The 71,757-nt window shown below is 40.8% G+C and overlaps 2 protein-coding genes and 1 long non-coding RNA gene across 8 annotated transcripts in view; 1 reads left to right on the forward strand and 2 right to left on the reverse strand.

Moving 5' to 3' along the window:
- Positions 1 to 5,360: 5,360 nt before the first annotated feature.
- On the forward strand, positions 5,361 to 42,929 carry WIPF3 (WAS/WASL interacting protein family member 3). Of its 4 annotated transcripts, none has more exons than XM_080579684.1 (9): positions 5,361 to 5,812; positions 12,293 to 12,444; positions 20,089 to 20,254; positions 33,565 to 33,697; positions 34,881 to 35,009; positions 36,452 to 37,174; positions 38,685 to 38,828; positions 39,457 to 39,558; positions 40,476 to 42,929. In XM_080579684.1, the coding sequence occupies exons 3-9, from the start codon at positions 20,174 to 20,176 to the stop codon at positions 40,514 to 40,516; spliced, it is 1,353 nt and encodes a 450-aa protein (XP_080435810.1). In that variant the 5' UTR covers positions 5,361 to 5,812; positions 12,293 to 12,444; positions 20,089 to 20,173; the 3' UTR covers positions 40,517 to 42,929. The 4 variants fall into 4 exon arrangements, with proteins under 4 accessions (XP_080435810.1, XP_080435808.1, XP_080435811.1 ...); XM_080579685.1 differs by lacking the exon at positions 5,361 to 5,812 and adding an exon at positions 6,002 to 7,193; XM_080579682.1 differs by lacking the exon at positions 12,293 to 12,444.
- Positions 42,930 to 45,045: 2,116 nt separating this feature from the next.
- The window catches only part of SCRN1 (secernin 1), a 33,939-nt gene continuing 7,227 nt past the window's right edge, over positions 45,046 to 71,757 (reverse strand). For all 3 annotated transcript variants that reach the window (XM_080579687.1, XM_080579686.1, XM_080579688.1), the window contains exons 2-9: positions 69,956 to 70,115; positions 58,964 to 59,145; positions 55,455 to 55,657; positions 52,270 to 52,464; positions 50,516 to 50,681; positions 47,262 to 47,442; positions 45,619 to 45,778; positions 45,046 to 45,364 (exon numbers count right to left, since the gene is read on the reverse strand). In XM_080579687.1, coding sequence (XP_080435813.1) covers positions 45,620 to 45,778; positions 47,262 to 47,442; positions 50,516 to 50,681; positions 52,270 to 52,464; positions 55,455 to 55,657; positions 58,964 to 59,145; positions 69,956 to 70,114 — 1,245 coding nt within the window. In that variant the 5' untranslated portion in view covers position 70,115 and the 3' untranslated portion in view covers positions 45,046 to 45,364; position 45,619. The remainder of the gene's footprint in view (positions 45,365 to 45,618; positions 45,779 to 47,261; positions 47,443 to 50,515; positions 50,682 to 52,269; positions 52,465 to 55,454; positions 55,658 to 58,963; positions 59,146 to 69,955; positions 70,116 to 71,757) is intronic.
- On the reverse strand, positions 63,879 to 69,946 carry LOC308189570. The gene is made up of 2 exons (XR_013946448.1): positions 67,641 to 69,946; positions 63,879 to 66,834 (listed from the first exon to the last, which is right to left on the reverse strand). It is a non-coding gene; the product is annotated as an uncharacterized lncRNA (long non-coding RNA).

Genomic DNA, 71,757 nt, shown 5'->3' on the forward strand with positions numbered 1-71,757 from the left:
TAGTTTAGAATCTAAATCAATAAATTTTTTTATAAGGAAGAAATTCTTTACTCAGAGGGTGGTGAGGCACTGGAACTGGTTGCCCAGAGAAGCTGTGGATGCCCCTTCCCCAAAGAGTTCAAGGCTGGGCTGGATGGGACTTTGGGCAACCTGGTCTGGTGGGAGGTGTCCCTGTCCATGGCAGGGGTTGGAACTGGATGATCCTTAAGGTCCCTTCCAACCCAAACCATTCTATGATTCAATGATATGTTTCAAAGTGAAAAATGCCTTTAAAGGCCTATAGAAATGTTGATAGCATCACTTGTAACTATATGTGGGTCCATGTGTTCCAATAGGACTTATAAGAATATTTTCTCATGCAGCAGACTGTAAAATATCTCAGATTTTCTTGTGAAGTATTGAAAAACTGAGTAGGTATTTACTAACAGTATGCTTAAATCTTGGTTTCAAATGAGGCTGTATCTTTCTTCAGACAAAAAGAGCCAATTATTTCAAAGAAAAACTGAAGTATTTACAATAAGATACCCACATGGAGAAGATGAAAATTTGCTTACACAAATAAGTCATGAGATCAGCTCCCTAGCTATCGCCTACTCTTCATCAATGTAGACCAATGCCTCTATAACAGCATGACTTTAAGTATAGTTGAACAGTATTCTGGTTTTACTGGTGGTGAACTGTTCAGAGAAGAAAGGAAGTCCAGAGACAGAGTATAAGCAAAATACAATAATTTGCTGAGAATAGTCAGCTATGTCCGAGTTACCATCAGGAGCAGTAGGGAGAACTGGGGCACGTGTAGCCAGGATGAACAGATACATACTCATACTACATTTAAACTATGCTAATATCTAAGCTCCATGTACAACATTAATAGCCATGTGTGCCATCATGTAGGAGACTTTTCTTTGCAATTTGACATTCTGCTCTATGTAAACTCTGAGCTAAATCTTGTACTTGACATTAGTGCTTTAAGAAAAAAAGAAAAAAGAAAAAAATATGTTCAAAATACGTTCAAAGCCCAGGATATAGAAAAACGCTCATGCTGCTTCTTTGCCACGATGTGATGGCTGAAGCAAAAGGAATTTCAGGGAAAAAAATAAAATAAAATAAATTGCTTGCTTGCAAAGATCGCAAAGTACCTTTCTATTTCAAGAAATAGGCAAGGAAACCATCGTCTTCAAACCCAGTATTTGTGCCTGCTAATTGTTATCTTCGAGTACGCTCCCCCTGGTGGGGATGAAAAGGTTATGCTCTGAAAGGTGAGATTTGCAAATGGTATTCTGATTCTCTCCGTATTTCACTTCTCACCCTAATTGCAGCCTAGCACCAGGCATGCTTTCAGCTCATTATTCTCTACAGAGGCCCGCTAATGGCATTTCATCCACTGCTTAATTCTACAGCTTTAACATGGAAAAATTTCTTTAAAATTCAATACTGATCGAGGGAAAACAGTAGGTCGGCCTCTCTGCTTTTTGTTTAACTGCTCCATAACTGGATAAACATTAACCAGCTGGATAGTGCAATTATAATTTTTGTAAGGTACTGTAAATGCTTGCAGCAGCATAGTGTCTGGCAGCCTCACAAATATTAATGAATGCGTTCTTGTTCCACTCATGCTATTAAGAACGATTAAGTACTTTCGCAGAGGTCATGCAGAAAATGAATGGCAGAACCAAGCACTGAAGAAAATGCAGAGCTTTATTGCTAAGAGATACTTTTTAAGACACCCCACAGCACAAACAGAAATAAGGAAAAGAAATACAATTAATGGAAGGAACTGACAGTAAGTACTAATTATTTACTATGAGCCTGAATATACTTAGACAACATTACCAATGAACTCAGCAAACAGCTTGTTCAACAAGATCAGGAGTAAGGGTTTAGGATTTAGATTAAAAACACAGAAAAAAAGTAAACACTAATATTCCCCTCTAGGGAAATCATCTCTGCTAATTGTTTGCCTACAGACTTTCTCAGTATTGCAGTCTAAACTGCCTTTGTAAACATGGTTCCATTGTTCTGTAGCAAATAACCCAGTCACATTTAGGAATTCCTTATTAAAAATGTATTAGAGCAAAAATATGGTTTTGAGCTATTATTAACTGTCTATGGAATGGAAAGTACAGAGTTTGTACAGATAACAAGAAAAGGATCAACACTTGGAGACAAATACAGGTGAATATCTCTGTTAATGCAAGGCAGTGTCTCTTCTAATCATGGAACCAGAGCTAACAAAGTCTTCAAACACAATGGTTTAATCTGTTACTGAAAAACAACTTTCAAGTGTTGGAAGCTATTTTGAAGTATAATCAAATGGCAGGCTAAAAAGAAGAAACACTTTTGTTTCTGCAATTAAAGCTTACAGTTTTCATGCATTTCAATGCAAAAGTATTTTTTCGATAATGCAAAAATGCCTTGACCTATCGGTATTTTTGTTATGTCTTAAAGCATATTTTAATGTGTCAAATGTATTGCATTTTTCCTAGATTTAGGGTAAGATATTACCATTGGTACATATCATTGATGTGATCAAGAAGTACAACACTAATCCACATAAGCAAAGCTGAGGGAATACTAAACATTGTACAGTAACTTCCAGATACATTTGCATTTTAACTACTTTAGTTAAATATTTAAATTAATTAAAGCAGAACAAATTTATGTAGTAGCTCCTTAAAGCAATTAAAATGACACAACAAAAGATGAGACCAGTAGAAACCGCATTTGCTCTGACTACATACCATATGTCCTTCATATACATTTCCCTGTTGACTTTTAGATGATATACAAGCTTATGGACAAGAAAATGTGGAAATACAACATTTTAAAGTGAGGTTTAACTGAGGGTTTCACAGAAGGCATCAAGACTCATTTTACAGTTTCTGATAGCCAACCAGCAACAAAAACAGCCCCAAAACCTTGCCCATGTGGTAAAACATTGAGCTAGAGCTGAAACATCAGACCTTCTCAAGAGCCTATCTTCTCAGGATCAAGTATTGCTGGAGAAATAAGTTTGTTTTAGGCCACCGAGGCTGGTTACAGCTAGCAGCAGATCCAAGGCAGCACAAAACTCACCTTAGGCAAGCTACCTGCCTGCTCGTTTTGGGTCCTCGGAAGGTTTTTTGGCCTGTGTAGACCTAAATTGCAGCCACAGAGCAACCAGATGGTCTATATGGTGGTCAAGTTTGAAGCAAGATTGAGGATATCTGTATGAACAGCACTCTCGCCTTCACAGATACTATAAAGCTTTTAATAGCTAGGATCTTATCAACAAATTAAAGATCCAGTAATCTGGAAAATTATCCAAATAACAAATCCAACAGAACTCTCTATTTTTGCAGATGAAAAATATGTGAAAATATTTTCTTGAGTGCTTTCTTTCACAAGTACTTATGTTGAGACATACCAGCAAAGCACCCCAAATCTTTGTAATCAAAATCAGAAACAGCATGCCGAATAGAAGATTCGGTTCTTCTTCCTCTGCTTGGAACTCTCTGTATGTCATCCTAAACTGTTCAACTTATTTCAGGTATTGCTCTTTTTCTTGCATGGAATTATCAAGGAGTTTGGAAGATATATTCTTAGTGTAGAAAGTTGTTCTTAAAAAAAAAAAACCACATATTTGCTGAAAATAATTATAATTTAGTATTGAACAATTTAAAAACAGGAGGAGTCATCTATTGAGTAATATGCATTTTTCCATTTGTTTTAACTGGATTTCACTGCATTAGCCTTCGCAAAACGTCTTGGATAGAAGACTTTGGCCTTTTCTACTACCACTGTTCACTCCAGAAGTGCCTGTGATCATATACAGCACCAGGAAGTTATTCCTTTTCCCTTTTCACCTCAAACTGAAACAGAAAGAGAAGACTTTTATAATTCCTTGGCATGCAACCCTGCAGGTCTCTTCTAATAAAGTCTAATATGCCACAGGTTTCTGAAACTAGCTGCCACTAACCAAGTGGCAAGTATTGTGTACTTCACTGTATTAAATGCATGTGAACTGTCCTGGGAGTAAAGTTGACTGTTTCAGACTAGACCTGTGCATAATCTCAGTACCAGCTGAGTGCAGCTGCACAGATTGGAATGGTCAGTGTTGCATGGTACAAACTCTGTTGTTTCTACTTGGACCTAGGTGGGAAGTGAAAGGATTTGGGAACTGGACAGCAAAGTTGTAGGAACAGGAAAAAGAAACCATTTTTTTTCATGTTCTCTTGCAGCTTGTTCCTCTGAAGTCCCCTTGTGATCTAAGCCAAGAGGTGAACAAAGTCCTTTAAAGCATTAGTAATCTAAAATCAAATATCAACTGAGATTAAATTGCATGAATAATGATGGTGTCAAAAGCTCAGAAAACTGATCTCCTAGCTAGAGAACAACATAATGCTCCTGAAGACTGGCATAAGGCTATTTCCAAATTTGGCATTATATGTATTTTTTTAAAAGGGAAATGGTTACATTATTTTTCTAGTGCACGACCGTGGCACTCTTGATTTTGCTTTGTGCTTTGAAATTCAAACTAGTGGCCAGCAGAAATGGGTTTAGAGCTCCCTGACTACTGTGGAGGCAACTGGGGCAGATACTTGGGACTGAAAGTTATTTAGCCGGACAAGCCATCAGAAGGATATTTTCTAAATAATACATCAAGCTCACACCTGTGGTCAGAAAGGAGAGCATGGGAAGAGAGGTCTAGAGCATGGGTTTTCATGGCCCTAACCTAATGATCAGACATGCCACAGGCCATCAGTGACTTTCCACCAGTCTCAGAGGCTGATAATGCCATCACCTGTATCCAACTGATGTTGATTTCCCTGGATCTTTTTATAATCAAGCAATACAATGAAAAACCTGATATGAACTTTCTACAACTAAGCAGGGTCTCCAGAGAAAACCAGAGGAAATGAGCCTGCTTCTCTGTCACCCAAAAGCACCAACAGAAGGCTACTGGTGAAACAAGAGGCTGCACTACAATTTTTCAGTTCTTCAGTGGCATCATCCTTCCTGAAGCATTTGTTGCATGCCAAAACGTGGGTGCCTGATTCCTCCAGCAGGCTGGGAGGTCACTTGGCAGTAACTCCCCCTCGTTGGCAGAAACAAGGAAGACCTCTCTGGGATGAGACCATAACATTTCAATCTGGAAACCGCCTGAAAGAAAAAATCCAGAACAAACCAAAATTTTTCACGTATTTTTATTTTGAGCACACAATCTGGGACGCGAGGGTGAGAAACGAGGGCACGTAGCCGGCTCCGAGCACAGGCCCTTGCCACAAGGGCAGACGAGGTTCAGCAGGTGGATGGCTTTTGGTGGCGGGATAGGGTACTGGCATCTTTCCCTGTGCTGTTGGGCAACGTTTTGGCTTCCCCATGGGCTGTTTAAAATAGAAGCCGAGGTGTTGTTCGTGCAACAGGGCACCACGCCGCAGCAGGATGCTTCAAGGATGGGGACGGGATGGCGTCCATGGCCACACACCCATGGCCAAGGCCCACGCTGCCGCCCCGGGGCTGAAGTGAGGCAGCAGCAGCTGGCGCTGCGGAGCCGTTGGCTCCTTTTGACTACTTTTTAAAAACACTCTTAATTTTTACTCCCCCGAGGATCAGGACGGGCTATTTTTCATCCCCTCAAGATTTAAGATTCCCCACAGAAACACACAAACACACCTCCTTCCCCCGCCTCCCGGCCAGCCCCCACCTCCCCCGAGGGGAGGCGGGCGGCCGCCCTACCTGGCGCCCTCTGCCCGGGGAGGAGCGCACCGCGCCGCCCCGGCCCCGACACCACCGACACCGGCACCGGCACCGGCACCGGGCCGCCGAGCAGGTGGGCCCGGAGAGGGGCGAGGGGTGCCCGGTGTCCCCGTCCCGCCTCGCCCGGTGTCAGCGCGGCGGGGAGGCGCCGGCGGAGGGGGCCGGCCCCGGGGCGAGGCAGCCGCCGGGAGGGCCGGGGGGCTGCGGCGGGCGGAGGTCTTGGGGTCTTTGGGGTCTTGGGGTTTTGGGGTCTGTGAAACTTGGAGCTCTCCTGCGGGGCCGGGGAGGGCAGGGGGCGGCCGGGGTGCCCCCGCCTGCGGGGTGCGGTTATAGCTGTGGAGGGAGGAGGGCTGCACTAGCGGCAGGGCTGGTGTGGTGCTGCTCTGTTAGTTTTTCTTCTTTTTTCCCTCAAAGGGGCTGTTTTTGCACAGCGACGGATGGGAAGAACTTTTTTTTTTCTTGTTATCGTCTTTAAAGTAGTTGTGCTGGAATAGGAGTGCTGAGGGAAGGGGGGGTTGGATAACCGTAAGCGCTGCGGTGCATAAATGCTTGTGTAGCTATCGCGGGGGGAGTGCTGGAGAAGCGTCCCCAATAAGCTTTTATTTATTATTCATTAATAATAAATCAACACGCTTCAAACCATGACCAAAATCTCGTCGCTCGTGCACCGGTCAGTTTGCGGAAACGCGAGGCGATGGGGTGATGGTAGTGCCAGGTGAGAGCAGCTCTAACCTGCCGGGACGAGGTGGAGGAAGGAGGGACACAGCCAGGCCAAGGTGCCGCTTTGGGAGGGCAGTGTTGTGAAGTGAGGGATCTCAAAGTCTGATTTAGAAGAAGAGGCAACGAGGTTTACAGTTAGAGATTCATGGTTTCAACACAGAACTGTCTCAGGACAGCCTGGATTTAGGGTCTAAAATTTCGGAGTGCTTCTGCTGCTTCAGACAGTGCGATATTGCTGAAATTGTGGTAACAGTGATGTTTGTGATCACGCATGTTGCACGATTAGAAATGGTGAACTGCCCCTGACACAGTCCGTGTTTTCAGTTTCGCCATCTATATATCCAGCACAAATTCAGGTTTATTTTACGATGTGTGAGCGTTCGTGTAAACATCATTACAGCCTTCAGTTCGCGTCCTTTGTACTGAAAAACAAGCCACAGGGGAGACGACCAAGGAAATGAATACAAGTTAATTCTGTGACGGCAGTCTGATCTGGGACACTTGTTAGGTATGTGTGCATGCAGACGGTTCCGTTCACTGCGTGGCCCCGTGACCCCAAGCAGTGTCCCGGCTGGAATGTGCGGGCGGCGCGGTCGCTGCTGCCGCCCACAGCTGGCGAGGGACTTTGCCCGGTGTGAGGTGGAAAGATTCAGTCTGCTGTGCCGTCAGTTACCGGCTTCCACGTACAAACTAAAGTACAAGAAGCTCAGTGTGGGACCCCTACAGAGGACTGTGTAAGTGTGTTTTGTTTCAGTGACAGTACTTTGGATGTTTTGCTTTAGGTGATGATGCCAGAATGTGAGTTTAGACTCATAAGCGGAAAAAAATTCTGTGGGAGTTGATTCCTCCTGTAGGAGATCCTGGAAGGGGATGGGGCTTAGCAACTGACACACAGCCCCTCTTGATGTTGCGGTGTCGTTGTTACTAAACATTTTTGTCTACAACATCTTATTAAGAATCAGGCTCCAGTATGCTAAGTGGTATGTAAAACTGCACAAATGTACAGTGCCTGTGCCAGCTTGCAATGTAAGTGCAAAACATGATTTTTTTAAAAAATCAAGGGTATGCATTCTATGGAGACAGGGTGTAGAAACAGTTTGATCAGCATTACATACAGGCTTTGGTCGTGTGGGGGCAGGTGCAGAGCTGGATTCATTAAGTGCAATGTGCAGATCATTCGTAGTTTGGTTCTATTCCTGAAGAAGATTCAGATGCGTTTGAGATTCTGATTCTGCACTGGAAAGAGCAACATATGCTGTATTTATCAAATTATATGGTATAATACAAAGCGACTGCCTCCTTTTTTCTTTTTCTCTCTCCATCTCCAGTGGCTCCTCCAAAAGGAAATACAAATAAAGTGTAAAGATCCTGTAGTGTCTCAGTTTCAGTTGCCGCAATACATCAGGAAGGGCCATCAGGAAGGAATCCCTGTATGATGACTATTAAACTTGAATTTTCAGGAAGTATTTAAAAATTTTTAAACAGTAAATCAAAACATAGTGGTATTTCATCTCAGTAATTATACCATAAGAGTCAGCAGTGCTTGTTGAATATCTCATCTTAGCAGCATTTAGTATATATGCTAATAGATGCTTTTTGTACTTCAAAAAGATCATTTATTGTTTGATGAGGTCAGTATTTTGGGAAATTAATTGTCATCTGAAAAGAAGACCTTGAACTGAAAACAGTCCCTTAGTCATAACAAATAGAAGAGTATTTGCACATTTTAAGAGATAAATGTTGAAAGCTGCAAAGCTGAATAACATACAATTTAATATTTTAAATTAACTATAAAATAAATGATAGTGATACTAAAATATCAGTCAGATATTTAGTATTTTAAACACATTCCAGCTCCAAAGTGAACTAGAGCAGTGAAAGGATTGGTATCAAACTTCGTGTGTTTTGTTAGTCGTTACCTTTCTACAGGAAAACCATGATTTTTCTGTGGAAGTTTTTCTACCCTGTGCTCAGTGCCTGGGACGAGTTCTGTTTAGTTATCAAAAGTAGGTGAGACTGGCCTAGGTCAGTTCAGCTCTCTTCCCTTGGACTTGCAGCTGAGTGGTCCTGGATGTATGTGAGCATCAGACACATTATTATGTGGGTATTTTACACCGTTCAGTTTTAGGTCTAATAAATCAGACCACAGATGAAAAGTCGAAGCAGATGATTGTTCTGGGAAAATGATAATGGGCTCTGTTGTGCCACAATACAGATTACTAGTTTCTACAGAGTATATGTAAAATTAATATCTAAATATATCTAAGTAAAATATAATATCCGATAAAAATCTTCAGTCTAAAAGTCTTCAGTACACACCTAACGCTGAGCTACTAGTGACTGCTATGCAGCTTTGAGGTAAAGCTTCTGAAACACTTTTACAGTTAGAGATTTTCCTCAATTTTTCTGTCCTCTTACATGAAATAGTTATTCTATTTGAAAGACTGAAGCTTTCTGAAAATGGGCTGATAGTAGCAAACCCTTACTGGCACTTCAGAGTTGCTTACTAATCTCTGGTCACTCTGCATCAGGGTGGTTCAGAGGCTTTGTAGCCAGGATGACCAGTGATGTGAATTGTGCTATGTTTGCAAACTGAAAAGATGTCCTCAGGGCTTCGAAATCTGAGAGAGAAATAGTCTATCCTTAGACCAAATTGTGTGCTTTTGAATGTGCCCACCTTAAGCTGACGTCTGAGAATCTTCAGGTGGCTTCATTCGGTATTACACAGGACAGCTGTAAAGCCACCTTTGGATAGCTTCGAAGGTATGTGAAACAACTAAAGAATTTTCATAAGGTGTGAAAAGCATGTTTTCGTGCCTTGGTAATTCAGACAACAGCTGAGATGGATTTCCTGTGTACTACCAGAAATAAATCTCTCTTGGATAAGGTCATGGAAGAGAAGCCTGATTCTTTGTTGTGTTGACCCCGTGTCGTCGCTGCCTGCTGGTAAGAGTAGGTGCCCTGTTTGACCAGCGTGGTATCGTCCTGTAGCCTGTCTGGGCAGACGAGAGCACGAAAACAGCTATGCTTTAGCTACGCTACAACTGATAACACAAAGTGAAAAACAGAGGAAAACTGGACTGAAGGTTCCTACAAGATAAAATTCACTGGGGTTATAAGAACAGAACGTTCAGCATGAAAGCATTTGCTCAGTTTTGATACTGCTCCTACAAATGCCTATGAAAACTAGTTAGCGTATCATGCACTCTCTTCATTATAAATAACAATAAATAAATAAATAAATAAAAGAAGAATGAGGAGAGCAGAGTATGGCACCAGCTTACAATGGAGGTCTTGGGATCTTTTGGTCCTCCTTGGTATCCTTGTGTTCGAAGGTGTTATGTTCTTGCTTTCCTAGCTGGCATCGCTTTGTGCAGTGAAAATTGTCACAGAGCAGCGCTGCTGACTGCGTGTACAATACCCCTGGCAGGTCTGGGGCTTTTGTCCAAGTCAGTCATGCTTCTGTCATGTGCTAAGGAAGAAATTTGAAAAGCGTTGTATCTGTACAAAATCTATAGATCTGCTGTATTAGTTGAATAGACACATAAAGAAAATCACGAGGAGCAGAGAAGGCAAGCGAGGCTTGCATATCAGGCAAACAGCACATTTTTTTAGCAACTTGTTTTCAGAAGGAATGTTTGCTCCTCTTGGGGACGCATGAATCACTGCAAAAGCATCTGCCAAATTCTGTCTAGGATTTCGTCAGAAATATTCTTCGATTGATCAGTTGTACAAGCCCAAATAGCTTAACATGCATTAGGGATGTTACTTGTGCTACGTCAGCTTGCTACTTGCTTAAGTTTTCAGAATTAAACCCTAAGGAACTGGGAACAGTTCTACTGAAAACAATGGAAAATTTAGCATGAAAATTAATGAGAGATGGATTAGTCCCTAAATTAGTAAATTGACAGAGGGGGTGGAGACTGTCGTGTACTGTGTGAGTGACAGGTGTGGGGCCCAACAGGGCATTTAATGCAGAATGAAAGTCTTTTTTAGCCTTGAAATGACTAAGAAGCAAGGAAATTATGCAAAAGCAGATTGTGGAAAGTGTTCTTGGATCAAGTGATCGTGAGTCTACATTGACTTAGCAGTAGGATAAATAGTGCAGTGCTATGCAGGGGTACCTGAGCTTGCTTTAAACAAGCTGTACCAGGAGCTGCAAAGGCCCAGCACAGCTGCAGAATGTGTATGCTGTAGTTGCTTTGCTGCTTTCCTCTGCACAGACTGGATTTTACCTGTTGTTTTTTTGTTGTTTTTTTCCCAATATTCAATCTTGTACAAGGACATCAGGTGAGGCTTTGTACACTGGCATTAAAATGTAGCTACTTTACTCAGGATGTAGCTCCTGACTAGAAATCACATTTCCTATTCACAGCTAGATCAGCCTAATTCTGCATTTCTTCCATTTCTCTCAGTATTGGCAATCTGTGCTGAAGCTCTGGTATCACCATGCAGTTATCTACTTGTGCGCCATGTGCAGTGTTTCTTTCGACAGCTCAACCTTTTAAGTGAAATGTCTCAGTTTGTCTTGCAGTATCAGCAGCAGGCGACAGGTGAGGCGAACGGTGAAAAGAGCAAAGACAAAGAAGGACAAAAGTGGGGAGAGGGAACAGAGAGACCAGTAAACCACTAGCAATGGAGAGAGATTTGCACAGTAGAGGAGGGCCAAATCCAGACTGGTAGAAGTGAACGCTGAGTCCAAAAGCACAATAAAACTTGGTACCAGAGTCAGTTTAAATGAGCCCTCTTCTTTCCCCTGCATGGTCTGATGGCTACACTGGAAATAGTCTTGGGAGCTCATTGTGGCATCAAGCTATTGCTGTATAGACTAATCTACTTGTTCAGGGAAGGAAAAATGTGGGAAACCACTTTGCTTCTTTGTGTCTATGATGATGTCACTTCAAACAATCTTCTACTGTCATTTAATCCCTTTGAATTGCTTTCCTTCTTCAGCAGGCAACAAAGGAAGCTCGCTATTTTTGGATGTCTAGTGTTGGTTGCTTACTCTGTGTGTATGTGTAGATATCCATCACATTGTCCACTCTGAATATGGTGACTTGCACAAAGAATTGCAGCTCAAGTCCTTTAATAAACTGAAGGTCTGAATCTCCAGTTTAATAAAACTCAGATTGCTTCCTCTGAGAACTTTGTTTTCTTGTGAATTCAGAACCAGGTTAGCAGATCAAAGCACCTTTTGTCTGCAACTTTTTAGGGAATTACCAGTCACGAGTGACTCTGCAATCTGTTATTCTTTGTACAAAGTGAAACCATTGTCCTGAGTAAATGGATGCAAATGGAGCTAGATATTTTGTCTATTGACTTAAAAGATAATTTTCTGTACAAGAAAGAGTATTTACATTTGTATGCACATAGTAAGTTTTATACACTTGTTGGCTACGACGCTTTAGGAGCAGTAAAAACACTTTGTATTTTATTTATTTCAGAACACTGAAATCCTTAAAGTACTAAAAATGCAACATTATGATAACGTAGCTAGGCTTCCTTAGTAACCTAGGGTTTTATATACCTTTTAACTGCAAGTATGCAAGCCTTACCCTGCTGTAAAGAACATCTAAGGTAAAATCATCAATTATGGCATTGAAATGAAGCAGGAGTTTCAACAGGATTGACAGATAAGAGCAGGAAAGTAAGAGCGTGTAAGCACATTCAGAATTTGCTGTTTAGCTTGTCAGGACATTAGTGCGAGCATTTATACCACTGGCAATAGATTTGGAAGGGAAATGAGGTAATCACAGCTTCACTGAAAACCTGGAGCAAAACTTTGCAATTCTTTCTTTGAGGTGATGATTCCCCTGGAAACTTATTCCCACAGGTGGTGAGACCATCGCATTTTACATCCCTTATGAAAGACAATTACCCTTCCAGCACGCAGCAACCACCACCCAGTCCTGAGGCACGATATTGATACTGTCTTGTAGGGAAGGATGACTCACGTTGCAGTGCCAGACTCATTTTCCTTGCATTGTGAGTACTAGACTATTTCTTAAGCTAGTAGAGATCAGCCTGATATGGCATGCATGCAGTTTTCTGTGAACTCATATTTGCAAGATGGAAAGTTGAGAAGGTTTAAAGGATCTTTAATAGATCTTTAACGAAGCATCATGTGGTTGATAGTGAAAATTTTAGAATGATTTGAGACATGGCTTTCGTGACTCTTAGAGTCTTCTAACGCCCAAGATTGCAAATTCTTTTCACTTGATTGGCATTTAAAAACACGTCTGTTGAGCTGAGTAACATATATGAAAAAGCAAAATTATGAATACTGCCTTTTAGTACTAGCTATTTAATTGGAATTTCTTATAGAAGAAAGTTTTGATTAACAGGTGTAGGAATTGATTAACAGGTGTAGGAATTTCTTTGGTGGAAACCATTCTGTGTACAGGTATACTTTTCAAATCTCTCAGTAGCATGTGAATGATTGTAAATAAATACATGATATTATTAAAAATTATGTGAAAACATACAATTTGCTTCTTCGCAGAGATAGCAAAACTTTGAAGTGTAACTTAGAACATGAGATCGCCTCTACTGAAAGAGCTCAAGTGTTGTCCACACTGAAACACTTGAAGAGTATAAAAACAAATGGTTGTCTTCAGACTGTGGCAGTGACCTTGAACGTCAGCTGAGCTACACTTTCTTTATTAGCTTAGGCCAATGATTAACTTTGCTAATGACTGTATATCAAATTCACCATTGTTTATGTATATGGCAGTGAAGTTGGCCCTGTCTCTCTTTGTGTGGATGATACAGTATATTTAAAGGAAACCCTTTGTATAAATTGTTTCCTTTGCAAAGTTGCATCTTTGTGAATGTCCTAATTGCTTCCAATCTACCTTAGTTGTCTTTGGACTCTTTAGCATGAGGTTAACAATACTGTAGGCATAATATATTTTTTATGTGTAGCTCTGTTCCCTTACTCCTGATTTAAAAGAGGATGACAAATTCTCTTATTTTGCAGCATTCCAGCAATTATTCCTCTATGGTAGATCCCCGCAGAGCACAGGAAGCTCCACCCTGAAATAGTCATGTATAGGGAATATGAAGTCATCTGCGCAGCTTTGCCTCTGAAGGAAGGTTTGTCAAGACACAGCACTTTAATTTGTAGCCTCAGCACCATGGGGAACCCAGCAGAGATATCTGCCCACGGCACACATGGAAGCAAGGCGTCTTCAGATTCCTGTAATCTGCACTAGGTCAGCCTTGGCTGGTTAGCTGTAGTGTTATCAGGCTCCTGGCAGAACAAGAGCTGCACTGTGTTGTGGGCTCTTTTTTTTTTCAGGCAGAAATGGGATGCAGCCCTTGGTTGGATCAAGCCTGGTGGAAATATTTCAAGCTGAGGAGAATTTACGTTACTTGGCTTAAATGCAGAATACTGTTAACGTGCTGTGAGACAATTGCACAAGCCCTGTGTAGGCAAATGCTTCCTAAGAGTGTTTCATTGGATATTAAATGAAGGAAGAGTCCCCATGGTTTGTACGTTTCAATGGAAATGGAAAAGCCAGATTCTCCTTTTAGTCGCGCTGATGTAAATGGGGGCTGAGAGCAGAAATTTCTCATAAATTGTATACAGTCCAAGGTACAGGCTGTTAGGTAATGGTGAAAGACTTTAGTTTTATTAGTCAGCTATGGGAATTTACCTGTGAATGTCTTAAAATATATAGTAAGATGCGTATGCGTATGAGACTTTGTATTTCTGGTGAGCTGCAAGAGAAGGTTGTAAGAGTTTCATGCCCTTACAGTGCTCTTGAATCTCTCAAATACAGCAGAGGCCATCAAGTATTTTGTGAACAGCATTGTTTTTGCAGAGGATAGAGACTGCAAGGGTACTCAGAGGCTCTTCGATTCTTTCTTGTTTTGTTCTCTAAATACATTAAATCATTCACACTGCAAACAGTAGAAGGAAATGTAGTATATGATGCTTAAAAATTACATGTTTTGATTTCTGTGATAGTTAAAATCTAAAATGGTTCGTTCCAAACAGGGTCTTTTTCTGCATCATTTCCAGTTGTGTGATAGTGACAGCAGAAAAAATTAATCTGTCTGTCTAACACACATATACTCTGCTCCCTTTCTTCTCTTTTCTGCCTCTACGTATGTTACACTGGCATTAAAACATTTGTGGTGTGCTTGTACCAGTGATTTCAGCTGTTCTTCAGTGATGGTTGACAGGAACAAGTGTGGGCACAATTAATCTCATTGTCTACTTTTCAGATGCTGAGAGTTGAACAGCTGCTTATTAATGCTGTTTCCCTTGTGTAATTTTGCAATTTTCTAGTTTCCTGTTGAAATATAAGGACTGTTAAAATAAAAGGTAGAATTCAGAACAGCATGATTAATGGAGATATCATGTAGGATTATATAAAAGCTCAGTAAAAGTTAAAAGTGAAGTTTGTGGTCCACTTCTATTCTTTCGTTTTTAATCTACAAGATAAGACCAATATTTCCCCAAAGCTGAATTACGAACTATTGCAAATCCAATAATAGTGAATCCGTTGTTTTGCAGTCATTTCTCCATCCCAGCGCTGTGGCAGCCATGCTTTAGAATCATAGAATCATGAAGGTTGGAAAAGACCTCCAAGATCATCTGGTCCAACCATCACCCTACTACCAATGTCACCCACTAACCCGTGTCCCTAAGCACCACGTCCAACCTCTCCTTGAACACCCCCAGGGACGGTGACTCCACCACCTCCCTGGGCAACCCGTCCCAATGCCTGACTGCTCTTTCTGAGAAGAAATGTCTCCTCATTTCCAACCTGAACCTCTTTGGGAAGCTTTTGGATCAGAGTTGTGTATGCCTGGCAGCTGGGCAGGGTGAGACCAGATCTATGTAAAAGCACAGGCAGCTATGCTGAGTTGTCCACAAGTGAATCTAACACAGGACTGAGAGAGCAGTTACTGAAGAAGGAAGATCTGCAAAGAAGAAAGATCTACACCTTGTTGTCTCCCATTTCAATGTGAAAGTCTGGATGAAGATTTTGGGACTTGAAAGCTTTGGTTCTTGAGTTGTGAGTTGAGGACTGCGCTGCTGTCCTTAAAGCCAGCTGTTATTCTAGCAAGCACTGTGAGTAGAAGCAGGGAACAGCCTGTGACACCTGAAATTACCAGCTTTAGTGCTAACGTTACCAAGAGGACAAAAAAGACCAAGTGTTTGTAGATCAGAGAAGAGTAATACCGTTGTTCAGTGACTGATGGGATGACTTGTGAGAAATAAAGCAGCTTAAAAACATAACTAGTCCCTGCAAGTGTACTTCTGAATTGTAATTCTAATATTTCACAAAACTATATTGAGGGGCAGGAGAAACGATTTTGCGCGCTACGAGGTAGAGTCACCTGCAGTGGAGTGCAAATGGGATCAAATTAAGAGAAGGAGAAATTAGGCTGCATCAGGCAATCTGAACTATGAGAGTTATCTGACTGTGAAAGAGCTCCCCAAGGGAAATAATACAAGCCACATTATTTGGGACACCTAAAATTAGACTTCAGAAAGCACTAAAAAAATCTACGACCCTGCTTTGGTAGGGAGGTGGACTAGAAAGGCATATTTGGGGATTTTCCTTTTTTTTTTTTTTGCAATAAATTTTGCAATTTGGGGGTCTGATTCTCTTCAGCGAAGTGGAAGTCAAGGGAAGATTTACATTAGTTTTGGCAGGAGAAAACTGAGGCTCATCACTCATGGCTTCTCCCCTCCACCTATTGCCAATATTTTAAACTCAAATACCTTTATCTTTTTATTTCTGTCCCTCAGGGATGGATCATACCCCACCCTTCCAATTATAAATAAGTATATTTAAAGTAGGCTTTCCCAACACTTGCAATTTGAGTAGCAATGTGGTAATAAGGAGGGGGACTCATTCATCCAAAATGTTTACCTTAATCTGTTGATTTTTAATATTTGTAAGAATTTTTTCAGCAGGGAAAGGAGGGTTTTACAAGTGCAAACTAATGCTATTGAAACAGAAACAGAAATAGAAGCAGCATGGAGTTGAGAGGAGAAAGGGCACGTGTGCCATAAGGACATTTTACAGCATTTCCCTCTTGTCGGACTCCTAACAGACTATAGAACTGATCATGCTACACTTTTTTTTTATTTATTATCTTTATCTTTAATTCAGAATTTACTTAGCTCATAATATGCAAATCTGTAACCCAGGCATGTTCTGAAGCTATTGTCTGAGGTTGCCAACCGTATTTTAACTAGCAACTTGATGGGGAGGAGAAGAGGCAAATGAAATACAGCCTTTAACCAGGGAATAGGGGCCTCCAAATGTGTTTTGATGCACGGAAAGTGTTGCAGTCTCCTACATAATTTTCATCAAAGACAAACTGCGTGTAAGTGAGATAGGTACAGGAATGCAGAAGAGGTTCAGTTATACAACAGTCCTACCTATTAAGATGTGGAGATCATGAGGTTGTGGCTGAACTTTAAGAGCCTGGGTTTTTTGGTGTAAATTTGTTCTGAGATGCCTCCATTTATCTACGTGTGGACTTTCTTTACTGACAGTACCTGCTTGTGTGAACGACAGCGTTCCTTCTTCCAAGTCCCATTTGAACAAACAGAACCCTTGCGTGTAAAAGGTTTTTTCATTGTGCAGGGATTAGATGTGTTCGCCTTCATAGTGTAATAGTACGGTGCAAAAAGAGTGTGAGTTTGTGTGCACACAAGGTCAGGGTATCAAGACTGAATTTGTGATGAGACAAAGGAAAGCACATATGCAGAATTTTCTGAAAGAAGGGATAGCTAGTTTGGAGAGGATTTGGAACAGCGTGGGAGGAAAGCTATAGGGCATCTCCATGTTGTTCAAGGGTCATGGCTTATAGCCCCCCAGAATACGTCCTGTGTCACTGGAAGAGAGGATTCAGGATAGGTGAATGGGGTACGTGGTGACTAGTAACACTTCCTGCACGCTGAATTTTGGGTGGTAGACGGCTGTACAGATTGGGGCTGGTACTGGGGCTGGTGAGACAGGCAGCCAGAAAACTCATCTGATTGTGTTTCACATTCTGACTTCTAAATACCAAGATCTGATTCCCATTTCCTTTCTCCCACTGCTGCTCGCCTCCAGTGTGCTTTGCCTCCTGCTGCCTTGCACATGGTCTGCCACAGGAGCGTGGGCTGTACTTTTTTTCTCATTTGACTAAGAGCATATTTCCCAATCTAAATCCTTAGCGAAGACTAAAGGCCTGTATTGCAGGGTGGAAAGATAATAACCCGCAACATATTATTAGCAGGGAAGACTCATTCTCCTTATGTCCATGTTTTTGAATGACTTAATTGAAGAAAAGAGATATCTTTTGATAATAGCTTTTTGCACAGGACAACAATGAGGGCGGAATAGTGGATGCTGGTGATGCTGGCTCTCTTGGAAAACTTCCTTAAGGCATTATTAAAGTGACTGTAACCACCTGTCTTACAGATCCAGAGTGCTTTGATATGTTAGTCCTTTGCATAGCATCCTCTGAGGGTGAAAGCAACTGTTGCAGAGGCTCTGCGTGTTTAATTAGTGATTGATCTCCCATAAGGGGTTTAATAAGATCTTGAATCTTGTAAAGATGCAAGGCTGCACATGCCTGTTAACATCATTGCCTCTCCTAATCTCGAGCTCTCTCATCTCAAGAAGGGCAGCTGGAAGGAATTCCGAGGAGGGCCACAGGAATGACCAGGGGTTGGGAAAACATTGCCTACCAATCAAGGTCTATAAAAATAGGGTATTTGGCATAGAGAAGAGATGACTCAAGGGGGTGGCATAAGCCTCTAAATACGTAACAGAGTGCTGCACGGAGAGGAGACAACCTGTTCTATGTATCTATTATTTTCTCTGTCCAGAGGGAGTAAGAGATTCATGTTCAGCTAACAGAAGGCTTTTCCAATGGTTGGGTTGCCTGGAGTAGGTGGTCTCGGTCATGCCATCTCCTTCACAGCGGGATCTGGAGAAGAGATTGGACAAGCACAGTCAGTAATGCCCCAGGTGCAGCTGACAGCTACCTTTCTGAAGCCCGTTCCCCTGTATTTGATGGGATTTGGCTGTGGCTGTTCAGTCCCTGGCCACGTGCATCCTTGTTTACACTTTTCCAGTCCTGTTCCTTCAGCCTGACTGATGTTCTACAACTTACACAACTGCGAGCCAATGCATTTCCAGCAAAGTCCAACCTGGCTGCCTGTTTTGTTTCCTCACTTCACACCGGCATTGTAAATTCTCCTTTGGATTGCTGCTGGAAGGAGTCCCCTTCCCCTACTGGCACATGGGGTGCTGCTCTCTGGCTCTCACCTGAAGCAAACTGAACCAGTGAGGTCATTCATTAAGCTCTCATGTCTTGCAAAGACATTGTGGAATATTCCATGCCCTTCTTAACGGAGGAAAAAAGAGTGCATGTGCTTGTGTGTGTGCTGGGGGGGAAAGAACTGGGGGAGAGGACAAAGACTAGGATCTTTGACCCGACAATTAGGATTTATTGTAATGCATGTGTTAGTATCTCAGCAATTCTTCAGGTACCATTTAAAAGTATTGCAAATGGTGCTTATTTTCTTCTAGTAATCATGTAACTTCCAGTGTTGTGGGGACAGTAGGAGTCTTGAATGATGTCTTTGCGGTGTTATAGCTTGAATAAGCCATTCAGGCATATTTAAATATGTCCAGGTACTTAAAGCTTCTGCAATTACCTTAACTCTAAAAATAATGCTAAAACAGGGTAAAATTGAATCTTTCCTGAAACAGTGCCATCCAGTTACAGTCACCTAGAAGCCAGTCAGGTGAATAGGTTGTAGGAAGAAATGTTTGGCTCAACATCCATGATGTTGCTTAACTACAGCTCATGGGAGCCTTGTATCAAAAGTGAAATGTGGTCAACCAAAATCTTAGTCCTTAACCCAAACTCTGCAAAGTATTAATGATTCAGTGTCAATACTGTTTTAGGTACATTTGCACAAGCTTTGCATACTGATAACCACAGCCCCCTATTTGTAAATTAGCACCTTCACCCTTCTGTTGGAAGATGTTTGTCCTTTTAGTCAGTGTGTTTCTAAAGAGTTGTGATAAGTTAACATTTTAAAGTGTCAGGAAACGCCATACAGTTGACTTCAGTACTTGGCTGTCTGATCCTTATATGCTGTCAATTAGTAATAGAACTATATTTAATGAAACTGTAGAATTATTTCTTTATCTGTTATTTAGTCATGTCTTCTTTTTTTTTTTTTTCCATTGTAAGGGTCACTGGACTAGCTTCAAAGTTCCTTGCTGTGTCTTTCGAGCAGCAAAACCCTGGTTTAAAGTCAACAGAGCTTTTGTCCCAGCAAGAGTGTCTACGTTTGGTTGACTGTGATTTGTTCTCTGCAGAATTGCATTTCAGGGCTATGGGCGAGATTAGGAGAAGGCACAGTAATTAAAGCTGGACAGGTTGGCATCTATGCATTTGGTATTCATGGCACTTGTCCAAATATGGGAGCTTGCTCTTTGGATGAGTGTTGTCATCAGATAACTATAATGAGGCTGTTCATACTGTAGTTTTGGAAGCGGTGCAGTGCAAAAGTCTTCAGTCTGCTGAGAGCTAGAAATTTGGCTGATCTTCAGCGTACAGTGCATAAACACGTTCTTTTTTTTTTTTTTTCAGTTTTCTTTCTCCTCCCTTCCTTCCCCTCAAGGACATAGACTTTGGCTATATTTTTCATAACTGCGTGAAGCTAGAAATCTAACGGATGCCTGTGCCGCCGCCGCCACCACCGCCTCCTCCACCGCCTCCACCGCCTTCTGGAGGGCCCCCTCCACCACCACCTCTGGTAAGATCGACTTTTTATCTCTATTAGCAATAGCTTAGGTATGGTAGCCAGCTCAGAGCTCCCAGAATTTTGGCGTGCATATTCATAGCAAATATCTGGGGTGGGTGCCCGTTTTGCTGGCTTTTGTTCTTTCGTGCATTGCAGCAGTGGTCTCCAAAGTGGAGTGCAGGAAAAAATATTAGAACTTCAGTGGTACATGTATGTAGTTTATAAATAAATAAACAAACGTATTGGGGGTGCGTGCTCAAAAATTTTTTACTGATAGGGGTGTGTGATCACAAAAAGTTTGGAGACCCCTGTGTTAAAGTGCATGTGGTGAGAATTTAGCATTTGTAAATACTTCTCCAGTCACAGGAAATTCATTTTTGTATTGGTAACTTGCAGGTGGTAAGTCTTAATTTCTTCATCCTCTTTCATATAGCTTCTGTTAAGACTCATGGTGTTCAGCTGTAGGTGTTTCTCTCTCTAGCACATGCCACCTTCCTGGGGATACAGCACAATATGCTTCTATACGTGTGCAGGAACAATTACTGCTTGTAACAGATCATTACTCTGTAAGCCATGAAGTAGAACATGCGCCCTGCCAGCATGTTTGCAATAAGGGGAGGATGTTCTGCGTGGTATTACATTTTCATACCTTCACAATTATTGTACCTATGATAAAACAAGTTTAAGTTGTTCCTTGTATACTGTAACCAGTTATTCATAGCCTGGTTCTGCACTGAAATTCCTAGACCATTTTTTAAATAGTGAAACCTGGTGTGTTTATGTTCAAGACATAAAATCTCTCCTTAATTTTCATTATTTTTCTGTCACTGCTGTAAATATTTCCAGGGTATGTTAGTCCCTGTAGCAAACAGCATTTCTTCATGATTTGAATATACTTCAAAATGTTTTTGTTCTGTTTTTTGTTTGTTTTTTTTTTGGGGGGGGTGGGGAGAGGGAGCAGGGGGGTTGTTGATTTATATATATTTTTTTAAGAACTTTATTTCTGCCTTTCATTCTCTGGTATCTCTACTGTTTTGTTCCCATGAAGGTCTGTTGACTTTGTTTAATAATGTTGTTACTTTATCTTCATCCAGGAGGAAGGGGTTTTTTTGCATGTTTCTCTTTGCTGCTTTGCATGCTGAACCATTTTGTAAAACTCTCCAGGAATTGTGGAGATGAAGAGGAGGAGGACTGAGACAGTACATTAAATCAGCAGTGCTTGATTCCTATTGTCATTCTGTTTTAATTTGGGGCACCATCAACAGTGTTTTCAGTTAGCAGCTCTTCTGAGTTGATACACAACCTATAGTTAGATACTGAAATAAGTGGGCTGAATTTTGTGAGCAACTTAATGCCCACAAACGCAATCAAAGTCAACAAAGCTGCAAGTGTTCTTATCCTAATAAATTTAGCTCAGTAAATATCTAGAGATGTTTTTAGATTCCTCTAACATATTCCAGATTGTAAATGACTTGGGAAAGCTGAGAGGACTCCTAAGAACCAGTATAAACAAGTTTGGGTTTTTTTTGTTCCCTTTCTTTGCTGATGACCAAAACCACTACTATGAAAGAGTTTTGATAATAGGAGGCTTATACTGTGTTTCCATATTTTATTTAGATCATTCTTTTGCTAAAATGATCTTCTGTGGGTAAGATGTACAGAATTTACAGTCAGTTTCATCTTAGTGATTGACACAAACCAAATGCATTGATAAATAATTTCTGATATTAAAGCCTTCCTTTTGATGAAAATGTTGACACTGAAAAGAGCACATGAGCCGCCAGTAAGAATTAGTATAATCGTGTGACAGAGCATTGTTTTTCTCTAACAGTGAAAGGATTTTTCCCTGTCAGAATCAGAGGGGGCCAACTTTGCAAGGATCTGTAGTCTGAGTTCAGCAAAAGCACAATACAAGAAAGGGTCAAATCTCTAGCTGGTGTTAAGTTGCAGAGTAAAACCTTCTAATTGGGGAATCCATGAAAATTTGCTACAGGCCCTATTTTCTTTTACTAGGAAGCTGTTTCCTAGAACTTGGCATCTGCCTTTTACAGCTGCTAAACTGCCCAGCTGTTGTTACAGCTGCTAAATCCAGAGTTGGAGGAAAAGAGGAATAAAAATTCTCATAGGCACGTAGCTTTAAGCAAACCTTCAAAACAAACAAGTTTTACTTGGGCAACACCTGGAAAGGTTCCAAAGTAAACAGCACTCTGATTTTTATTCTTTTATATTGATATAATTAAACCAGAGTAATACTTGCATGTTGGCAAATAAAAGTTAGGGTTTAACCGCTGTATTGATCCACAAGTTTTACTTGCTTGTTTTATGTTAAAGGAGAAATGTCCGGGTGTAGGCTGAGGCTTTAGAATCCTGTCGTTTTGCAAGATACCGTTTCATGGGTACTATACACTTGTCTTGCTTTTCTAATTGTATGGATAATAGCTGTACTTTCCTCTTTCTTTCAGCATTAACAGATTTTTAGCAGAAATAATCACTACATTACATTCTTCTTTCTGCAGATTTTCTTAGTGAATATAATGAGCCATGGTCCCAAATGATTTTGCAGCCCTTCATTGAAAACCTAAGTACTGTTGGCACTTGACTTTTTTATACTATTAACTCCCTTTTAAGGCAGAAGAAAAGTTAGGTCCTTTACTACAATTTTCAAAGCTTTGAGCTTGCAGATATTCTGAAGTATTTGTACTGAATTCTCACTTACAGAAGTTGTTGCAAGGCAATACTAAAGTGATTTGGAGATGGTATTTAAGTCATGCTAGGAGCCACCTGTGCCCAACAGCTGAAAAGCTACTGTCTGTCAGGGCATACTTAAATGAAAACCAAGTGGATCTTTTCAAGAGGGAATGCTAGGGTATTTGTAATAGCAGATGTGGGTGGCTGAGTCAAAATGTAAATACAGTTAATTTGATTAATTAAGCGTGTCTTCAAATGGCTGCCTTCTGGGGGTCGTAGATAAAGATGAGAGGGATGAATAGGTAGGATAAAACTATGCCCCAATGTATTTTCTGGCTCTGACTTGCGGAAGTCAAAGCTTTTCTCTTTCCCTTTTTCCTTCCTCTATTTCTTTTTACCCTTTTGCTTTTTAGTTGTATAAGACATTCTGGTTAGTTTAGGTTGTTACTATTTCCAAAAGTAGATACTGAGACTGATTTAAAAAAAAAAAAAAAATCTCAGGTAAGGCTCCCATGAGAGGATCAAGAGAAAATTTTGCTTTGATAAACCATGTTCGTTTCTTATGTGCAGTGCTGTGCTGCCTTTGTCTGTATGTATAAATTCCTGAAGTTATGTTCAGTCATCACTTATTAAAATGTTAATATTGAAGGAAGTGTGTAGCAGGCTTGATGGGGTTGAGTGCTGTTCAGAGATGTTTGTTTAATGATTCATATGTTTGTGGAGTTTAAGAAAATACTTCTGTTCTCTTTAGAATTGTTATTATCAAAACCTTAGCATAGAACTTAAACCCAAAAAACACAATGGATCAAATGATTAAACCCAGTAAAGTAGCACCAGGAGTTTATTTGCCCTAACGGCCTTCTAAAAACTAGGAGTGCAGAAGAAGGAAGGAATATGCTCACTTTAGTGAGAGAAATATGAAAGCTGAAATAATGCTGAACATTAACCTGGCATGTAGATTAATTTCAGTGATTACTGCATTCTCATTTATTTTATTTTTTTTAATAGAATTTCTGTTGTAGATGAACATGTCAGTTTACCAAGTTTGTTATTCTGACCATACTTTCTATTCTTGTAATAAAATCTCGGAAGAACAATTTTATATAGTATAACATCGATAAATGCATAATCTACACAGAGATAGGATTTCCAGTGATAAGGAAAATATCATCTTATAGTATTCCTTATGGGGATGCTTTTTTTTTCCTCCTTTATGCAGTTGTCAGAGTGCAAACCTTGTTGAGCTGTTTACTCCAACCTTCCCAAGAAATTCAGAGAACGACAGTGCTTGTCTGAAATTGTGTAGGAGTTGGTTTTGCTCCTGTAGCATTTAGTACTACTGTTCTTTGGAAAGAGAAAAACAACGTATGTAAAGCAGCTTGGTTGAAGATAATGATGATCTATGGGATTCTGATCTGGGCCTACCAAATATAATATAAAGAGAATGTGCATATATATCTGTATACATAAATGTCTGTGCATGTTTGCTAATTATTGATTGTAAAAATCAAGGTCACTTCCCATGAAAATGAAGCTTTCATTCAAACTCCTAGGTGTGCAAACAGAACTCTGAGAGCTTAGCAGAGTCATGCATAGTGCCATTTACAAAATATTTAGGAATGTGTTCATTAAAATTTTATGCGAGCCACGAGTAAGATGATACTTGCTACTTTGTCATGAAGTCCCTAGTTCAAGAGATATTAAATCATAATGTTTATTGCTGCTAGGTGAAAACATAGCAGAGCTAGAGAGAGTACAGGCTTGGTAATCTTGCTGATGACTAGCTATCATACAGATTGCACCAAGGGTTGCACAAGGTATAGCTGAAATTTTTGATGGTGCTTTGTTCCAGCCAAAATAAAGGAAACTGGTTTATAGTGTTTTAATAATGTCTCACATCTCACACCAATCTGCTCTCTTAAAGAATGAGGGGCAATTGTGTAGGGAAAAAAAGGGTGTCTGTGTATGATTTATTTTACTTTATTTTCAGATACTGGAAAATGTAGGATTGCATAGGTTATGCCATCTCTAAGTGTTGCCGCTGTAGCCTTCTGCACTTGTAAACAAATACAGAAAGGTTGAGTAGGGACTATGAAAGGCGGAGAAGACACAAAGAAAACAGAAGTTGTAGGCTGACATTGCTCCTTGTATTTCATCTGAACAGGTACAGGAGCATGCACTGTATATGTTCATGTGTGCTAATCTTCTTGAATACTTTGCTTGAGATCTCTTTGGTCACTACTTCTAACGTATTTAAGTGGTGAGTTCTGTTTTGCGTTTTGTTGTTTTTTTTCATAATGCCATATGTCATACATGTCTTCATGGAATGGAAAGCATTTATTTTTCTTCTTTTGGCTGTCCGTTTTTCACCTGTACGATTTGTGCATCACTTTCCTGCATTTAACGGCTAAAACTATGGAAATTGTGGTGTGTCACAGAGGTACCATAAGTAGCTCTAAATGATTAAGCCCAGGTACCAGAAGCTGTAGAGAGCTAATGGGTTAATTTACCATCCTTCTCACAAGGTATTATTGCCCTGAAAAATCACTAGTCCATCTGTGTTGTGTGCAAAGTCTACATACTAAATTCCATCTGTTGATTAATATTAGACTTGCAGCCTTTTAATTAAAACAGAACCCAGACTTATAGCAATACTTGTGTTGGACCTCTTTACATTGCTGGAATGTGACATTGCAAGAAATTTTAGTTTCTCAATATGGTCCCATCTTAGGCCAACCATCATTTTGCATTGATGCTAAAAGGCATTTCCGAATTATCGGTACCATCTACATAGGTAATTGGGTGGGATAAATAGCATAGCATTCTTAGAGCAGAGTAAGGTTAAATTGTGATTTGTGTGGCTTGCCACGTGTTGCTGAATATTTTGTTATTGCTACTCATAATAACCTTTGTCATTTTGGGGACACTGCTGTAGTAGATGGAGAGAATAAACAGGTAGTGTCACCAGTTCCCTCTGTAGTGTTTTCAGCCTTGTGCTCTTTGGTATCTTCATTGTAATGCCAGGACCTCAAGTTTTCTTGTTTATACGTGAATTTTCATTTTCCTTTTTAATGGATGCTGGGGAAAACTTGAGAACTTAAATCCCAAAAATTTAGAAATCAGAAAGTGAAATTCAAAATGATTTTTTGAAGCCAGTCCCAGGGTATTTTTGGTATTTGACTTGTGATCTTTCTGATATGCTGGGAAAACACTTCTATGGTAGTTTTCATCTTATAGTGCCTCCATTTTGGTGGCTTACATTACTGCATCACTTATTTTAGTGAAAGAACAGCCAGAATTTGTGTTTCAAGTGTGGGTGTCAGCAAGTTAAATACTCACATGAAAGCTAAGTGGCTCAGCAGGTATAAATCATCGCATTAATTCGGCTGCATTTTTGCATTCAGGCACCAAAATTAAGCAGCCCACCCGGGAAAACTTTAAGTACCCCCTTGTTAATGAGCCCACAGCTCTGTTTTAAGCAGGATCGATGTAACCTGTAAGTACACGAACTGCTGCATTGTCTGACTGAGCGGTGCCAACGGGAAGCGAGGAGGCCCTGTATGTGGTGAGGTGGTGATTGAAACGAACACTGGAATAGAGATGTTGGAGAGGGGGACTCCTGCTAAGCTATTTTTTAATCTTTTGTTGCCTGCCTTTGTGTCTGACAGTACGTTTGCATCTAGAGGTATGCTACAAGCAGGTAGTAGGCTGCCACTTAATCACCTCGTTATTTATGCCTGCTAATGCCAGGACTAGGCGGCGGCTGTGAGGCCAGGACCAGGCTTCTGACAGCTTCTGTACAGCACTTCTCTTGCTCGACTTTGAGGAACGAGGCCCGGTGTAGACACAGCCTATCTAAGTACACACATTGCTCGCTGACCTTTTCAACCCGGCAGCTTCGGGCCGCAGAACTCGGTGCGGCGAACGCTGAGATCACGGCTAATAGTTATTTAGCTGGGTGGAATCGTGAAACCCCGGTCCTGTCATTCTCTCGAAACAATGACTTAATTAGCTGCCAGGAAGCTATTTGGCAGGTCCCCTCATGCGGGCTCCCTCAGAAGAAATGCTGGCTGGATCGTGACCCCTCACGCTATGTGTGCTGGGAGCTCAGCTTGCTAGAAGTCCCTGAGATAGCCGTGTTCGCGCAGGTAGGCCGAGTGCCAAGAATTAATTAGTCTCATCCTGTGGAGCACAAGTAAAAGAAGCAGCTCTGCTCTTGAGATTGACTCTACAGGTGGAGTCTTGTACTGCGGGGAGGTTTCCCATAAGTGAAAGGCTTCAAATCAGAGGTTGGGACCCAGCTGTGAGTAGATGAACCACAACTCACACATACTAGATCTTGCAAGCTTCTTCGTGAGCTAACACTTCAGAAAACTTAAAATACAAGAAGTGATATGCTATGTTGTCGAGACCTGTTGGATTTTTTTCCTCAAAGTGGAAAAGGGCTTTGTTTTGATTATTTAACATTTGACAGTGCATGAATAAAACCACACCTGATGCACACTTAAAGCAAATGCCAGAAGAATGACGATGTTTATCTCTGTGGCTTCTTGGAAACTGGGTTTATTTTATTATTTTTGTAAGCTCCTGAGTTTTGTTGCAATTGCATTTCCCAGCATGTTCCCTGGGGAGACGTCAGCTGCCAGTTTGAGAAGGCTCTGTAAAAGCAGTGCTCTTGCCTGCTGGGCAAACTGCTTCTGCTACAAATTCAACATCGTGAATTCTTGGCATAATTCGAATCTGGTAATAGTGGATTGATCTCGAGGGAAACAAGTTCATCTGGTGTTTCGGGTTGGGCTACCGAAATCTAGGTGATTTATAATCCTGTGCTATGTCAAAGAAGACATGCTGGCTCACAATGACATTTCTGGGCATTTTCAGTTTTCCATCTTGTTCCTGTGGGATGCTTTATTAAATATTCGGTGGTCAGCAGCTTGTGGTTGAGGGGAAGGAAGCTGCAGAGTAAGTGGCTCACAAGCAGGTCCCCCTTATTCTTGTTCTGATCTTTTTCATCACTGCTGTTCCCAGGAGGGTGTCTCAGCAGGGTGTTGCACCTTACCATAAGGTGGCCCCTTGCTCTGGGTCTCTGCCCTTGGAGGCTGTTGTGAGCACCTGCCCTGCGCCTGGCTGCCCTTCAGGCGAGCAGGAGCTTTATATCTGGACGGGGACCCCGACATCTCGTCTCCCTCCACGCTCTCCTCCTTGGAGAGCCTTGCTGTGCCATATGGGCAGTGAGAACACTGATCATCATTCCTCAGAGTGATTAACCAACCCCAAACAGGCTGTTTTCCTCCCGATGTTCTTGTCCATCCCTGACATTATGTACAGACAGTGTTCCACAGATAGTTTTACCTGTATTGTTGCCTTTCCTGAGCAGTCCATGTTGTGTATGCCTGTCATTGTGAATATAGGAATAATATTTGTGCATTTGAGGGCTGGCCCAGGAGAGCCTGTTTTCATTAATATGTGTCTTGTGATCAACCATCCCCTACCCTAAAGCTTTCTGTTCGTCTTTCTGCATCTTGCTGTGATGCCTGTCCCTTCCCTTACAACGCAAAACAGAGGTATTGTGTGCTGCACTGAGGAAGATTTCCTTGCCTCAGCCAGTATCTGGGCAGGTTTTACTGAGAACAGTGTAGAAAATAATAGGAAGAATTTGATAAGGGCTGTCCTCAAACTCTTTGTTTACTAAAATATACGCAGTGATTTCCTTCTGCCAGTGTCTGTGTTTGATCTCTGCATCAAATCCTGTTTTGTCTAGGGAAAAATGGGGCATGGGAGAGAGAAAGGAGGATTGACACCAGATTCACAGAAAGAAATGAAATTGTTGGTAAATTAGAGCTCTATCTTTCTGCTCATAATAAAATACTACATGTCAAGCTGATTTATTTTTAAATTTGTTGTTATACATATCACCAAATAGATATTGGTAGGGATAGGGTAAATATATTTTGACTCTTTTTAAATCTAGTTCAGGCAAATAAATACACTTTCTACAGCTCTATTTAACGTATTTCTTATAAAAAGTGACCAGGAAAGGGAATCTACTGATACAATTCATTGCATGTTAGGAGTATGGATGCTAAATTTTACAAGTTTTCTGAAATAAGAGAGAATGCAGCATCTTTGGATGAAATCGTGCTTTATTTTATCTTACTTATGGCTCCTACCTATTATAGAGACAGAGTATGGGATCCTTTTTTCCCATCAGATGATGGGTTTATTCTGAAACAAAGGTCCATGACTGCCTGGTTACTGGATTGTCCAGAAGGCTGGAGGTATGTTTTTGCTTCAACTGTCCTGTTTATGAAGATCTACACTACCCTGAATTATTTTGCAAATTCAAAAACAGAATGTATTTAAACATCAGAGTAAATATAACCCATTTATGGGACAACTTATGCATCCATTATGACCTGATCTACCTGCTCAGAGTCCAGAGGAATTCCCCTTTTCTGTGTGCAGGGGTGCTCTTTAACATCTGAAAGGTAATAATTAGCATATCCCTATAATTAAGACTACTATGAACTTTTTCAAATGCCTGGTGCCTTCTGTGTTTACATCGTTTTACTATCTGAGCACGTATACCTCTTAAATATTTGAAGTATCATAGGAGCCCACAGGGTAGGTCAATGCTCCCATCTGTCTTGCAAGATGTAAAGTGACTTTCCTAAGGTGATGCAAGTACCACACGCAGCAGGAATGCACCTAGAAATGGGTTTCACTGCCACAGATTTCAGTCTATTTTCTTTGGGGGGGAATCACCATCAGAGAATTCAAAACTGGAAGAAGCTACTACAAAACACCAACTACCTCCCTGCTGCTATTAAATGTGTTAAATGCCACCAGGTAGCTCTATGCTGGGCCCAATGGCTGGTGCTTCACAAAAAGCAATCTGCCAGACAGGGTCCAGCCTTAATCTGCGAAGCAAGAGATCAATAATCTGCGGCTGTCCTCAGTTGTCTGCTTCAAGGAACAGTCACTCTTGCTATTTCCACACTTTCCTGCTTTCTGATCGTAGTTTGCAGGTGTTTGATGTAAATTCACCAAATGCCAGTCTCTGCTGGATTAGCAGGTCCATAGTAGGACCATTATTTCCCTCTAAAGGTTTGTGCATTCTGCAGGTAGATCACCCCATGGGCTTCTTTGGGGCTGACCGACCAGGCTGAGCTCCTAAAATCTATTTTCTCCAGCTTTTTGAATACTGCTGTGGCTCCCGTCTGTGCACCTCCAGGTTTTCAACATCAATTTAAAGATCTGGAGACCAGAACTGAGCTTGCAATTCCCATTTTGCTCACGTTGTTTTTCTGTAAGGATGAAGTACAGCTGAGGAGTATGCCAGCCCTCCTTGCCCCAGCATTGTGCAGGGAGTTCAGGCTGACTTGCTTGTGCTCTCTGACTGCTGGAGCCCACTGCCAGGTTCGGACCTGCAGCACTCAGGATGCAGGCTTTTGTTTCAGAGTTATGGCCAGAACCTCCCATCTGGTAATCTTGGAGTTTACATTTGGCATTTCTATATTGTGCATCTTCCCTGCCACCCCAGTGGTGGAGCAGTGTGTTTATTTCTATCCTTGCTGATTTATAGTCTTGAACATTGCTCTAAATACCGTGATTTGATGATATTTTCCTGTTTACAAGTACTTTAGAGACCTGTCATGTAGCCCAAACATTGATCCTAAGCCTTACTGAATGGCACAGCTGAGAGTGTGATTTGGGACACTGGAGACAAAAGTAGTGGAGTTTGGTGAGATGAAAAGAAAGTATTTCTCTTATGTTCTAGCTATTTACCTGTGTGGTTTGTTCTGTTCTGCTTCAAACTACATATTGACGGTGCCATTCCTGGTGTTTGAAATGGTAGCAGAATAACCTAATGGTTACTAGGGTAATGAAATCCCACCATTCCTGTACTGATCCATGTAAATAAAGTATGGAATTTAATTTTGGTCTCTGTTACCCGAGGCAGCTCTGGCATCTGATAAAATAAATGATCTTTGCATTCTTCTCTGCTTCCATTTTTATTTTCGTTGAAAGATTGAGATGTTTCTATAAATAAATGAGACTGCCCTTCAGATAAAAGGAGAAAAAAAGCAGTCTGAGAACTACATCCAAGGCTGTTTTTCCTCAGTGACTGAGAATATATTTGTCTTCCTGCCTCAGTATTTCTATTTCACGTGGTCAGGATTGAGATTTAAAACCCATGAGTTCCTCTTTTTGTTTTTCTCTTGATAGACAACATACATGTTTAGTGTCTCTTCACGGGCTATGGATTGCAGGCATAGCATCAGTGTGAATTCCAGATTAATTTCTTACTCAGTGTATGCTGTTAATTAATCAGAGGAAGGAAGGTTCTGTTCTGATTGTGTATCAAAAAGCAACATGGTAAACTACAAATTTGCAGGGCCAGGACCCCCGCTAGATGAGTGGGTGAGATACCTGGTGAAATGCTTCTGGACAGGAATTGTCACAGGGCTGGAGAGTGCAGGCAGCAAACAAGGAATCCGAAGGAGCTCTGACCGGTGTGCAGCCGGGCAACATTACACCCCAGACCATCCCAACTCTGTAATGGAAAAAGAGAATCCCTATCGAGCTACTCAGCAGCTAATCAATCACTCGAGCCCACCGGGCTGGACGGGGAAGATGCTATCTCTTACTTGAGGAGGAGGAGGAAAGAGCTGGGGCATGGATGGCGCTGTACTGAAGTAAGGGGATCTGTCTTAAGACAATGGCAGATTATTGCACTGCCTTCTGGGCCTGCAGCTTAGAGCATTCCTTCTTTTTTTGTCTTAGAAATGGTGAACGAATTAAAACCTTCGCTCTCATCAAGTGGTATCGAGTCACAGGTCACTGGTGAATATAAGCTGCCACAAGCAGGATATTTTAGTCTAATAGCTGTTTGGATATTAAGACTTCTCATATTCCAGCAGTCTACCTGCTCAGCAAAGTAGACTGGGGAGATGAAGTGGACAGCTGGCAGAGCATACGGACACTTGAACCTGGAAATGAAAACACAGCTGCTGGAGCTAATTTTAAACATAGGTCTCGATCAGATCCCTCTAGATCCTAATTGTTGTGCTGCGGTAGAGAGGCGTGAAGTTCAAGGTACTGGTAAAAAGCTTTTATGAGAAGGGAAGTCGTCCTTGCTCCAGTTATGGTATTTCCATTTTTCACAGTAAGTACTGTCAACTTAAAGAAAATGCGAGTGGAAATCGTTTCTGGCTTGTACGTAGTCTAGTGCTGCTTTTAGTATACATGCAGCATTGAGGGTGATCATAATGGGAATGAGACTCACAGTCCCTAAAAAAAAAAAGGCAGGTAGCACCGTTTCAGAGTGGGAAACTGTGTAACAGTGTTTTTTCTAATATTTTTAAATAATACATAGATATGGTATCAGTCACAGGATTGTATAATTCAGAGTTTTTACATCAGGTGTCAGGAATGCAGCTGGCATTTGCAGCAATCTGGAGTGCCATCTAGTGGACCTGTGCGAATCTATAAATATATAGTGATATTTTAAACTAGTGCAATAACCACAAGTAATGTCGTAACACTATAATTTTTCCATTTAGGATTAGCAAGTTATGCATTTTATTAATTCAAGCAGCTGGATAAGCTTTTTTCAAGCTTACGTTTTGCTTTCATAATGCTCTAACCAAGTGGTTGTTTTGTTTTTTTTTTAAGTATGACAATATTGTTCTGCTTTATTATGACTATGATGCTAAAATTAGGAGTTATAGAAACATTTTATCCTCTTTAGGAAGCTTGGTAACCCCTGCGAATTTGCAGTAGATGTGTAAAGATGCAGCAGCACATTGCTGCTATGATGTGAAGAGTCCCCTCTGTTAGACCACTCTGTTAACCACATGAAAGGTTGGGAAAGCAGTCCTGACAATTTTTATCTGCTTCAAGAAAGCAAAACTTCCAAACTTCTTAAAGTAGAATGTGCTTCTGACTTTGTTATACCAGGAAACTTGATGAAATAAGAGGAAAGGATAAATTTTTTGTTGTTGTTTTTATTACAAAACTTTAAACTACAACCTGACTTTTTATGGACCTTGGATAGGCTAGAAAATTTACTGAAATATAACTGCATTGTTGTAAAGGAAGTCTGCTCAAACTGGTGTAATTCTTTGATACAGAGAGAGAACCTAAATTAGTTAATGTTCACATTCAAATGTAAGTTCAATAAGCAATTAATGAGCTTTTTCCCTAAGGCAAAATGGGTAAAAAAGATGTTTATTCTAAAATCTATCTGTTACGTTCTAATATAATAATAAATTATACTTATAAAACATTGTAAATAGAATGAAGAGAGCTAAAGAGAGAGTCAGAGTTGCATTTGTGGGGCAGAGACCATAAACGGCCTAGCAAGAGGTCACACACCATTTAAACATGCCCTCTAATTTCCTTTCAACAATGTTAACGCACCTAGTACTAGATGTGTATTATCTTTAAACTTCCAGGTTTCATGTCTTCTGTACAACTGAATGCTGTTCTGGTTGACTGAACCCAAAAGCTTTGAAATGACAGCTGCCAGGGATGACTAACTTCAAATTTTCTCTCTGAAGTTTGTTTGTGCCCTTTCTAAGTGTGTATTTTTATCTGTACCTGCTGTCTAATGCTCATATCGTCAACAGGCAAGTTCAGAACTACCAAAATTGCGAAAGGAAGACCAAAAAGCACGAAATGCACTGTTGGCTGATATCCAGCAGGGAACTCGCTTAAGGAAAGTGACTCAAATCAATGACCGAAGTGCACCGCAGATTGAAAGTAAGTACGGGCTCCTGAGGAAGGTCCCTGGGTGAGCTCTGCTGAAGCCATTCTGCAGAACCATTCAGAGGCTGTGGAGGTCAGCTGGACAGTTTTCAACTTGAAGGGCGGGTTTGGAGTTCATCAAGGGACAGCACCTTAATATGGCTTTAGGATGTGAAGAGGGGAGAGTCTCATTTTCTAAACTTACATCCTGTTTGGAGATCAGCAGCTATTAACACTTCATAAAAAGTCTGTAACTGGGTATCATCTTAACAGACATTCCTTGTCCAAAAAAAAAATCGTGAATGATGAAACCCATGTAAGTGTCTTATTAAAATAACTGTTTACGTGGGAATTGTTGGCTCTGGCAGAAGAGTTCTTTTTAATAGATAAAAAGAACAAAATATGCAAAAAAATTCTGGAGGCATACGTTTGATTCCTTTGAGACAGGAATGTTTACTCTCTCAAGTCTCTTTTAGCTGTGAATGCATGTCTGATCATCATTTAAAATCAGGGAGAAGATTAACTTTAAAAAGATAATAGCAGTTGCTAGAGTCTTTTCTTTTTAGTGTTTTCTCTAGCCTGAATCCTTTTCCACACATCTTGGTAATGGCAGATCACTGGTATTGGTTTTTGCTTTTCTTTGTTTTATTTAATTTTCTTCTCTTCCTTAGCTTTATATACTAAAAGAAAGTATCTTGGGGACAGTGGGGGAATAGGCAAGAGTGTATTTTGTAACGTACAACTGATTCACATGTGACATGAGCAAGTAACAGAAGGATAGGGTTAGAAAGAGCTTGACATGATCAAGTAAACCCTATGTCACTCCTGACAGGTGTTTTCTTTAGTGTCTTCCTATAAATTTCCACTGGGAACACTGCATCCCATTGCTTTGCAATCAGTAAGGGAGATTTTTCAACAAGCATCTTCAAATCTATAACTTCAAATGTAGTCTAACACAACTTCTTGTTGGTGCCATGATTGACTTGAAATTAAAAAGCACCAGAGGGTGCTGTGCTTCAAGATACTGGGCAGAGAATAATGGCAATTTACTGTATTAACACTAAGTTTCTTTGAGTCAATTTAAAGAGGAAAAATCTGGTCTTGGCTGTTTGTTGGTGCTAATCCTCTCAGTCTGAGAGCAAGGTGGAAATGGCTTTCTGCTATACTTGTTTTTCTTTTTTTTTTTTTCCTGTAACAGAACCCAAAGGAGCTAACAGAGATGGAGCTAATCCAGCCATTAATAAAGGTGGTTCTCAGCCCCCTCTGGGGGGCTTATTTGCTGGCGGCTTTCCTGTTCTCAGACCAGCAGGCCAGAGAGACCTGCCAGGTAAGGGCTTCATTTCTATGAAAGAATAGCTGGGGGGAACTGTGATTTGGAATAAAAGTACTTTGGGGATATTAGCGACACTTTTATTTTTTTTTGAACCTTTAATTCATCTTCTGACCATGAAAAGCTGAATTAATAATGTGCTTGAAATCATCTTTCTAGTTCTCAAGTACCTTATCCCCTAAGGTGTAAATAATAAAATACCTGTACACTGGATAAGAGAGAGATTTAGTGGACTCTGCATTTTTACATGGAGATTTTTTATATTAGCTTAATGTAAACTTGTAAGTGTGCCTCAAATAAGCCCAGATTTCAATACTGTATTTAACAACTTCAGCACAAATGGCAAAAAAAGTCACATTTCCTTCCCTCCATTAGTGTGTATTTCTCTGGTATTACAGGTTTGTATATTACTTTAGAGTTTAATATTTAAGACTTCTGCCTTCTGGGTTTTATAAAGTAGAATTCTGATCCAGCAAGGCATGTCTGGAAGCCATTTTGCTGCTTTCAGTTCAAGAAACGCAGGCATCAGTGAGGGGAAACTCTTTTTGAGTGGCAGCAATGACCTCTGGGGCTGTTGGGCAGCTGGTGCCTGCTCAGGCTTCTGCAGGGAAAGGAAGAACTCGGCTCTACGTGCATCTGTGTTTTCTGGAAGACAAGCCCAAGATGCTCAGCACTGCTTGTGATTGGGCTTCTTCACAAGACTGCAGTAGCTTCTTGGAGTTGTTCTTAAACTAGGACCATACTTGTCAGAATATGTGAATATAGGATGAGATACCTTTTTGACACCTTGCTTTCAGAAAAATCCTTGACATTTACTTAGGCAAATACGTTCTGTAAGGTCAAGAGTCTTTGGGCATTTGCTGATTATAAAAAAAAAAAAAAAACATTTGAGCCTGCGCCTTCTGGAAAGCCTTCAAGACACTACTTTTAAAAATCCAGGCAATTGAGATTTATATGATGTTTGTGTGAACTTTTAAATCTTAAGCAAGTCCTTAACTATAAGGATGTTAATGTATGTGTGTCAATCTACTTGTGTTCTTTGAGGCCTTTTCAGTAGGCCTCTTGATGCCTCCAAGCAGACCACTCGTTTGTGTTCAGGTGGTTGTGCTACGAAGGCCAGTATGAAGTACCACGGGCCTCCACAGAGAAGTAACTTCTCCTTAAAGTGTTTTGTGTTGCAGCAACCAAGGAGTAGAGCAGGGTCTCTCAGCAGGTCGTCATTTAACTAAGCAGAGCCCCTGGTGCCCACTGGAACACATCACCACCTCCTAGGCCCTTATATCCAACAGGTTGTATCTGGTGTGAGATGTTCAGGGTGAAGTAGTTTAATCACTCAGTGACCGCTGGGGAGGGGAAGCTGTAGAGTTGCTTTCTGCATTATTTTGTCAGATGACTCAGAACAAAATCCTGGTGTATAACGTGTGATATCTCTTTTTCAGCTGGGAGGCCTGGGCAACTTCCTGGCATCCGAGCAGTGGCTCCGAAGACCACAGCCCCACCAAACAGCACCGCAAAGGCGGGCAGTAGCCCCCTGAGCCCACCCGAAGGCCCGCGGGCAGCTGTCCTGCCAGAGCCTCCAAGCACCCCACGAGCCGGTGCCACGCGGCCCAGCCTGCCTGCGCCTCCTCCGCCACCTCCAGCTTCCAGCAAACCTTCCCTCACCTTCCCTCCTCCTCCGCCTCTCCCCCCTCTGGCAGACAGGCCTTTCAAGGGGGTATCCGCCAGCTCCGCTCCTCTGCCCCCGCTCCCTCCTCCTCAGGCTGACAAACCCAAGTTTCAAGTAGGTGCTTCACACCCGCCGCCTCCTCCTCCCCTACCCCCCTGTGGATTTCCAGCCAGGACAGCCGATTTCCCTGCTGCTGCTTCCTCTCCATCCGAAGGAAGGGATTATCCACCTGCCACACCGCCTCCACCACCACCTCCTCCTCCTCTCCCCGTGCATCCTCCTGCCTTGAACAGGCTCTCCTTTCCACCCCCCGCAGCCTTCAGCGGCACTGCCAGCAGTGGTGACGTGCCCCCACCGCTGCCCCCCAAGTCCCCGCACTTGCTGTCCCATTTGCACAAGCCCGCTATTCAGTCGCTCCCTCTTCCTCCCACCCCACCCCTTCCTCAGCCAGCGGCAGTGGTGGAGACCAGGAAGAAGAGAGCGGGCCGAGGCGGAGGTGAGAGCAGTGGTGGTGGGAAGCGAGGCCTCCCACTCCTTTGGGCTGCTGGGGGAAATTGCACTGATGGGGGGAGAGCTTCGAGGGGTACAAAGCGTACGTGTAGCAGGAGGATGAAGTCCGCTGTGTGGGAAGAATGTAATTAGCACAGTGTGTAATGAGCATGCCAGACCTCAGGCTCTTCTTACTGCTGGACATACATGCCGTATAATTTAATCTTGTGATTCTTGGAAGCAGCATGCTGATCAGTGAAAGGAACATCTTGGAACTGCTGGGTTTCTTGCTTTTGTGTTGGCACTGGTATGTCTCCAGCAGCACGCTGACTGAGCTCAGCAGCGGTCTCCAGTCAATCAAAATCTCAATCAAAACCAAACAATCTCAGGTAGGGCAGCACCATGTTTGAAACATCTGCCAGGCATGCAGCTCCTCAAATTCCAGCCCACCCATAACATCCCTCTTCTGCTGTAACTGGCTGGGAAAGTTTACAGGAGAGAATAAAATTAAGATGGGGTAGCTACAGCCACAACAAAGAGGAGTGGCCAGTGCCCCCTGTAATCAAGGTGGTAGAGCCAAAGGCTTCTCCAGCTACTTGGGAAGTGGGCATATTGGCTGGCTCGTGTTTCCTTTAGCAGATGATAGGAGGAACTTTCTTCAGATCTGATATAATGAGGATAATTAGAAAAAAATGAGTCTAGGTCTGTGTGGGTTTGAGAAATGCAGACAGCTACTTAATAAGGAACGTTTGGAGAGAATGTTCTGTACCCTGTATCTTAGCAGCCGCGTGTCGAGAGAAGGATTACTGCTTCCCTTTGACAGCCAACTGAAAGGCCATCTAAATGCAGCAGATCAGCTGTTTTGTGGTGGTGATTAATGATGCTTCAGAATTGCCTGATGAACCATTATTTTATCAAGATGCCTGCTTCTCATGGTGATTCAACTTTAGAGGTTTCCATTTTGGTTATCTAGGGAGAGATGCAGTTTGAGAAGCGAACTTGGAGGTCTTGGGCTCCCTCCCCCTTACACAGGTCCTGTGGTAGATCTGCCTAGAAGATGTAAACTTGGAAGGCCCTTGCAACTCCTCTGTAAAATGCACAAGAATAATGCAAATTCCACTGCATAACTGCCAAAACGTCAGGAAAAGACCTTGCTTTAGAGATACCATCTAGTGATATTTTTCTTAAAGAAACTTCTAGCTCCTTTGAAGGCGGAAGAATGATCTTCCCCTCCAGAATGGGACTAAACCATACTTTAGAGTGTCTTTCTTTCCCTAGAAGAACTAGAAATAGGAAGCTCCAATACAAAGCTCAAGTAGTGACTTAAATTTAAAACTTGATGTTATAAATCCACGATTAGGCTTGGCAAACTGCAGCTGCGAAGTCACCTACAATACCTGGACGTCTTCCCCAAATACTGCATTCCTTTTTATAGTCCCTCCACTTTTGTGCAGAGCTTACTGTCAGTTTTGTTAATTCATGGTGATCTTTGTGTCGGTCTGCTTCCTCTTTTTCAGGACCTGGTGCTGGAAAGCTAGCTGTTCCTCCACAGCCACCAGCCAGATCACCAACAACTGAACTTACGAGCAAGTCTGGAGTCTTAGCCTGGGCAGCTCATGACCCCTACCCACCTCTTAAAAATGGAAATATGCATATCATTGGTAATGTCATCTTAATTAGCCATAGTTAAAGATTTTGGTACAAAAGCCTTTGTCTCAGACATTAAAAACTCATGCAAGTCTTTCTCATGACAACATAGTAGTATAGTTAGACTGATAGAAATTTTTTTTACAATCCTCTCCAATGAGATTTCTCTCGTAAAGGCTTATTCAGAAAGGTTTTGAACCATTCAAAAGACAAGAAATTGCATGCACTACCTGCAAAATTATTTAAGATTGTGAAAAGTTGCTGTACTGTGCTTACATTACTATTCTTTAAAACAGTTCACATTTAGTGGCTTCAACCCTATACAGCAAAGCCTGCTAAGAACTGCTTTTGTGGTCTAATGAATTGGCCATTCATTCTTGCTAAATTGCTTGAAAACCACCTAGGAATACATCTATTACCACAACATCATCAATGAAGAAGACTGGAACGGCAGCCAGAAGCTTAACTTCAGTTAGTACCAGGCAGCGTTTGCAATTAAGCCTGAAAACTTGGATGGCTTACAAACTGGATGGCTCAAGGTTGTTTACCTGGAGTAAGCCACTCAGATATCAATTCCAGGGGAAAATGAATCAGCATTTTTCTCTAAGAGTGACTAATATTTGTTTCCCTAAAACTTCACAGATGACTTTGAATCTAAATTTACTTTCCATTCTGTGGAGGATTTCCCCCCACCTGATGAATTCAAGCCATTTCAGAAAATATATCCCAGCAAGATAGCTAGAGGTAAGTGTGTAAATACGAGAACATCAGATAGTTATCAAATAGCATTAAAAACGGGGAGAGAAAATAAAGAACAGAAACCAGCATGAACATGAAAAGCTGGGCTGCAAGCATAGGCATAGACTGAGATTTGTTACGGTGGTAACAGAAACAAAAGATGCAATGAAAAGCACTTGGTTACTATAAAATCTTAGTAGCAAAAAAAAAAAAATTGTGACTTGGCATACAGTTTGTGTTCTTCAGATTGTTGAATTTGTGGAACCCTGAAGTTGAAAACAATGATCACATAGACAGACTTAGCCTGCTACTGAGTTTGTGTTTATGAACTTGTGAAATCAGAAAAGAAAGGTGACTTCATCGTGTCTTCTATCATTTGTCTCAATTTAAATCCTTTGCATGGTGTTCTACACACCTGAATAACAAAGACTTAGTACCTGAACCTTAGCAGGAAAGTAGTGACTGACTGAAGCTTGCTTTGTTTTAGCTTAAGTTAGAATCTTGGTGTCAGGTCTTTGTAAGAGCAGGAGTTCACCTATCCAGCTTTGAAAACTGATAGTTGAAGTTGCTGAAAGATCTCATGCCCATATTCTGCTTTTTATAAAACCCAGTGTTTTCTGTGTTATTAGCTCGGCTATTTATCTCCAGCTTGTCATTATTTTTGTTTCCATGCTAATGTACTTTGCATGACTTTTCATAGCAGCTTAAGTCAGTCTAAATCATCTGCTATATGATCTAAGACTTTTTTTTTTTTACTGAAGAGCTACAGAACATTAGCAATATATATATCATCAGTTCAAGGGAAGGTGATAAACATAACATCTCTGAGTTAGGTTGTTTAAACTGCTGTAGAACTAATCACAAATTTGTTCCTAACATACATATCTATCTCCTCTGAATGAACCCGTCCTTTATATTTGCAGATCCCTCTAAAAATCCACCTTTAAGAACACACGTGAGATGAGAAGAGTCGTTCTGATGCTTTCTGGATTGGTATTAAAAATGGAGAACATCAAGATAATATATGGAAACAGAAGGTGTCCCATTACAGTGGCAGAGATTATATTTGAATCACAAGTGCTGCAACATTAACATTTTTATAAACTGGAAGAGAGATGTAAATGATACTTTTTGAAGTAGTATTGTGGCCTACATACCACAAGAATGTTAGCACAGGCTTTTAAATACTGTATACATGTGGATATTTTTAAGCAAAGAAGCATAAAATTTAAATTCTTCATAGCGTTCAAACAATTCTTATCATGCTGACAGTTGTTACCTCAAAGAATACTTTTTGCATGATATGCTTGTAATTCATTTTCCACTTCTATCTATATTTTTAAGTACTTTAGAAATCCTCCAGCTATTATTCAGATATTTTTCAATGAACTGTCTGAAAATAATGTGACGCTTTTAGTCTCTCCTTATGTTTCTTCACGTCTTGTATTCTGCCTATCCTCAGATTGAGCAGAATGGCACTTTCATGAACAGGCGGGTCCACAATCCTCTTCTCATCAAGCATGAAGAGGAAGGAGATGACAAAGGGTTGTGGCTGCTGTTGAGCCTACCTCTACTGATTACAGATCCTTATAGGATAGTGAACATGTCTGAAGAAGCCCAGATGGGTAGGGTGCCTATGGACCTGACAAAGACAACAGAACTTTTCCAAACTGGGCAAAGAGGAAGTTGTTCTACTGTAAGCAAAAGTGGTGTATGTGAATGCACATACTATCAAGTGTATACATATGGGCATGTGTCCTATCTTTTCCTGCTGGCAAAGTGGATATTATTAACTATTTGTGTGACAGGTTCTCTTTACCCAGAAATTAGGAGACCTTGAGATCATTTTAAGTTGCATACGTTGTAAACAGGCAAGTAGAGCTCCTATTTTTCACCCATAGCAGCAGTAAGGATGCATTGTCCAAAAAATAATAAAATAAGGAGTCCCTAAAGTGGTGGTTCCCTTGAGTTGAGTTGCTTGGAAAAAGTAAATGAGGCAGGGATGAGACTTGAGATTTTACTTTTAATGTGAAGCTGTAGTGAGGTGTTTGGATCATTGATGTTCAGACAATCAGATGTCTGCTTCCAGGAACAATTATAGAAATGCAACATTTCACTGCATTAGGAGGAAATGTTGCCAGCAGCTTGTGGGATGAGAAAGCCCAACAAAGGGTCAGTAAGATGATGAAGGGACTGCAGCGCCTCTCCTTTGAGGAAAGGCTGAGAGAGCTGGAACTGCTCAGCCAGAATTTTGTCAATGTACCTAAATATCTGAAGGGAGGGTGCAGAGAGGACAGAGCCAGGCTCTTTTCAGTGGTGCCCAGTGCCAAGACCAGAGGCAATGCACACAAACCGGAACACAGGAGGTTCCATCTGAACATGACAGAACACCTTTTTACTGTGCAGGTAACCGAGCACTGGCACAGGTTGCCCAGAGAGGTTGTGGAGTCTCCCTCCTTGGAGCTACTGGAATGGCTCCACGTGGCCTGTGCAACCTGCTGAAGGTGGCCTTGCTTGAGCAGGGGTGGGGGTGGACCAAATGACCTCCTGAGGTCCCTTCCATCTTCACCCATTCTGTAATTTCCCCATTTTACAGTTTAATTGGGTTCAGCAGCTTGAATAATTGCACTGCTATTCTGGCCTAACAGCCAGGCTATTTATAGTTATTGTACTATTTATTTATATAAATACCATAATTCCCCTCATCTGCAGCTGTTAAAAACATAGATGGTAGGTGAAGATCCTTCCTCATGGCAATGCCTTTGAATAACAGTATTTGGAAAAGAAAGGTAACTACATCCTTGCATAGCTCTGCTTTTCTCTTAATTCTTGCAACAGCTTGGTTACGCTGTGACTCCTACTCCCCACCCCACACGCATGCTCATGGTGTAGCGATGGTATAAGGGTAAGAAGCATTTGAAACTCTTGCCTATAGGGCTCTAAAGAAGTATCATCAGTCTTTTTCTAGCCTATTATGATACCTTGTTGTTCTTCATGTGAAAAGAAAACAAAATAAGTGATGCTTTGACCAGTACTTACTGTCACCAGTATTACAGTTACTTGATAAGTATGCATGAGTTCAGTAATAAACAGGGGTCAGCATATATATTGCTTCTCAAAAAAGTGGGAAAGTTTAATACTGCTTTAAATAATATTTTGTTATATTGTTATTAAAGGTTGATGTATGGCTAGTTCTCATCTGTTCTGCAACTTGTATATAACTCTGTAATAAGTACCTTCTAAGGATTTTAAAGCTATTTAATGCTCAGACCACATGCCAGAAGATACCTAACAAAACAAAATTTATTTGTTTTTATTTTGATTAGGGTGTTTTAGAAAGAAACATCTTTTAGAGATTAAACTGCAAAGCCTGTGCATATTTGTAAGTGTTGTAGTGTTATTTCATACATGTTAAATCCTTGTTGTTCAAGAAGAAGTTCAGAAGCTTCAGAAGTTCCCAGTACTTGGATGTACAGAGAATCACAGGGGCTAGTTCCACAGCTGCACTCAACACCACTGGAACTTCCAGGCCATGGGGGTGCTCTGGTTTTCTCAAAGTTGTAGGACTAGCGATTGCCCCCGAGCATGCTGCTGTAGCACAGTTGGTTGTTTTTTGTTGTTCCCTTTTTTTAATTCACTACCTAGTATCTTACTTTTGCTTCAGCTATTAGAAACACTCTCCCGATCACTGTGCTCAAAACAATTAGTTCTGTCATAAAAACTGTTCCCAATAAGGACAAATTCCAACAAGATAATTGCAGATGTTTGTTTCTTCCAGTGGGCAAATGATATATTACACTTTTAGCAGGAACACCCTCTTTTTCCATCTTGCCTCCCTCCCACCTCTAAAATTTCAGAGAACTGAGCTGTGAAAAGAGCTGTGTGAGATGGTATATCCTAATCTCTGCCCTCTAGCTGGGACAAGTATTTTTTATTCATTTTCCCTTTGTTCACAAACATCCAGCTACTCCTTTTATGACACAAAGCATTCAGCAAGCAACAGCTCTAGAAGCAGCTTTGAAGTTCAGCTTGGTATGTGTGTGTTAAGGGTACTTTGATTAGGAGTATCTTCATTCAAAGCACCCGCAAGTGGATTTCATGAGAAATCCATTTACTTGAGTTGTCAGCACGTTGTTCTTTCATGTTCTTCATCCACTGCAATACTCACTGAAATAAATTGTGCTCCTTGCAGTCTCTACTCTACCCAGGAAGAGAGAAGTTTTAGGTTTACTTGCCTATTTTCTCCTCCCCTTATCTCCAGTTTTATAATACAGAGGCACAGAAGTTGAAATGAGGGATAAAGACCTGGCCAAGTAGAGCTGTTCCTATAACAGAGCCTAGGAGGATTACAGTGTGAAGGGGAAGATAATTACGTAGGCCATATGCGACAATGTGTTCACGTTTGTTTTGTGCAAGTAAAAAGGCCCGCTCTTTTCTCCTCCGATTGTCAGTAGTCATATCAGGCAATACCAAGGTAATGAATAGAATAATTTTAAAGAAGAATAAAGTAAATCAGAGAAGACAGTGTGTCAATATTGTAATTTCCTTAATTTCAGTTTCAACTTGAGGTGTTTCTGCATCCTGAGGAGCTTTTTGTTTTTTAATACAAAAGTCTGGTTCATCACTATCCCCTTCCCTGAACAGTGAAGAATTTTAACCCCATATGCTAACTTCTATTTATTAAAAACACAGACTTTTCTGTCACTCCTGTTAAAGCAACTGTCTTAATATGACACAGGAAACAGTGTTTACTGGTTTAATTCTTAAAATATTTGCCCCGTCTCACTTCTAGAAGAAAATACACAAAAAGTAGGTCTGTCTGTAAGACTGCCAAGTCTCAAGCATGCTGCAGAAGTGCACATCATGGAAGGAAGCAGAAGATGCCCATTTCTAAGCTTAACCAGGCCCATCAGTAAGCCAGGGGTACTTAATGGGTTCATCAGCTGTGTACACTCATCACTGAGATCACCAGTAGCAGTTCCCCATTACAAAGGCAGAAAGAGGGAGAACAGACAGTTTTTGATCAATCTCTTCCCCAAAAAATATTCCAAATTTATAGCTTGTATATAAATACAACACCTTAATAATGGTGTCTTAAGAGCCAATAGGTTGCGTGTACATGTCTTAGGCGTTCAGCCTGGTTCTGCATTGCAGTAATTGGCACTAGGGCAGTAGCCAGGTACATTACAAACACACAAAGTTTTCGAAGCTGGGAGCAGGCAAAGGCAAAACTTATCCTGGGGAACCCAATTCTGGTCATTTGCACAGGCACAATGCCAGATGCTGAGCCACTGTTACCAGATACACCAGTACAAGACCAGTACAGCAAGGTCAAGAAGCAGGACTTACCTTCCTGCTTCCCTCTAAACTGGGATTTCAACTCTACCATTCTTTGTATGAATTAGCAAGAAGAGAAAAATGCAAGTCAGCTTTGCTGCAAGCCTAGACCTGAGCAACAGAGGAAAAAAACAGATTGCTTTCAATGACAATATGGTAGTTATCCTGATGAAGTTAATCTTTGCTTTAATTGGTTGCCCAACATACATATTTAAACATTCTGTACTAAATTAGCCAGCATGCACACAGTAATTGGACCAGTCAGTGATTTTCTCCTTTCACTATATACATACACAAACAGGAACGCCACAAGATTGGACGAAGGAAAGCAATTTGTTAACCAGATATAGCTAGCAAGTAACATTTTTTCCTCTAGAAATGTTTTTCCTGCAAATTCACAAGTGTGAAGACTTTCTTTCAAGGCTTGAAGAACTCTGCAGTCTTCCTGTGAAAAGGCTAACAGTAGCCACTGTAGCTGAAACGAGATAAAATTGGTTTAAAATCCATTCCAAGCAACAGTGAAATATGTCTGCAATGTAATATAGGGGAAAGGGTCTTGAGGCAATTCAGTCAGATGCACTGAAGTGGAGAGGTGGCTTTGGACCTAATTCTGAACACCCTTAACTTTGTCTAAAAGAAGAGGGTGATCAGAATTGGATCCAACATTACGTGTTCACTGACGCCTGGCACCAGAAACTCAGCATCTAAAGAATTAAAATGTTTGCTTACTTCATTTGAAGAATTTTAGTTCTGTGTCAACACAGTCATAGAAAAGATCCACTACTTCAGCAGGATCCAGAATCTCTGTACGAGTAAGGATATCTTCCATTGCTTCTAAGCCTTGTTTTTCGAGGTCTAACATAATCCTCATCAGTTTCTGGCCCTTATCCTAAATGCATGAAATAATCAAACTGAATTAACCAGTAAACCAGCTCATTAAAGTATTTACCATTCTCTTCTGTTGCAAAGATCTTTTCAAGTATTTTTGAAAATAAAAGCCTTTTTAAATAAAAAACAATTTCTATTAATACTCTTTTTGGATGGTCAAAGGCTAAAAAGAACAGTGCTGGACACTTCATGCATTACAAACAATAACCAAGAAGCAGCTGCTAAGTTCAAAGCATAGAAGAAAGATGAGGTGAAAGATGGATAGAGGAAAACGTTATACACATGAGAAAGAAGTAAAGCAAATTCTTAAGCTTGCAAACCAGTGAACAAATCTGTGAGAAGAAGCCTATATGACTAGAAGCCCTGATGATTGTACGGATCATGGTGTGCGCATGTGTATCCCTCAGATCATCACCTACAAGATGATCATTAGATCATCTGAAATGATGCATAATATGACAGCAGTAAGAATCCAGAGAGCAGGGAAGGCTTCATGTGTTATTCTGGCTTACTTCTCTTCATGTTTCTGGGCAGGAAGTACACTCCTGAAGAAGGTGTCATTTTTTTTTAATCCAGATGTTACTTGAAGTCTTCCCCTCCCCCTCTTTTTTTTTATTAAATGGAGACATGCTGTTTGTTTTGCCTGCAGCTTTCAAAATTGAATTCCAGAAACAAAAGCTGTTTAGAATGAGTGATGGTTCAGAGCCTTCCAGGATTTATACTGCCATTTGTGCAGAAAGAGCAGGGCACCTCAGGTAAGCTTTAGGCTCTCATGTGTTCAGTCATCACAGCATGAAACCTCACTGAAAGTACATTTCCTTTTTAACACAACTTTTGGTGCCACGCTTTATTTTAATAGGGAAGAGTTCACAGGATACTAATATACTCCTCTCTAGGTAACAGACTTAACTGAATGCTATGGAAGACAGCTGTATATTGAGTCAGTACTACCACAGAGGCCACAGAGTTTAAATTGAACCATTCCAAGAGATTAAAACTGTATCTAGCCAAAACTACATTTAAATAAAGATCATACTGGCAGAGGTTACCACTATTTCCTTAATCCGTAATGAACAGGTTTGAATGAACGCTGTTATGATCTTATCAAGACCCTGACCTATGTAAATATGCAAAGCTGACCCTGCTGCAGAGGAAAACTGCAGAAAAACAAGTCCTCTGTGAAGGAACGTACAGCATGACTATGTGGTCTTCCACAACTTGCCTGAAATACCAACACCAGCATGGCTGGCGTGACCTGGTGATCCCTCTCTCTGTTTTACTTCCTCCTCCATAAATATCCAGACACCATTATACAATGCAAAGATAGCTGGTATTTTAAATTCACATCGGAACTGTTTTAAGAAATGAGGAGAGTGGAGTGTAAAACCTTTGTGGCACCCTATCTCAAACTAAGCCATTATCAGCAGATAGGTTTAAGGAAATCTCCACAAGATTATGAAGTTCCCAGGTCCCACAGTTCTTACCTGATCACTCTCAAGAAGAGACCGGGCCCATTCGTGTGCCTTGTACAATTCATGCCTGCGATCAGGTTTCTCCTGGAATCGAGGTATCTTTTTAGCAGGATCATCATCACCAAAAGAAGGGGACTGGACTTTTGGTACTAATTTTACATCGTCAACAAAAATAAAGGGTTTGAATATGGACCTGAAAGAAAGGAGAATTACTGCTGGTAGTAATCAGACAGATTTTATATACATGATTCAAATGTTCACCAGGCTACTTTAAAACAGATATGAGAAAGCATAGGTAATCCCTCTACACCATCCACAAACTAGGTTAGGGAGTTGGTACTGCCCAGAAGCAAAATGAATCTCCATGCTTTAAAAAGAAATGTAGGTTTGCCAATTATTGTAAAACTGCATTACCCCATTTTACCTAAAGATTTCTTTGGTCTCCTTCATGGCAGTTCTGCTACAGTAGCACTGTATTTTCCTCTCCAACTTTTTGTTGAACAAACCTCAGCATTCAGCCTCACATCAGCTTTTTCTCCTCTGTTCACATAGCCACCTCTCATTTTCCCTCAGACGTAATTTCCATTAAAATCACACATACACATTTGTGTGGAGCAGGGACACAGCTCGCTCAGTATCAGAGGATTTACACAGATTCACAGATTTCTCTAGGTTGGAAGAGACCTCAAGATCATCGAGTCCAACCTCCGACCTAACACTAAGTACTCCACTAAACCATATCCCTAAGCTCTACATCTAAACGTCTTTTAAAGACCTCCAGGGATGGTGACTCCACCACCTCCCTGGGCAGCCTGTTCCAATGCTTAATAACCCTTTCGGTAAAGAAGTACTTCCTAACATCCAACCTAAAACTCCCCTGTCGCAACTTTAGCCCATTCCCCCTCGTCCTGTCACTAGGCACGTGGGAGAATAGACCAACCCCCACCTCTCTACAGCCTCCTTTCAGGTAACTGTAGAGAGCGATGAGGTCGCCCCTGAGCCTCCTCTTCTCCAGGCTGAACAAGCCCAGCTCCCTCAGCCGCTCCTCGTAAGACTTGTTCTCCAGACCCCTCACCAGCTTGGTCGCCCTTCTCTGGACTCGCTCGAGCACGTCCATGTCCTTCCTGTAGCGAGGGGCCCAAAACTGAACACAGTACTCGAGGTGCGGCCTCACCAGAGCCGAGTACAGGGGCACAATCACTTCCCTCGACCTGCTGGCCACACTGCTTCTTATACAGGCCAGGATGCCGTTGGCCTTCTTGGCCACCTGAGCACACTGCTGGCTCATATTCAGCCGACTATCCACCAATACTCCCAGGTCCTTCTCGGCCAGGCAGCTTTCCATTTGGCACATGACCAGCAACACTGAAGAATTTTATGTTAGGTGGGGAAAAAAAAAGACACAGCTACTAATATTGTGACACATCTCAAGCAGTTTCAGTATTAAATTTGGATCTGAACTCCAGAGAGAGGGGAGAAATAAATAAAACCAACTACCCAGGATCTTCATTCCTGAGAATCTGAGAGGAGGAGGTATTCTCAAACACACGGAGAAACTGCCTTCCCTTTTAGATGCACATCAAAACTGTACCCTGCATTCCACAGAGAAGCTGCCAGAAGTGCAAGACTTCTGCAAAAATATGCTAATAACTGCTGCCTGCATACAGTCAGCGGGTTCATTGCTGCTACATGATCCATCACTGTCATGAAGCTTTGCTGACTAAGAGTCAGTATGGCTCTCTACCTCAGTTAAAATAATGTTGTTGTTTTTTTTTAATACATTCGAGTATAAAATAAAACAAGGCCTCTGAAGTTATTTTTACAGCCAGACTTTCATTCTTTTAAAAGGAAAGAAATCCCACCAAAACAATTTGAAGCCTTGCTCCATTTTATCCCAAACAATTTGCATCAAGTTAAAGAAAAGTTCTGGAAAGCAAGCTTAAACTTCTTTCTTAATCCTGAGTGTCTGACTTGCATAATGCAAGGTGGTGAGAAGTCCCTTTGGTATGGATGACTTCTGTAGCACTTGTTAGCACCTGATGCTTACTACCACTCCTATGGGCACCATTTTCTTCTCCCCGTAACTTCTTCACCTCAGTTCAAGTAGCAGATCTCCTGAATAACTGCAAGTGGTTTAGTTTAATTTCTGTGAATCCCATGTGGATTCTGTTTAAAACACAAGATAATTCATTAGTTCTCTGATGATCTGGCCCATGAGCTCCCTCATGTTCTCAGATGCTTTCAACTAGAGAAGACATCATTAAAGAAATGGAAATTGTTCCTCCAATAAAAAAGATATTTGGGGTAACTGAGGGTTGCAGTTGTTCTGCTCAACTTTCTGATGCCATACAAGGCTACCAAGGGCACACACCCCTCTTTGCTAGCTAGGCACTTTACTTGTTGCAATTTTACACCCACCTGTCCCAGAGAGGTGACTGAAATGGTCCAAGAACTTACTGTCTCAACAAGAATCCAGCTGCCAAACAATCACTTTGGAGCAGTACTTTCTGGGTCCTCCCTAAATTGTGCTTCCTCTAGAAGCTCTGAATTCAGGCAAGATTCCAAATCTGGCCATTCACCCCAGTGGTGTCCATTCAGACTTGCAGCCAGATACAATTCAGTAACACAGGACCGTCAGACTGCACACCACCAACTACTGAAGGTAGTACTGCTCTTTCCCATCCTGCCTGCCTTAGCCCAGAAACTTGGAAACTGCATTAACGAGCCTCTCTGTTAGACAGGCACAGTGGTGTTCCAGCCACAGCCACATCTTCTCTTGAGCCGGTGCCCCTCTAACACATTCCTTCCTCTCTCAGCCCAATGTGACTTGTAGAGGAGGCAGCAAAGAACCCCTTCAGCAGCAAGAAGTAGTTTCAGTCAATGAGAGCTCTTTCAATACAAAACAGACAGCACATGTCTTGTCTGTTCTGTAAATGAAGGAAATAATTCTGCGTTGGCTTTCGTAGGAAAGGAAGTGCAGTAAAGTGGACCTTCCTATTAGCTACCATGAAGTGACAATAATTATTTCTCAAGTTGCCTTTGTGTCACCATAATTCAGGATTTTTCTAGGGTTCAGAACAACCCTATGGCTTCCCTCAGCTTTCCATTTTGAGAGTTTTGTTCGTATGGCTCAAAAGGTCTCTGGAAAACAGGACTAGATGGCATATAGATGCTCTTTTATTCAATTCCAATTCTCAAGGCTTGTTTAATATCTTTCAACCCACCATCTACTCTGCACCCAGGGGACCGCCAGTGCTGTAGCTTACCTTGAAGGGTCCGGCGTGCCAGTGAAGTAATGAACACAGGGAAAACTAGGGTCCTGAGGCAGAACAGACACTATGCTAGCTGTAGTAAGGAAAGATTCAGAGTCCACACAGACACCACTATCCTTGTCACGCAGCACATCAATCATAGTTTGTGCAGAAACGTCACCTATAGGAAGGGGAAAAAAATTCCTGAGTGTTCGGTGGCTTGGACCCCATGGAAGGTCTTTAGCCTGAATAGGCTTTGACATAATATGACCAGCGACACTTAGCATGAGCAAATTTCAGTTAACGGTTTCTGTTTTAACAATGTAAACCAGAATGAGCTTGCCTACTAGTAAAAGAGAACAGTAGGGAGCATTAATTAGGCAGTACAATTACTAGATAGGGAGAAATCTCATTAAAAAGGTATTTTTCAGGAAGAAGCCATCATGTCTGTAATATTGCTTCAGCAATCACTGTGAACAGACTCCTGGCATAAAATACCCATTTTCCTCTAAGACGCTACCCCTATCCAAGCCCAGGCACAATGGTAGCACCCTGATCTTCTACTTCTCCTCTGTTTCCATTAGCTCTCAGTCAAAACTTTGAACCCTCATCTCACACTCCTTGCATCCTGCAGCAGCAGACCTAGACACAGAGATCTTTCCCCAAACTATGATCTGCAACAATCTCCTATTCTCATGGTATTTCCTGCATGTGTCTTATCACAACTGTCTCCCCAAAGCACCTCCACGTTACCTTGCACTGTTCCCTGACAGGTAGGGCTTCTTTCCACAGCAGCTTCCTAAGCCTCTCCCTTCCATGCATGAGTGCCCCAGTCCACCAGGAGACATGGAATGGCCCAGCAGGTCTGCAATCTGCAGCCATAGTCATCTGTCTGTCAAGATCCTCGGGCCTTCCAGTGCTATAATCCAGGTTTATTAAGACCTTTCACTTACGGCCCTTCACGCTTGTTTTTATCTGCCTCTTATACACCAGCTATGCTCCAAATAATTCTATAATGTTAGCAGGAACATTGCAATAAGCATTTCATCTCTACACTCTTCTTGACATTTGCCAATACATGAAAACACTAATAAATATAACAAATTCATATTTTTAGTACGTGGCTTTTTATAAAGATAATTTGTACCATTTTTCATGAAGAGCAGCACTCCTGCAGGCTTGTCATATTCTAGCTATTTTAGCCAGTTACAGTCATTAATTTTGGTGTGGAAATAAACCCTTCCTATGACTGAAGGCAGTTGGCACACTGTCTGTTCTGGTAACTTTGTTCTGCTCAACAATGAAAAAAGGACTTCAGTTTGCAACTGAATAGCATTTCTCTTCTTAATCTATCATCTGAATTCTTTCCCCAAAAGCCTAAGCAAACCTCCCAAAACGTAGCATCTGCTGAGATCAAGCTTTCATACACGAGGCCATTTTTTTAATACTATATTTATAGTGTTAGGTAGGGCCATTATATTTGTACCAAAGAACAAATGTCGTGGCACATCATGCACATTAAACAACAGTAAAGTTATTTTTTAACTGGCATCATGATTTGAAACAAACTTGTGAAGGACATTAGGAGTTTCACCCTAAACTGTGGTAAGTTTAGGAACAGTCTTCAGTTCTGGTCTTCCTTTCCACTTGGTTTACAAGTAGAAGTAGGTATTCTCCTCAACCACTTGTAGTTCTGGACAGAGTGGTGGAAAGGAGGTAACAGTGACTACAAATCCTACTGCACATGCAGAAAAATGATTCGTACTTACCACCTTGCTTTTCCAGGCTCTCCCTGCCAGAACAGCAGGCTAAATGGTCATCAGCGAGAGAAAACACTTCAGAAAAATTGAAGTCTGTGTCTTCATTCCACCAGCCTTGACTTCTCACGTAATTCCTCAGTTCAGGATGTTCAGCATCAATTTTTGTAGTTAATGAAAGCTGATTGCAAATGCATTTCACTCCCTCTACAGAAAGAGCCACGAATTAGAAGAAAGCATTAATACAGTTCTTACGGGAGAAGCTAGAAGAACAAAGTAATTGCAATTAGGAGACAAATTAAACCATCAGTTAGGATGTACATTTAACACAACCACATAACTACACATACACAGAGTCACCATTCACGTTGCAGAGCTTGGTTCTCTGTACCCTATTTAGGTAGTTACACTACCATGTGATTAATACTGTTATTTAGTAAGATAATAGTTTCACAATTCCTCTGTACCTCGCACATTCTGAAGTAAGAGATCTCCCAATTCCAGAAAGTAGACTTAAAACACTGAGAAGATGCCAGCCTTATATTTTCTCCAGTGTATTCCACCGCTGCAACAAGATTTGAGGTCTAATTTGATTTCAAACTATATTTCAGCCTGGCTGCATTTAGATTAATGAATCCTCCTTGCCCCCAAAACCAATAATTTAATTTGGAAAATGTTTTAAAAAGCTTACTGATTACTTCAAGCTTCCCAATTGAAAAACAATTTTATTGTAAGCATCAAAAGATAGGCTTAAGTTAAAGAAGTTCATTTTTAATCTTAAATTTTAAAATGGCATGAAGTAAAAGGAAAGTGCAAGCAAGCTTCAAAGGATATTAAAATGTTTGTTGCTTTTTTTTTTTTTAATTTGCTTTTCTCAAAAACACTGCAGTGCTTATATCCATATATCTACAGCATGACTAACAAACAGTGGCTGCTGCAGATATTCCTCGGAGAGGATAAAGTAAATGCATTGGTAGCCAGGGAAAGAGCTGATAAAGTAAATATGCAAACTAAAATAAAACCAGATTCTGGAATTTGGCACAAGCTTTTTCTTAAACAGAAACCAAAGCGGTATTTCTGAAAATTATTAATACTGCCTTCCACAAAAGCTTGCCCTGCTAACGTCGCATGCATGTAATTTAAATAATGAGGAAGAACTTACAGTAGGAAGTTCTGTGCACCAGTCTGAAGGAAAGTTGCTGTCCCTCAGTTCTGATTTATACTACAGGCTCACTGACAGTTTGGTCTGATTCACACTTTCAAACAGCATACCTTACAGAGAACTTTCTTGACTTGAGAGATAGGAATATTTGTGTTCATATCAAGCTAGCCAAACTATTCATTAAAAGCCCTTTAATTATTACATTTAATAACTTGTGTGAAATAGTATTGCATGGTTTTGATCCCCCTGAAACAAGACAAGTTTATCATGTAAATTATTCTCTGTTCAGCCTTCAATAGGACGGATTTTTAAAGTGTTTATCCTTAAATTACTGTCAAAAAGTTGCTTGATAAACATTCACTATAAGCTTTACAGAACTACTGCTGTAATATTAGGAAAAGAAAAATTCTCAGGAGAGTCAGGAAAAAAATTTCCTTCACACTGCTGGGAAATGACATACTTTCCCTGTTTTAACCTTTATGTGTTCATCTGAAAGCTTAAGAGGCATGCTTATGGTTGAAAAACAGAACCTCCTGAACAAAGTATGAAATGCAAAGTTCTTACACAGCCAGCAGCATCCTCTTTCCTCCTGGCAGCCTCAGCAGGCTGCAGGAGATGGAAACTAGTCAGTTTAACCTGTTGCTTACAGGGGCCTCCAGAAGAGAAAAGTGCTGGTAAAAATGAGAACGGAGCTACAATATCATTTCAAAAAGCTGCAAGCTGCAGATGATGTCGACAGTTTATTTGCTAAGAAGCACGTGAAGGTTATATATTGCTGATGCAGTTAAAAAGACTAAGTAAAAAACACGTCAAATAGCAGCCAGGCAGGTCAAGAGAAGAGGAAAGGCTGCCATCTCATGGCCCTAGAAACCTCAGGAGCTGACTGTTTTCAAAAATTTGGATTTTATCAGGACAGCATTATCAATCTCCCCTGCTCTAGGTTTGGCATCCGTTTGTGCTAGAAGACTTCCTCCATTTTATGAGTATCCTTAAAATGCAAACTTTGCTTGGCAAAACATCATCCCTGCAAAGGTAAGCCAATTCATATTTGATGGTATGAACTGACAATAGGCCATCACACAACATTCCACTGCCTGGAGTTATTTCTTTGCTTTGGTACACTCAAAAAGTAAAGCCTCCCTCCTTCCTGTATTTGTTACCTCCTACTTTCAATGAAGGGGTAATAAAAAGAGAATTAAATGGATCTCAAAGCAGAGATGGTAAAAATCCTCTTACTATTTGAATCTTTTAATTCATTCAAACGCGTGCAAGTTCTAAAAAGCCCTACTCTTATGAAAATAAAAATTCCTTCAAAACTGAAAACAATAACCCAGATTACAATAAATATATGCCTTAGATAATCATAGTATATTAAGTATACTTATATACTTACTTAAGTATACTTACATAATATATTAAGTATATTAAGCACATATTCTGACAAAGTTTTAAAGCAAGTCCAGCCACCAAGCCACGGAAATTTACAAGTCACTTTTGAGCTCTGGATTTACACATACAGAAAAAGAAACTACCTACTAAAGAGCAGAAAACTATCGTTTTGCAGTATTAGATAAGAAAAGTGGATATGTGGAGAAATAGTGGAGTGAAGCAACCAGGAGCAGACCATTCAATTTAAGACCTACATCTAAGTCCTTTTCTCAAAGCTATCAGTGCTTATCCTAGCCTCTCAATATTTTAGATTTGTAAGTAATAATTTATACATTAACTCCACTGAAAAGATTCTTGACATATTCCAAAGGGTAAATAACTCTGATCTTATATAACTTATGCTGTGTACAGGTAACACACTCTTCAACTTCACAGAACCTGGCTACATTAACCAATGCAAATAAGCACTTAAAAGCTAGAAGTAGTACAAACATAAAAGAAAACTGAAACTGATGGTTTAATCTAACGCTTGCATAAATCAGTTAGTTACTTGAACACACTACTATAAGACCAATTTTTCCAAGACAATTCTTTATAATTACAGCTACTGATTATAAAAGAGGCTTGCTGTGTGTGATGAACTGACCTGTGATTTTTTCTGCTGCCCAGTACTTTCCAGAAGTCTCCAGTATCCAGGCTTCGTTTCTGTCCACAATCAAAAACGCACTTTGGAAAGCATGGCACGAACTCCCATCTTCATAGTAATTCCCTCCTTGTCCGTGCTCTTCCAACAGAGCAACTATTACATCCAATGCTTCTCTAGCGGTTGCACCTCTTTCTAGGCCAAGTCTACACGAAAAGGGTAAAACAGATTCAAACAGACATGTAACAGTGAGGTCTTTAAGTTATTCATTTTAGAACCAGATCAGTGCTGCTTTTATTTTCTACTCTGGTTTCTTTATTCTCAGTATCATGGTTGCTTTTTTTTGTTTGTTTGTTTTGAAATTTAATTTAAAACCCTTCAAGGGACACCATAAAAAAGTTTTAGGATGTTTCACACCCAGATTGGATAGCTTGAATTATTCATTAAGGAAATTTAAGTGATTTAGTACAATGTAGTGTCTCAGTGCCTTCAATAACCTACCCCAGCATATTTTAAGGTTGTCAAAAAATTATCATAAGCTTTTCAACTTTACATCTCCATTTACAGTGTGTCTCTTCAGAATTTGTGCTGGAACCAATTTTCTTTCAATATTTCCGTCTGTTGTGACTAGCTTCACTTTTTCCACTTAGATAAACTGGGATAGGGAGAAGCTGGTACGTAGTAGGACCAACTTCTACCCCTCAAGTCAATCACACAAACGTCATCCATTTCTTAAGAATCACCGTTATGTTCTGACATGCTGTGCTGTGACACTATCTAGCTAAAAATCCACATAGATCTGTCTTAATCCTCACATGCAGCAGTATACTAGGTAACACGGTTTTCAGTCATTAAGTCAGCAGCCAGTTACTAAACAAGCTAAGAACTTTGTGGAATGCATATTTCCTTTTGAAAACAAAAAAATGCTTCATCTATGAGGTTTTATGATAAATTTTCAATTTCCAATTTCAACAACCATTCGTACTTCAGAATTATACGAGAAAGCTACGAGATGCCTCTGGCCTCTTTAACATCACGTGCTCTCACAACGCCCTTTGCCTTTGTTGGATGGATTCAGCCTTTGTCCGTGTTGGCTGGATTTTAAATCCTAACTGGAAAGTGACAATTCCATACAAGTTCAAAGACAAAGAATGTCTTCCCTACAGAAAAGAATAATAGCTTTAAGAGAATGCAGAAGCTAAGTCTTAGAGGAGTCTTAGCATTCAAGCAAAATTTGATTCTACTACTTGAATGGGTTGACAACTCTTATGCCTGCTCTGAAGAACATGTTTCAAAGTGTAAAGCTTTTAGTTTCTTTTGCAAGCATTTAAAGCCATGCATGCACACACAGCGTTAGTCTTCATCCTTCAGCTAAGATCTGACATAGATGCCAAAGTCCAACGCATACACAGGTGTGAAAAAAGCTGAGCCAGCAGACGTTTGCATTTCTTACTTAGGCTTAAAACTCCCCAGTTAATTTTCATTCCAATAAATCCTGTGTGACACAGCTAACCATTTCTGCAGATGGGTAAAAAGAGGCAGAGCTGGTGCCAGCTGCTTCATCGCAGCCTACATGATTGATTTTGTACTTGATAGCTCTCTTTATTCTATGAGGTCATCCAAAACAAGTAAGCTTAATGCCACTGGCCAAGTCTTTGCAGCAAGAGGAAGAACCATTTTGGCTGCTGCACGAGACAGATGGTAGCCCGCAACATCTCTAGTTCTCCTTGCCTCAAGCACTCTCTGCTTTTGAGCTATGAACAATTTTCTTCTGCAAATAAGAAGGAAGAGAGGGAGGGTAGTATCTACAGGTGAGAATCGCTGGTTGTTTATGATTTTAATATATCCTAATTTATTAGCGTGGGTAAACCTAGAGCTGCTGGGTCACATATATACTCTAATGTTAAACAGTACTCTGAGACTGCAGTAAATGTAACCAAAATAAGCAGAACTCTGCACCTAAAACAATGGCTTGTTAAAATTGTAAACGAATGGTAGAAGGAGAGGAAAAATTAAGGTGGAGTTTGAAAAATCACCTAACGTATCCCTTCTCTTGTCAAAACTTGTCCTACATTTTCTTAAAAAGCTCCCCAGTCTGTTCAGTCTCCCTTGATGCAATTAAACTCACTGGTCCTCTTACGTACAGCTTCTCTGTAGATTCCTTGAGTAACACAGAATTTAGAAAAAAATAACAGAGAGAACCATAACCCCAATTCCCTCATGATCTTCATATTGATCAGATTCTCTAGATGTCTGATCATATTTCCCATTTTCACTGCATTCTCTCCGACTGGCTCACATTCCTCTTGATTTATGGTAGCTGGAACCCGATACTGTGTTTCTGCAGAGACATCATTAGAATTAGAACATTTACATTTACAGTTTCAGGCAGCTATACACCTAGCAGCAATTTCAGCTAAGTCATGATTCCAAGCTTACGTATGAGAATACCTTCTGAGGTTTTAATGTCCTCTTAAAAGTCAAAGTATCTATTTCCTAGCCTTTATCCATAAAATTTGTTACCCCATTACAGGGGTAAAGTAGAATGGTTTGACGGGGTTTTTCATGACTAACAGTCGGTATCGGACATATGTCATCTCCTTGATATTTAAGTGGCTTTTTTCCCCTTCAGGAACTGAGGTTAAGCTGGTCTATAACCACAGCTCTTTTCAACACTTTTAGGTATAGCCACAACATTTAATCTTTTCCGGTTATTCAGAACCTCTCCTATCTTTCAGTAAACCAAGAAAAATGACAATACTTTTGAAAGTGGTTCAGCCTGCTCATTAGGTGTCCTATGGCAAATTTCAGCAGGACCACTGGGTCTGAAATTGATTGACATTTTTTCCCTTTTCCTTTGTGATAAGCTTGCGCTATTTTCTCTTGTTCTTCCATTTTCAGCTTTCTTCCCCCATCTAACCCTAAAGAAGGGTTAGAGAAAATTCTCTTTACTGCAACATCAGCATGCAGGCTGAAACTTACAGCGCAGCACAAGTGTTTCAGGCAGACAGCCTTCAGTGAACAGACTTCCATGGAGCTTTGTTTGCCAGCATTTAAATAAGGGCAATGGTTTGCATTGGAATGCATGGGCTGAAGCGACGCATAGTAGTTTGTTTATGACTACAGTTGGCTACAAGCCCAGGATAAGCTTTTTAGGTCAGAGTAGGCTGTTTTAAAGTGAGGGAGAATGAAGGGCGCATCAGTAGTCTGATGCTACAAATCAGTTATCAGTTTCTAACTAACAATGTAATCGTTTCTCTTATCCTGTCAAAATAGCCACTGCTAGACAGTAGAGTAGGTAGACGAAGTATGTTTAGTGAACTCACATTAGAATGACGTAGCACATACTTGGTAGCCAACTTCAGATCCCAAGTGCTTTGAAGTGTTAACTCAGCTGATACCTTTTGTTTTAAAATCTCCTAATGCCAACACCACAAAGCCATTACCTGTTATCATCATCATCACAACCTTTGGCACTTAAAATGATGGTTACAGTTCAGCAAGCCACCCACCTGACAAGATCCATTCCAAGCAAGGCTTCCGATTCAGAAGCTGGTTCTCTGGTCACAACGGCTTCATTAGCTACACAAACTCCATGCTCATTAGCTCCCATTTCTGCCCCCCAAAGCCAGGAGGGCCTGCTCAGCACCACAGCATGAGTCTTCGGCACCTGCTCAATCTCAATATATGTGCACTGCATTGGGAAAGAGAAAAAGCAAAACATTTGCAAGCGCTTCATTTAATGTTATGACTAAAGTAACACAAGATTTACTGCAGAGACAGGATACACGTCATCAAAAAATTCCCCTACTCCTACTCAGGAGGTAGACTTTTTTAAAACAATATTTGTCATGTTTGAACCTTCACATCTTGATACTGCAAAAGACTGGGAGAATACATCTAGTTTGATAGCTAGCTGCAGGTTTCAAACAGTCATGCAGAATCCAAGTGCTAGAATCTGTGAAAGCTGCACTAGATGGACTGTGCTGTTACCATAGAGAAACAGACCATGTTATGTGCAAAATAACATCAAACCATCATCTCACCTAAATACAATCTCCTGTAGTTTATTAGGTGTATGGTGTAACGACAGTAACTGGAAAAATTACACTAGAAGGCGTCCCCTCTCCCTTGGTGCTTTCCCTGCAGCTGCCCTGGTCTGAGAGTGCTGGCAGAAAAAGATCAAGACTTGAAAGTGTTCAGTGGATAAACAGTCACAGGAAGAAAAACACGGGCATTGTTTTTGCTTAAAACTGATGTCTCTGCTATTTTAAATGGTCTACTGTAATCAGACATCTATGGATATATTCTGACAAGTCAAAGATACAGAGGAAGGCTGCACAAAAGTCATTGAAACTGCAAGGAAGAAAGAAATCATTCATTATCTTTCACATATAACTTTTCTCTTGCTCTGGGACATAAAAACAAGCACTGTTTTCCCAGGCAGCATGGAAGAGAGCATGATCCATCATTAGATCATTGACTTGTACAAGCCAAAGAAATAGGCTTTAAATTTTTACTCCTGAGGTCACACCAAGTTCTTCAAGGACCACAGATTTTTCATCTGAGGAAACTGAAGCCGTCTGTCATATTTATGAGACAGCTTTTAGTGTCTAGCATTCCTGGTGTAACATAATCCTCACAGGAAGTAATTTGTACCATTCTGCAGGAATATTTGTCCAGACTTAGCAAAGTGAGAAGGATGAGCAGAATGAACTTGTGAACTGAAAGTTGCTCGCCATGAAAATACATACCGTGTCTACAACAAAACCTAGTAATCTTGGGCAGATTGCTTTGACTAACAGTGAGAAGCTATTTTTCTCTAACCTAGCTTTCCCCTCTAAGGATTACACAGCATGATCATCTTCAGCCTCCCATCTTGAACAATGACTTGTACAGAAGTAGTCTAGCATGCAATTAAAATGTAAAACAGACCATTTTTGATCAAAGACGATATTTTTTACAGTCCTTTACTCTATGACCATGCAAGGACACCAGCAATCAGCTTGCTGCCTTCATTAGGAATTGTGCACTAACAAATCAAACTCCTGGTATTCCCTAAAACCAGGAAAGTTACAGGTGAAATAATAGGATGATTTCTCATGAAGGATATATATCTCAAAAGAAAGGAAAACTTTTCCATTCTTAGGAATTAAAAATAGATTAGGGACACGCTCCCCTTTTCCCTTTTTCCATATCCTTAATTTTTATTTTTGGCTTAGGCAGTAAGACCCTGACAGAGACTTATCTGCTGTATTTTTGGAGAAAATCCCTTATGTTTGATCAGGCTAGGATACAAATTGTTTATAAGTAATACACTATGTTTTTGTAGATGCAGAATCATAATCTATTGAAGTGCAACAAGATCTGGCCAGGTACTAAGATCCGTGTAATAAAAAACACTGTGTGCAGTTCACCCTTTGTTTGTTTTCCAGCCAAGCTGTGTCAGAGAGCAGTCATTCCCTATCAAAACTCCCCCTTCTCCATTTGAGCTGTCAGCAAGTAAATCTCATTTTTGACATTCTCTGCATTTTTTTTTCCAAAGCTATAGGTCACTGCTGTTTGGAAATGCACTTCACGCACGCACAAGTGAGCAGAGAACAACAGTATTTCTTGGATGTGCAAAGGAGGACACAGAGCTGCAGCAGCAGGAAAAGAGGCTGAGCACCTTTCCAGATTACACGTGAAGACAAGACAGGACCAGATATCAGGAGACAGGTCTGCAGGCAGGGAGACCTCCACCCCTGCACAGCACAAGTTCTGGATCCCCGCATCTCATAGGTGGGCAGCACGTTGGAGCCATCCTGCAGAGCCATACAGGACATGAACCTTAGCTCTAGAGAAGAAAGCAAAAACCTGGAGGCAGTATGGAGGAGAGTTCAGCACTCCATAAAACACACTTGCACAGCATTCGCTGTCTGAATAGCCCTATTATATAACCTCGCATACTGTGGCTTTGATTTTTCTAGAAGGAAAAATGATGAAAACACTAGGCTAAAAAAAAAAAAAAAAAGATTTTCTTCGCAAATCATCCTATTCTGGCTCTACCTGCCCATCAAACACCTATTACTTGGGGCTTCATCCCAAAGCCAAGCATTTCCAGAGTTGCTATTCACTGTAAAGATTTTATTATCAACAGCAGCAGTCAATGAACAGGAAAGAGGAAGTTGTTTGCTCCTGCTGGAAGGATCCAGAACATTCTAAAAAAAAGAAAAAAGTGCTTTTGCTTTGTAACTATGTAATCAGGACAGAAAACATCCAGAGGCCTCTCCAGGTGCCTCCTTCATTTGGAAACATCTCAGTCTGTAATGAAGGCAACTGGCTGAGGGCAGCTGAGAGCTAATGCAACAGCAAACCACCAGGATGCTGCTGTCACCTCCTGTATTGACTCTTCACATCCCTCACCCCACAGCCAGCAAACACAGGCCATATTTTCATGTTACTTTCAGCTTCTGTACAATAACACATGTACAAATGTTCATGCCTTATATATATAAATTGTCTTAGAAAACCCAAACAACAGAAAGCTATGCCAATCTGACAGTAGATGGCACAGCATTGTAAAACTAACATTCATGTGACACGTGTTCAACTATCCTTTGCCATAGTTACGGACAGGAATGAACAATCCCTGATATTTTACCTTCCATTTAGAACTATTTATTCCAGTAAGCAGAGAAGTAGGCAGTCAATAGGACAGATGTATAAATGCAGGAGTTTGGTTCATATTTGTTAATAACAGTATGAATTTTGTGGATTTTTATTTTTTTTTAATATCTAGGGTCTAGGTATGACAATAGATTGTTCATTTTAAACTTAAAAATTCTCACCCATCACAACTCCATTTCCCTCTTAAAGTAATATCAGAAAACTATTTTCTGGATAAAGGAATATCTTCACGCTAGAAATAAGATGCAGGAAACAAAGGAGCCAGGCTATCCACCTGGATCCAAGACACATCAATCACAAAGGTAGGTCAACTGAAACCGCTTGCTGGATTTGCAGTGCGACAACCATTCTATTCCACAGAAATCAGAACGTTTACTTTTAACAGCTCAGACATGGAAAAAAAATAGCGGCGAAAAAGAACAATATCCACCAAAAAAAAACCTAAAGAAAACAGTGGCCACTAGATCTTCAGAACTGGGAGCTTAGATGAAGAGATTTCAAAAAACAAGCCCAAACCACAACCTCCCCAGCCCCTGTCCTGCACCCCACCGATCTGGCACATCTCTCTGCGCAGTGGTATAGCAGCCTGTTAAAACACGAGCTGTGCCAAACTAGGCAATGACAAATCAAACAGACATAAGGCACTGCTGTGATTCTGCCTGCTGCCAATCCCTTCTTTAAAATTCCCAAAGCATCCAGCCTCAGGATTTCCTAACGCTAACAATTTTCTTAGAGCATGCATGCTAAAAATGGGAAGAGTACCACTGCTACATTTGGTGGCCACGGCTGCTGGTGAGTGGTGTCAGGCTCCACTGATCTGCTCGAGCTCCAGTCCCGAAAGCAGCAGAACTGCCATTGTGCTCTGTGACAGGAGGCTCCCACTGGGAAATATGGACGTTAAGAACAGGCTTCACGTGCAAGAGATGCAGCCAACGCCTTTAAGGAGAGCTGAGCAGGCTGGATACTAATGACATTTCCTTTATTTCACAGCATCAAGAGCAGAATCGTATCAAGGCAGTTCTAAACATAGCACAAGGCACAACTGTGCCTCCCACCCTAGCTAGGGCATCCAGAGATGTTGGAGGTATTCCAAACGCAAACATGACAGTCGTAGGCACAAGAGATTTCTCCTTTCATTAATGAAAAGAAACTATTGTGCAGCTTTTACTGTACTCGGGCTGCAGGAGCCTGATTCCTAGCACTGTCAGCCAGGTCATTACAAAGCATCAGGGAAATCACATAGGCTTCAGCCCTGGGTAACAAAGGCAATAGTGAGTGAACGCTTTAGAAAAATGATCTTTGAAGAAAGTCCATAAGATTCTAGCTTACAGAATTACAGAAACACACCACCCCCTCATCGGATCCAGGCTCTAACTTGGAGTTAACTCTTTGCTTAACTACTTCAAGCACTGCTGTACCATAGCACATATTTGAAAAGAAGCACGATCTCTGTGCTGTTGCAGAAACTAGAGAAGTTGCACCTTGACTGGTTTTCAACCCCTCCTAGAGGGGGATGGCAAAAACAGCAAAAATGGAGGACTGGAAAGCTAGAACATGGTTGGTCAAGAAAGCCCATCAGAGCATCTCCTGTGGACGTACCTGGCAGTGTGTTTTACAGGTAATTCTTTTGCTGCTTATTTACAAGAACAAACTCAATAGAGCTAAAGAGGTGGCAATAACCACCCTCTGAAAACAGAAACATGCAAGCAATAGCACAGAAGACAAAAAAACGTGGCTAGCTGACACTGTTACCACCGCCTGCACTTACACACTGAGCAGCACTGTAAGCATATAAGGGAAGACGTGGAGAATTTTACACCACCCCTTAAGCGCCCCCATAATGTTTACTGCCATTCTCTGTCCCTTCGCACCCACACAGAGTGGAGGGGACTGGGATAAATCTAGCGTGGGCACACCTGAAGCAGTCAGCTCTAGCAGTTGCACAGTCAGAACAGAACTGCGACCGTCTTGTCTCTCGGGTGGCATGACAAATTCTCAGCTATCTATCCTCAAAAACACACTCTCTGCTAGTACTTGCTACCTCGCGTTGTAGCCAGGTGAAAAACAGCAGCAGCATTTGCTAAGTGTACAAATACAGAAAAAGAACTTCTGCCAGAAGAGTACCTCTTACCTCCTATTATAAAGAGGGAAAAACTGTTCTTAAGATACTAATACACTTTACATATACTTCAGTATTTGCATATTGTTCCTTGCTTTTTCTATTCATTACAACCAATAACTGTAACATTTGCGTCTGTGTGCCTCTCATCTCTAGCAGTGTCTTAAAAAACAACACTAAAACTTGAAGACTACAAATGATAGATTTTATCCTAGAAAAGATTTAGAGAAGCTAGAACAAGCTGAACTGTTCTCCTCCCAAAGAGTAGAAGTACGCACACTCTGACCTACTCTGCAGAGCCACCAAGGAGCCTCAGGCATTGAGCCACGCTATGGAAATGAGCACAACAAAACGAAATATAAAAGTTGTTAAACACATAAAATACCACTGAGTGCAGCAAGGCACCCAAGGCTCAGAGCACTCTGGAGACATCAGCTGTCAGAGCTGATTTAGCAGTCAAGAATTCATCTCTTGTTTTTTAAGTTACAAACCTAGCAGTCCCCTGGGTTCTGAGTAAAAATAAAACTGAAATCAGGACAAAGCTTATTAATTTTATTTTTTAAAACTGGTAAGAAAGAGATTTTAATGAAGCCACAAAAAGCCCATCACAGAGATATCCTTGGAATTCACTGATATCCTACTATTGATTCCTTTGGCTGACCTCTTTGAAACTCACACATTTTTCTGCCACCAGTAAACGCTTTGAGTCAAGACAGGATAGATGTTTTTTACTGCCCCTCAAACATGGTTCCAGCACTCTCCCCCCTCTTCCTCTCTGTTCCAGTTATTAAAAAAAAAAAATAGATTAAAAAAATTTGGAAAAAAAAACATAGCTCAAGCTAACCAGTTTTGCTTTGGTATCAAGAGGGAGCAAAGCAAAAACCATAGCTCAAGCTAACCAGTTTTGCTTTGGTATCATGAGGGAGCAAAGCAACAGCACTCCTACAGTAAAAAAGAGGCTTTGAGGAGGCAGAAGCATCCAAGAGATTATGGCTTCTACCTCTGAACTGCTGCCGGCTTGTGCGTTGTGCTACAAAGCAAAGTCAAGCACATTAGTTTAAAGGCCAGCGGCGTGCAATGAAGCAGAACAGAGAAAAAGCTCACATTAGCCAAGCAACAGACCCTGCTGAAGGCAGCAACCACTTTCTCTCTTTTATTAGTTGATGTCTGCCTGCACAGTGCCTCCCCTCTATCTTTGTGTGAAGTGGAAAGGTTAGCTTAAACAAGGTGGGCTGAGCTAAGCTGTCTGACTGCCTGTCATGCGAGGCTGCTTACACAGACAGACACTGGGGCTCAGCTGAGAAACAAGAAAAAGCAATTTCCTAAACCATCTCTGAACTGGAAGCCTTTATACTACAACTTTTTGCATCTACACAGAGTAAATGAAAAGTTTTATCATCGGCACAGACAATGCTACATTTGTTTAAGGTCTCCAGCTGGCCAGCACTTACCCATGGAGGTATGATGCCAGGATGCCCAGGTTCAAGTTCCCAGCTGCAGTGACGTGACTCTAAGTGCTGCACTGTCATTCTGATTTGGAGGCTTCCCAAAGAGAAAGTTCGCAGTAGATTCAGCTGCTGCTTGGCTTCTGCTACCAGATTTTAAACATCTTACTCCCAGGTATAATGCAGATAAACCATGCAGCTAGCGTAAGAGGGAATCAAAGTATAGCAGAACTAAACTGCAGCACTGGCATGATGCCTGGTGATTATGTTACAAATACCTGAGTAAAATACCTCCAGGTAACGCGAAGCCAACTTTAATGCAGCCAGAATCTACTTTCTAAGTTTGTATCTATCTTGCAACAACAAACGGAGACCCCTCAGTTAACTTCAGGTGAATTTTTATGTCTGCAGTACTCAGTGTAATGCACAGCAAAAACATACTGCTCCTCTGAAAACTCAGAGCAAAGGGAACAAGGACTGTACCCTTAAAAATAATAATAAATGAATAAAAACTATTAAAAAGAGAAAATAAAACAAAAAATCCTTTAAGCCATAACTGTGCCATGAAGTTTTAGAGAACACAAAATTCTTCCTACCCCACAGAGGCTGGCTTTAAGCCCAGAAGAGTGCTCAATACCAATATTCAATACCATTAGAAAACTCTGCATTTTTGACAATGCAATAGACTTGGTTGTAGGCCATTCTTTTCCCTTTCCCCACTCCCTTCCTCCATAAAAAGCTGCACACTATCAAGGTAGAAAAGCTTTTACAGCTCTATGCTCTAGCAAGTAACCATGACAATTTTCAAATTGGATAAAGGGCCAATTTAGAATGAAGGATGGTTGATCTAAAAGAAAAAAAAAAGCCCCCCAAAAAGCCCAAGAATTCTTCAGGAGGAAGAAAACTATAGCAAGTAGCAGATTACCAGACAACAAGAGAAATCTAGTCAGGAAAATCTATCTTAAAAATAAGGCAGAGGGCCTTGTATCTTAATGCTGACACAACACAAATTCTAACCAATACATGAGAAAATCCACATCTGGAGAAAAAAAAACATACTTACTTTTAGTAGAGAGATTCAGAAAAGGTCCCTATTTACGCGTAAGTGAGCAACATTTCACCTGCACACACGTATTTCCTAGACTGACCACTACAACAAGCAAGAGTGCTGATAAGCATTTGCAACTGCAGAGTAACAATGCGAAACAAGAGCAAAGTTTTGAGAAAGTTGTCACACACACACACACACACACACACAGAACAGACCTCAATGAAAAGCCCTTTTGTACAGGGCCTTGGGAACCTGCTGACACGCAGGAAAGGAATTATGCTGATGAGTTAGCTGCAGGGTTACTGTCTGGTAGATTGTGCCACAAAGACCAAACTTAAAACGACTCCCAGTAGTAACTGAACACTGATCTTTCCTTGTTTAGGGCACACTGGCTGAGAGCTACAGAGCAGAGCCTGATACATTCCTTTACAACAACAATCTGGCTGAAGTACTGTGCCATGTGTGGTTATACTGTGCATTATCATGGTTGCAAATGTGAGCAGCACAGGACAAACAGGATGCAGACTTCTTGAGAGAGTCTTACAAACTACCCATGGTGTAAGTGTGTTCAAAACCACCTTTTTAAAGAAGTTCAGAATGTGAGTGACAGTCATGGAAGAGTACTGAAAGAGGGATAGACATTACCTGCAAAGAAGAGAATATAACGAAAAGCAAGTTGGCCATCATTGCCAAGTGAAGTTAAAGAATATGTATCTAGCATAAGAAGGCAATAAAACACTACAAAAAGTACAATATGAACTGGAGAGAAATCTGTTCATTTGGAGGGAAAAAAAAAAAAGAATGAATGAAAAGGAAAGTTTAGCCAGAGGCACAAAGGATTATTGGCTAAAAAAACAGTAGCATGAGCTAATTAATCATATTTTTCAATTTGTAAAATATCCTACCTTTAATTTCCTCAAGACCTGTGTAGTTAATTTTATAACAGAAGAAGAGCTGTAGCAAAAAAAAAAAACAACAACAACAAAAAACCACCAGTAGATGAATCATTTGCAGTTTTCAAAGGTTTTAAAGGAAAAAATAATAATTCTGCACATGTCAGAGGCTACATCTAAAAGCTTTGATATTCCTCTTCACCTCCTGTATTAACTAATTATGTCTGACAGCTCAGTAAGTTTGCTGGAAAGGTGGATAGACTTTGTCTATGGCTGCTACTTAAAAAACGTGAAGCAGATGAATTCAAGTCCTCTGAAGCTCTTCTCAACTTTTAGAGGTACAACTAACAGCACACACGAAATTAACAGCTTTTGCCGAAGCTCTGCATACAGGCAAGTATGCATTTATCATGAGACAAGAGCAGTGTTAGACATGTTCCTGTAATAGAAGAAATACACATTCATTTTGGATAATTATCAAGAATGAAAGATCTTATTTCAGTTCTGCTTTCATGAAGAGTTACCATGCTTGAAGTTGCAATCTTCTCATTAATCAGCATCCTTAAGTTTATACAACTGCAAAATCTAGAATCAAATCTAGCAGCCCAAAACCTAGACTGTAGAACTTTTAATGATGCACTTGATCATTCAAAATTTCTACAAAAAGGATTATTGTACTTTTTGAAAGACCTTTGAAGTGACTAGCTTAAGAGAAAACAGAAAAATGTAAAGGACAATTTCTAAAGATAATTACTCACCAATATTGATATTTGCTAGACTTGTTTGTTTAACTTAATATACATGTGCAAAAAAATCATGACTTTTAAAGAAAAACTGGCAAGTCCATATTTAGGTCTATCTGAGGGAAAACTGCTAAAGGACTGTGCAAAGCTACTAGAGCTTGTATGTTTTTGGAAATCGGTGTACTTGCAAAACTTTAGGGTAGCTAATGTAGAATTACGTAATAGCATAGACTAGCAGAGGCCAAAGTAACCATCTAATTCGGGCTTAAGCCCCTACTTAAGCAAAAAAAAAAAGGTGTTAGCCCACTCCAGTCTCTTGTCTAACGTTGTATCTTCATCATACCACAACAAATTTTATCTCCATTAAAAAAAAGATTGTGCAATTTAAGGAGGCCTGCAGACACTGCTTAGCAGAATAACTATAATACGTGGTGTGCTCGGCATAGTGATTGTATTCCCAGTTTCCAAAAGGCAACTACAAAAGGCATTAAACTGGTTAATCATGGGGTGCTAAAGGGAATCATAATACACTATATATGGCTCAATTACATCCTAGAGCAAGTTATGACAATCTCATTGAAGAATAAGATACAGGGCAGAGCCCAAAATAATTAAGTACTCTAATATTAAGCTCTTAAAAATTATTCTCCTTTGGGAAAACAAAGACTCCAGAGTGGCTTTTAGAATTTCTTCCTCCACATTAACAACACTTTTTTTTTCCAGTTCTGTGAAAAGAAACTTTAAAAAAAACTGCTCTGAAAGTTTTCTTCTTATCATCATGCTTGTGTTTTGTATGCTAGCACAGGTCTACTGCAGTGCTACCTCTACAGCACTGCAGTGACAGCAGCTGGTGCTTTTGGAGAGGGGGGTGGTTTTCTTTGTATCTGAGATTAAAGCATTTAATAATGCACAAGTTGCAGTACATGTTAGTAGCAAAACAAATCAGGAGAGCATTAGCTGTTACAAAGACGAACAGCACCAAGTCCTCTGAAATCTGGAAGTGGTCCCACTTTGAAGACAGGATGAAAATGGCACTAGCCTTGGGATCTCTTTCAGGGAAGCAACAACTGTGATATCCATAAAGGACCGGCAGGGAGGGGAGATACCAGCCCGGCACAGGCTGCCTAGTGTCCTCGGACTTCTGTACAGCCACAGGAATGGGAAGAGGTTGAATGCAGCTCCTCTGCTCAAGCAGCTACCCCCTCCAATCCTTCTCTTCTGCTGCCTCAGTCTCTTCATTGCACCTGCACCAAACACTTTCCCCTCTTCCTGTCTTGTTTCATTTGTCCCCTTTCTTTACCCTTCCACATCCGCTTATCCTTACAACTCTCCTGTCATGTAGGCTACGCAGTGCAGCTCTCTGAGGTCAGTTCCACCTGTCTGATGGAGAAAGTACAGGTTGTGTATTTTTCCTCAGTTAAACTAAGAAGTTACATTCTGAGTTTCACTTCTAAGACTTTCAAAAATCTTGTCTCCTCCCTACTTAGTGAAGGGAACAAGGATTGCACAATCTGGCAAGGAAAAAAGCAGCAGTCATTTCTTCTGGTAACAGTCATTTCACACCACATGAATGTTCACCCTTACCTCAACTTTACTTCCCGGATCATGAGTTGCAGCAGCAAAGTAGACCACCTCCTGCACTTCATCCCTAGGCCGTGCAGAGTTCTTTCCAAACACCACCAGCCCGTCCTTAGAACACGGGGGAAAGGCTACAAAACAGTAACTTGGAGGAGCTGCAGCCATCCTAAACAAGGAAAGTAGAAGTAAAAACTAGTATTTACCCAATTCATAATTTCATACATCAGAAAATTATTCATTCCTCTATGATTTGTTGCAGCCAAGAGACAGTACATTCCCTCTGTTTGTCAGTTGATTATTCAGTGATAGTGGAAGACGATGCCAGCTCCAAGGAGTCTTATCTGGGTTTAATAAAAACAATAGTGGTGATTTTCAGACATTTTTCACTCAGGCCTTGCAAAGACAAAGAAGAGAGAAAAAGACAAGATGACTGTACCTTAATAAATCTAACCAGTCCCCATGGAGGGAAAGAAGATATTCTACACCAGAGCTGTTTGGGAACATATGACCTAGATGTATTCTGCTGACTCAGACAAGTGCAGAGACACAGAAGAATTTTAAATTACTCTCACTGTTCCAATGCAGTTTAAAATTTTAAAAAAGGAAAAAGAAAACATGTCTGAGGGATTCCTGAGGGAGAACAATGATGTAACTGGAAACAGAACAAAGACATAGCACAATTATAGCAAAACCTGTCTGTCATTTTATCTACTCACATCACAGAGGCTGAAGCACTAACTGCACTTTATTTCCTCTGTGGTTTCTCTGCATTGCTGCTCTTACCTAAAGTTAATTGATTGCAGTTTAGTTGTTTATGCGGGTTAATGTGAACGTTCTTTAAAATGCTTGTATGGCAGCACACACATTACAGGTGTTTGCAATGACAAATATTCATTAAAAATGTAAATGGTTTCAGGACTATGACACTACTGTAGCATGTCTTCTGTACATTGCTACATATGACTTTTTTCTCCATTCAGGGAACCTTCTGGCACATGCCTACAAAAGAAAAAGGTGGGGTGTTTACTGCTTGTTAAAATACCACTCTACGCACATGTCTCAGATTGTTTCATAAATCTTATCATTGCGTCAGAAGTCCACCTCGTTCAAAATGAACAAATATGTTCCTCCTCTCCCTCCCTGACACCCTGAACAGGTGAAAACGTATCCACGCATTTGGACTCCTTAGAAACAACCTACACAATCAAAACTTCCCCCAAACAGCTGCTAATTTATTTGAAAGAATGTTATGTGCATGGGGGGAAGGGGATGCACAAAGCTGGTTTTGATCATTAACTTGTATGCTATACAAACCTGACATTTTGGTGTTTTTTTTTTTTTTTTTTTTTTTTAACAGTACCATTTGAGAACAAATTTTTCAGACAGAACAGCAGGCTTCCAGCGTTAAACCAAAGAAAGAATGACTTTGGATAAAGGCTATAACACACAGAGCAGCAATTGTTTGTGAAGAAAACGCTTAGAGTTCACCTATTGACTACAAACAGGTCATACACATGCTCAGCCTTGCAAAAAAAATCACCAAGAGAGGTTATTGTGTTAAAGGTATTCCCCACCAACCCAATGGGCGGTGATGAACTGTGTGGGGAATTCACACAACCTTTTAATTTAGGCAAGATTTTATAGAAGAGCTCTGAGTTGAAAATACTTTAGGTAACACTCACAAACCCCTTTTTACAGGCAGAGTTTTGGCCAGCAAGGAGGGACAAGTGGCAGTAAGTTGGAATGACTTCTGCCGATAAAAATACACCTGCGAGAGGACACCTACCTACAGACTTGCACATTGTGCC

The sequence above is a fragment of the Anser brachyrhynchus genome, assembly GCF_964034855.1.
Source record: "Anser brachyrhynchus genome assembly, chromosome: 2".
Lineage (NCBI taxonomy): Eukaryota > Metazoa > Chordata > Aves > Anseriformes > Anatidae > Anser > Anser brachyrhynchus.

What these genes read in the sequence shown, in the direction of transcription:
- WIPF3 (XM_080579684.1), top strand. Translation starts at nt 20,174, where the DNA reads ATGCCTGTGCCGCCGCCGCCACCACCGCCTCCTCCACCGCCTCCACCG. An exon ending in AGGCCAGAGAGACCTGCCAG is followed by an intron (nt 35,010 to 36,451) that starts GTAAGGGCTTCA and finishes TCTCTTTTTCAG; the next exon opens with CTGGGAGGCCTGGGCAACTT. An exon ending in GAGAGCGGGCCGAGGCGGAG is followed by an intron (nt 37,175 to 38,684) that starts GTGAGAGCAGTG and finishes CCTCTTTTTCAG; the next exon opens with GACCTGGTGCTGGAAAGCTA.